The following is a 72,089-nucleotide window of genomic DNA, read 5'->3' as shown; positions in this document are numbered from 1 at the left end:
ATGCAAACCTGAAACCACACAACAACCCCTGATTTTTAATGGGCTCAATTAGCACTTCTTGGATAAGAAAAGGAAAAAATGTCCACCCAAATAAAAATATGGAAAAACTAGCATTTTTTAATGTAAATGTACAATTATACCCTTAATACTGTTACACACTTTTTCGGAAAAGTGTGTAATAACGTAAAAGTGTGTAATTGCAAAAAAGTGTGTAACAGTGTAAAATATACTGTTACACACTTTTTCAAAAATTGTGTAATAGTGTATTTTACAATGTTACACACTTTTTCTCAAAAATGTGTAATTACGTAAAAGTGTGTGATTGCGAAAAAGTGTGTAACAGTGTATTTTACACTGTTACACACTTTTTCGCTTATAAAATGTGTATAATAGAGTATTTTATACTGTTACACACTAAAAGGGTATTTCAGTCAAAAATGCTATTATTTCCATATTTTTATTTGTATGGCTAGAATTTTTTATAACTAAAAGGTTTTGGCTAGAGTAGGGTGTTGCCTCTTTTTTTAATTCCAAAGCAGAAGCGATGGAATTAATTAGTTGTTAGAAATCTAACCAAAATAACATTTTTGGATGCTATATAAGCTCTAGGGATATATAGGACGAAGATGGAGTCACCATTTAAATCTCCACAGCTAGAATAATTGAGCGTTATTGGTGCATAAATACATCAATTTCGGATCAATTCTATTTTTTAACATGAACTTTAAAAATTATCAAAAAATACATCAATTCATTGATTATAGTATATTAATAGAAATTAGTATTTGCACTAAATAGAAATTAGTATATTAATACAAATTATATGTGCGGCCAAATTAAACCTGACTTGTCATGTCGAATGTTGACAAGCCGGACGTTTACAAAAAGTGTTATTGGCGCATAAATAAACCAACTTTGGACCAATTTTGGTTTTTAACAAGAATTTTAAAAAGTATCAGAAAAATACATCAATTTATTGATTGTAGTGATTTTAACAGAACTTCCAATTGTCGAATTATGTTAAATTAGAAGACGTTTATTTTGATTTGTCTCGAGTTGTATCTATGAAAGTAAAGAGTTTTGATGTTAATACGACCAGTTTTGATCCAAATAGCTCTTCGCACTCTACATCTCGTCGCCCTTTCTAGGAACATGTTAAATCAGTGGGTTGTATTGGATGACTGATGAATTAAACGTTACATGTTTACAGCATTTGTAATTGAAGGGTAGTAACCATCCCAAATCAGAGTCTATCTCCAGATTCTTACAGAAGAAACACAATTCATTCATCACGAAAACCCCCAAGAGAAACAAGATGCAGCAAATACCATACCAGAATATATTAGCCAAAGAGAAGAAAATAGAGACAACAAAAAATAATAATCTATCTATTATATTAATATTAATATAATAGGTTACATATTGAAGACACCACATTCATCCTCAATCCTAGGTGACATCTTTTCCATTCACTATTCTTTTCTATCTTAAATCTTTTATCCACATTGAAAATATATTAAACTTTAGCAATTCATTACCTAAATAAAAGATCATTTATTATTCCTACATTAGACATTCATTATTCCCACATTGATATTATATTAAACCTTATCATGAGAAAATTTGAATTTCTAAAAAATATTAATTTTTGTATCCACCAAGTGAGTTAAATTTTATTCATTCTTATTTATCTAAATTTTCTCATCTCACATTGATTTTTTTATGAGATTTCACCAAAATAAAATTTATATAAAATGATGCTCTTACTCTGCAAACCAAAAACTCACATTTAATTGGTGGAGTGATTGAGATTAATACAAATAAAAGTTGATCAAATTTATTTAGTTAGATAAAAAATTATATAATTTTATTTTTAATAATAAATACTTGTGATTAAATAAATTATTTCTTCATTTTAATTTGATCATAAAAATAAGATATTTTACATTTTTTTTTAATTACACATTGATTTTTGGGGTAATTGACTGTAAATTTATAATGTTTTTCCTGAAATTGGTTTTTGCTCCCAATTTGAAAAATCGACTTCTAAATCCATAACCTTTTATTTTTGTCTCAAATTTATCCTGTGATCGGTCAATTGCCTATGTGGACGTCGGAAATGACACAATGGCGCCGGAAATGACACTTGATTTTTTTTTTTTTTGAAATGTGGAATTAAAAAAAATACAAAAATCCCCCCTTCTTCCCTCTTCCCCCCACCTCCAAACTCCAATTCCCCTCCCCCCACCCGCCCCTGCCACCACCGACGCCTGCAGCTGGCAATAGAGACATCCATTGTTACAGAGGAGACCAGGGCTCAACTCTTGCCTTCGTCGTGTGTGCGTGAGTAAGGAGAGGAGAGAGAAGAGCAGGGGACGGCATCAGCCTCGCCATTGCAGAGACGATGACAGCCGGCCTCGCTGGAAATCCGCGAGAAAAGAGGGAAGGGTGAGCTCCGTTCGCAAGCAGACGAGCTCTGTTGTGAACAGGAATTCAGAGAGTGATGAGATTCGTGCAGGGCATCGACCTCGCCAGAATTTGCAGAACAACGGCTGCGATTTCTAAGGTGGGGTCTAGGGCTCATTCCAGTGGGCATTTTCAATAGAGTCAGTGAAGAGTTGAAAGTGGCAATAAGAATTAGATTTGAGAGGGGATGGGGGAGGGCCGACGGAGTCGGCGGTGTGTGGTGGCAGCGACGACGGGTGGGGAGGGGTAATCAGGGTTTAAAAGTGGGGGAGGTTGGGGAAGATGATGATGTGGATTTTATAATATTTTTGAAACATTACTTTTCTTTATATATCAATAATACTTTTTGTTACAATAATAATTAATCTACATGAAGAAAAGTAATGTTTTTGAAACATTACATTTCTTTATATCAATAATTACTTTTTCGTATACTAATAATTACTATTTTTATAGCTCACCCATAAAAGCGACCCACGACCCGTCCAGTCCCAATGTGATCCATTTTTTTCATATACTTGATCTCATAGGAGACCAACTCGAGTGTTGGTAATGTTTGATTCGTACTTATATAGAGTTATGATGCATAGAGATGCTAAATTTTGGTGTTCATATTAATACCAACTCCAAAATATTATACTGGTGTCGATTTTGAAAAGAGTTTGATATTATAAATAAATATAATTGTATCCAAAGTGATGTTGGAAGTTTGATTTTTGAGCTATCGTATGAGGCCAATAACCGAACAAACACGACCAGATCAGCTTGAAAATGCGCAAGTCAAACCCCATAGCTAAAGCCTCTATAAAGTAAACAATTAATGAAAGATATGCATGATTAAAAAGTGGACAAATACAGTTTCTCATAAATAATTTTAAACGTCATGTTCAGTCTATACACTTATTCTGAAAAGGACCTGAATTAAGAAAAAAAAAATTAACAAAAACTAAAACAACATAAAACCCTATAACATCGATCGTCATCATAGTACTTAATTACCCTATTCCAACGAAACTCGATCGGTACACACATATATATATATATAATAACTTTCAGTCAATTCTAGTTTTAATTTGCATATGAATTAAAAGTTCTGCGCCAAATACACAAACTTTGAATTGTTCTTATATTTTCCAAGCTAACGTCGAGGTGGACGACTGCAAGATCTATATGACTTAAACGATTGATGTACTAAATGGAGTAGTTAGTCCCCACTTCTTTAGCTTGCCACGAAAACATTAGTTATTTACCTCTTCAGCTTGCATAGATTCGTTGTAAATTGACAACTATATAAAATGTCAGAACAATTAAAAGTTCGTGCACTTTAAGACAAATTTTTTCGTTCTTGTGCAAAACTAGAATTAGATAAAAGTTCGTCTAGCTATCTAAGCGCGCGTAATTATCCCATCGAATATCGATCAACAACATCATCATCGGTATCACATCTAACAATATACTATTCCAACAAAACTCGAGACTCGATCATATACACACATCTCTAGTCTAAATATAGAATTGAAGATTAATTTACAAGTCTAGGAATGAAGGTCGATGCAGAAAGGAGAAGGCCGCGAGTTGCATGGCGAAGAAGGAGGTCGCAGCAAAGATGAACGGCAAAGAGGGCAGCTAAAGTGGCATCTGTCGACCCATTTCTCAATGCATTGGGCGTGGAACACGTGGCCGCACTTGGGCAGTTTGTTAACGGAATCTTCTCCCTCCAACTCAACCAAGCAAATCGAACACATCTCTTCTTCATCACTAATTTCTTGAAAAAGGGAGACCGGAAGGTCCAGTTCCCAGTCAACACAGTAAGTACTGCTTTGAGGTTGATGATGAGGATCAAGCACAAAACTGCACAACCTAATGGCTGCCTGCCAAATTTGGAATATGCAAGTGTAAAAGATCACAACCAAACTAGATACATGTGTATGTGTTTCTCCATATACAATCATTTTCTCTCTCTCTTCTCTCTCACTATATATGGAAAAAGTGTTTCGAAACTGGGATGATGACTGGAGATGGGGCTGCTGTTTATGTAGGGAGGAAATGGCAATGGTGGTATATATATCAAGTCAAACCCTTCTTTTTGGGCTTGTGCAATATATAGTATTGGTTTTCTAGTTTAAGTTAGGCTTTTGACTTTCCATATGAAATTCTGTTTAAAATTATTTTTTACATATTTTTTCAAATTTTTTAATTAATGCTTATTTGACATGAGTTAATAAATTGGTTGAATTAATGTGTTGTGAGTATCACTTTTAAGGGGCAAAGTACTTTGAATGATTAGCCTAGATAAAATAATAAATTAAGTTAATCCCTTGTTTTGAAACTTTGGGATATCTCAAAGTCCTTGATTATTTTAATCATTTAAGTCAGTTTTGCTTGATTCTTATCTCATCAAAAGGATGGATTGGAGTGATCCTACTCTTAAGGATTAAAATATTCAATAATACAGTTTATCAATCATGCAAAATAAACGACCCCTTGTTATAGTTTAAATTATTTAATTTGGTTGAGTGGTGGGTCGAAAGTGACAATATTAGTAAAAAAGGGAGTAATATTGAGTTATAACTAAATGGATTGTAAGGATTTCACATTTATTATAATTTTAAATTAATTAATTTGGTTGAGTGGTGGATCAATAATAATGAGGTTTACTTAATTACCAAAAAAATAAAATATGAAATGTGTAGATTTTTGTGAATGGAATAAAATAACAAAATAAATATTTTTTATGGATATAAAGAATATAATTATAATTATAATTATAATTATTTATATAAATAATTTTAAAATTTAATAATATGACAATAAACACAATAAATTATGAATAAGAATACTTGATTCATCCATTGACTTTTGGGGGTTACAAAAACTGAAAATGATCTCTTTTTGTTATTATTAAAAAATGGTTTGGTTATGATGCAGTCAAGAGGTAGAAGATTTTGTAGGGGGTGGTGAGGCCGGCGCCGACCCCACATTCACGCCGATCAATCCCTCTTTTCTTCAATATAAAACTCATACCTGCACGATTCCTTCTAGTTTATGACTCAATATATACATTAACCGCATAAACCGAAAGTCTGATTAAACTAATAGAAATTCCCTCTCACTCTTTTTTATTTAAACAATTGAAGTATTGAACTACATACATCTGGTGAAATTGACTTATTATATACTGAAAAAGTAGTTTTCAATTTACCATCAATTGCAAGTGGTTTGAGTGGAAATTTTGCTATTAAAATATACTATTATTTAAGTTATTTGTATATATGTGTTAATGTTCAACGAGGCTTGAGTTTTGAGATTTATGAAGATGTGCGATGCTTTAATTGTCATTTTTGCATGTGGTTCAAGTGATTTTAAAGTTCTAAGTCAAGATTATCATCTACCTATACATATTTTCTCTTTTGTACTCACAAAATGCTTTACTCATTTAATCAATCATGCATGAATTATATGTTTGGATATCTTTTAGATGAGAAGCCAAATATAGTTATGTAGTAAATCTCTTTCATATTGAGGTTTATATTCTAGTGCATTCACGTTTAAACGAAAATATTTAAGTTATTACATGAACCAGTTTAATTTTAATTTGATATATGAATATATTTAAATAGTTAATATATTGGTAGATACATGAATACATTTAGTTACAATGAATTAGCAAATACATGAATCTATTTAGTTTTAATATAGTATTGAACAATTACTTTGTGAATTACATTAACTTTATCTAATTAAATTATAGTATTCCCTAAAATCGGAAAAACACTCTTACATTGATGAATTATTAATTTATCAATATAATATCTCCAAATTAAAGAAAGTATTAGATTTGTTGTTTTTTTTAATGTGGAATTTTGAGATAATTACTAGAATATCATATGCGACCGTCCGCATCTAGGGGTGTAATCGAACCGAGCCGAACCGAATAGTGGTGTGCTCAAGTTTAGTTTGTTAAGTATCGAATTGAATCCCGAACTTTATTTACCAAATACTTTGAGGCTCACGAGCCTAATCGAGCCTATACGAACTTTCTAAATTTATATTTATATTCAAAATATTGATTATTTTATTTTAAAAATAAATTATTTTATTTAAAATAAAAAATATATTAATTATTTTCTTATAACAAACAAAATTAATTAGAGATTTAATATAATTATTATTAATTTTAGTGGATAAATATAAGTTATGTCTACTAGTAATAATTTATATTTTTCAAGCTGAATCACTTGACGAACATGTTCACGAGCTAACGAGCCGAATACTATTAAGCTCAAGTTTGGTTTGTTTATTTTACGAGCTTCTCTAAACGAACTTGAACGAGCTTTTTTCGAACCGAGCTCCGAATAGTTCGCGAGCGGCTTGGTTTGTTTACAGCCCTATCCGCATCCGTCCAAACACTTTCGATATTATACTATATGAGTATATATATAGTTATGAATGTACGCGTAAATTTCTCTTCGTTTCGTAATTAAGAGCAAAAGAGGTCGAACAAGATTTTCGATGAGGTCTTTTTATAATCCACCGAGGGTCGAAGAAACATGAATGAGAGAAATGCTAAAGGGGGCGGTGTTTATATTAGGATTAATCTTGATAGAGAAAAATATTAAGACAAATTACTTATTTACTTTGATGAATTAAAATTTTATAATATTTTAAGGTCAATAATTATTTATTTTATTTGTATTCGGGGAGATTCAAGAAATTCTACTCTTAAAACTAAAAATATTTTATCATTACTTACGTAAAATAAATGTCTCTCGAGTCTTTCCCAAGCCATAGTGAAGTTGACAAGAATCCATGGCTTGAAAAAATAGCTTGAAAAATTGTGCAAGTCAAACTCCAAATATAGTTCAATAAAAACGGATCTGGCTAAATCCTGCAACTACAATATTAAAATGAAAAAGAAAAAAAAGTGGACAAAACAAGTTCTCATATTTTAATCGCCATGATTAGATAGAGTTAGAGAAAGTCGACACATAAGCACACACAACCGTATTATGAAAAGGACCTGAATGGAAAAATAAATTAAATTTCACAAAAATTGAACAATGTCAAAACTCTTTGCGCTGACAATTAACATCAATCATCGTTATATATATGTGAGGTTTACCAATCACGATTAATAATATATTGATCATTATTTATCATAAGGACATTTCCAATTTTGATCCTTTCAACATAATAAGTTCAAATTGTAGAAATAATCAAAAAAATTAGAATAACCCAAAATTTAAATTTAATTAACTTATAATTTTATCTGTTTAGGTAAATCCTTAATAGTCCCCAAGGGGACGAGATGAGATCCAGTGTCCCACAATTTTATGTGTGCCACTGTGTCTCATGCTTATATCTATTATTTTAATAATATTTTTTATAAAAATAAAATTTATTATAATACTATAAATTATATTTAATTTTTATTTCAAAAAATTAAATTTTTTAAAAAGTATATACCATGACTTTGAATTTATCAACCTATGATTAGCTAATAAAAGTGAAATTAAATGATACCCTAAATTGATGGAATAAACCCTAGTCAATAATCACAAAATTAAACTAAAACATATAAAATTGGAATTGAAGAAAATATATATAAGAAATTAAACAAAATTGAAAGTGTGACACAAAATAGGACATAAAATGTGGTACACTGAATCTCATTTCCTAATGGGACACCAAGCGGTGCGACCTCCTGTGTGTGACTAGTGAGGTCCCGGGTTCAAACCCCACTACCCCCCTCCCCAACTCTCCCAAGTCAAAAAAAGGTAAATCCATGAATAGGGTCCCTTACGAAGGTGTTTAATTACATGATTAATAAGATGCATGATTGAATTTTTATCCTAAAAAGTAGGATTTCTCTAATTTCATTAAAAATCAAGTAAAATTAGATTAAATTATTGTAATAATCAAAGGCCTTGGGATGTCCCAAAGTTTGAATCCATCAAAATAAGTAAGAGATTCGTTCTATTATTTTTTATCTATCAAAGTTAATCCTCTAAAATAAACATATTCCTCTGCAGAATGCATTCTCACTCTTTTTCTCTCATTTATTAGGCTATGCAATATTAAATTAAAATACATCGTAACACAGTTTATAGAATTATTTATTGAGTTAATATATCAAACTACCCTATTTTTATAACAAATTTAAAATTTACCCACTCAAATAAAAAATTTAAATAATATCCAATTTTTATGTTAAATGACTAAATTGCACCTAAAATTAAAATTAAAAAATTACTCACATCAAATTTTGATCTCTCTCTCATTCTGTAGGCTCTCTCTCTCTCTCTCCTGTTTTGTAAACTCACTCTACTTGCTGTTTCGCTATCGACGGTAGTCGGATCTATGCGAAGCCGCACAGAGGCACTGTGTCATGGAGAAAAAGGCGAGTTTCGACGGCAAGAGCGACTCTGGCGGTGGAAGTTGAATTGTTAGAATAGGTTCAGGAAAACGATTTCTAACCAGAAGTATTCAGGGGTCCACTCTGCTTCGCCTACGAAAATATTGGATGAGATGTAGTGCTGGTACTTTCTCAAGGGAAGCTTGCTTTGAATTCGGAATTTGTTAAGAAATTAAGGAAAATATTCAAAATCAGATCATGAATTATAACTAGAGTAATCGTAATTAGAAACAAATCTTACAAGGTGAATTCGGAGGTGACAAACAATAAAGAAATGATGAGGGAGAGATAAGGAAGAAGAGAGGAAGAGCAGGAGCCCTTGGTCTTAGAAATAAATCTGGTCTCCTCTTTTCATTTTTAATACTTATTTGTCCCCTTGGGATAACCTAGTGGTTGGGGTGGTTGTCTGTTGTCCAAGAGGTCACAGGTTCGAGTACTCTCGGCCACAATAACCACTAGGTGGGGTGTGTGTGTGGTTTGTATTATTTATAATGTAATTTCATCAAAAAAAAAAAAATCTGGTCTCCTCTTCTTTTTTTATTAAGTTGATTTTAACAATAAAAAAAAAAAATTCATGGAGAAAATTGTTGTAAAACTAATCAAATATTTGCAGTTGTGTACTAGTATCAAATTATTATGGAAGTGAGTTTGTGTTCTTGATGTTCTTAAATTCACAACCAAATTTATGAATTCACAATTTAATGTACTTGAATTCACAATTAAATCTGTGAATTCACAACTTAATGTTCTTGAATTCACGATCATATCTATGAATTCACAACTTAATGTTCTTGAATTCTCATCTAGATCTATGAATTCACAACTAATATTAGAATCCACAACCAACTTGATGAATTCACAACTGAATCGTTAATGTTGGTTGTGAATTCGAGTTTTAAAGCTCGAATTTACAACTAGTTATTTTGGTTGTGAATTCGAGTTTTAAAATTAGAATTCACAATTATTTTGATGAATTCACAACTGAATTGCTAGTGTTAGTTGTGAATTTGAGTTTTAAATCTCGAATTCACAACCAACTTTATTGCTAGTTGTGAATTCAAGTAGTCGTGAATTTGAGTTTTAAAACTTGAATTCACGACTAACAATATTTCTAGTTGTGAATTCACGCTTTAAAACTTTGAATTCACGACTAACAAAATTTTATAATTGTGAATTCACACTTTAAAACTCAAATTCACGACTACTTGAATTCACAACCAAAATAAATCCTGGTTGTGAATTCGACTGGGTGTGAAATGCGCTGGTAATTTTTAAATTTTTATATGTAAGGGTAAAATGGTGAGTGTGGCTAATTTTTAATTTTTTTATGTTAGTGGCAATTTTTAAAGAAATAATATACTCGCATGGCCATTTTGAATAAGAAAACACAATATTTGGCCACTAATTGAAAAAACACAAAATCTGACCATTTTTTTACGTTTTAGGACTATTTTGCCCTTAATTATGGTGGACCAGATTCGGGTCAGATTCGGGTTAGGCACACATGGCACTATTAGTGCCATATACTCAGTGTTGCACGAATGGTACTTATGGTCATATTAGTGTCATTAGTGTCATACAAATGGTACTTATGGCCATATTAATGTCATTAGTGCCATATACATGAGTACGGTTATATGATTATTTTGAACATTTCCCCGTAGGGTTTAGATTATCCATTTAGGGTTTAGATTATGCATTTAAGGTTTAAATTCTCCATTTAGTATGCTGCACGAAAGATACTTATGGCCATATTAGTGTCATTAGTGTTGTATACTCTCTTATGTAGTGTTGCACGAATGATACTTATGGCCATATTACTGCCATTAGTGTCATATACTTAATTTTTTTTTTCGATTGACACATATGACACTCTACTAAAAACTATTGTTTGTCCTATTAAAAAATTTCGATTCCCAAAAAGTAACATGAATTGCCAAATATCCGGCATGAGTTGCATAAATGAATTTATTAATCTACATGAAATGTAAGTTATACTCCCTATGTACCATGAGAATAGATTCATTTTCCATTTTGGAATGTCCCACTAAAATAAGCTCATTTTTCATTTCGAGTGAAAAAATGTACTTAAACTGCTCAATTGATTTGGACCACACCCATTTTTTCACCACTTTTTTGCTTAAAAGTAAATTTCTTAATCTTCGTGCCCAAAAGAATTGAGGTTATTCTAGTGAGACGAAGGGAGTATTATGCAAAATCTTTTGTAACGGCATCTCGTTCACGACGGTGTTAGGCCATCCAACCTCGCAGCAGATGATCAAGATATATCGATATTGTCTTTGCAAATCACGATTTAATTAAAAAAAAATAGAACTTTTGCCACACAAGAGCTTCAATCCCTGTAGGACCACTAGTTCATTTAATAAAAATAATAAATCTTTTAACTCTTCATAATTTAAAAATTCAGAACAATTCTTATTTTATATATATATATATATATATATATATATATATAGGGAGAGGTTCAAGAAAGAACCATAAATAAAAAAAGACCGGAGAACCATTTTCAGCCATTCGATCATCAAGATCTACGGTGGATGCATCATCTTGTTGGATGAATGCAGATCCTGGGTTCGAATCCTGAAGAGAGCATTTTTTTATATTTTTTTAGTGCATTAATTTTAACAGCAAATGCATTAATTTTTACAGTGGATGCATTAGATTTGATGGTTATCCCGTTCTCACAAATAATGTAGTTTTCTCTAGAACCACACCCTATATATATATATATATATATATATATATATATATATATATATATATATATATATATATAGGGGAAGACTAAAATAAGAACGCTTCTTAAAATATAAATTAGGAACCATTTTCAGCCCTTAGATCATCAAGATCTACGGTTGATTTATCACCGTGTTGGATAAATTCATGGTCCTGAGTTCGAATCCCAAAGGTAGCAAAAAATTATTTTTCGCAATTCATGCCTTTATACAGTTTATTCATGCGTGTTATACATAAAATTCATGCATTTTTGTTGGTTCGTAATTCTTAAAATAATGGTGGTTTATTGAATAACCGCCCCCTATATATATATGGGAAGGTTAAAATAAGAACGCTTCTTAAAATATAAATTAGGAACCATTTTCAGCCCTTAGATCATCAAGATCTACGGTTGATTCATCACCTTGTTGGATAAATTCATGGTCCTGAGTTCGAATCCCAAAGGTAGCAAAAAATTATTTTTCGCAATTCATGCCTTTATACAGTTTATTCATGCGTGTTATACATAAAATTCATGCATTTTTGCTGGTTCGTAATTCTTAAAATAAGGGTGGTTTATTGAATAACCGCCCCCTATATATATATATATATATATATATATATATATATATATATATATATAGGGGGCCGCTATTCAATGAACTGTCATTAGTCTATAAAATAAGACCATTTGATGATCGTAGATCACGAGTTAATTCACGGCTGAGATTAAATTTTTAATGTAATCTGTTGTTCATGAAAAAGACTAGTAAAATTCGGTGACATATTCAGCCAAAGGGTAAAATTGGGAATGTCGATTGACCTTCCGATTCTCACGCATCTTAATTAGAGAAATAAAGATATTAGATATATGATTGACAGTGGGATTCTCTACGCAATTGTTTTGAATGCTAAAACAAAATAATTATGGAATTTAAGATTTGAAATTATTTACACCTATTTTCACGCCTATTAAATGAATTGAAACAAAAATTGAATGGAATCAATTTAAAGATATAGAGGGGATTACGATTACGATTTAATGTTTTTATTTAAAATACATCAAACCTTCTGAAACCAAAATACGCATGAATCTATATTTGTTGCATGAATTATTTTTAGTTTATGTATGAATTTTTATCTGTTGCATGAATTATTTTTTATTTGTGTATGAATTTTTTACATTTTTGGGATAATCTGATTGCATGAATTATTTTTTATTTATGTATGAATTTTTACTTTTTGGAACATTCCGATTGCATGAATTATTTTTTATTTATGTATGAATTTTTATGTGAACTTCCATAATCTGATTGCATGAATTATTTTTGATTAATGTATGAATTATTTTGTATGAATTATGGAATGTGAGATAAAGTAGAAACGTAATTCATTAATTAAGGAAAGATTAGTTATTAAAATATTGAAATTACTTTTATATCCTAATACAAAATCTGGCGTTACTTTTATGATCAAGATCAGACCATTGAATTAAGAAAATCTAATGGTCTATATTTAGTCTTATTTTATAGGCTAAGCTTGGATTTTATTTTAGCGCAACCCTATATATATATATATATATATATATATATATATATATATATATATAGGGATGGGCTATAATAAAAACACATCTTTTTGTAAAAACTAAAAACGGCTGAATTCTATGTAGAACACGTATGAATTAGCTGTGTAACTGTATGAATTCAGCTAATTCATACATGTTCTACATAGAATTCATGACCTTTCGCAGTTCATACAGTTACACAGCTAATTCATACGTGTTCTACATAGAATTCAACCGTTTTTAGTTTTTACAAAAAGATGTGTTTTTATTATAGCCCAACTATATATATATATATATATATATATATATATATATATAAATAAAAAATAAGTATAATAAATTTCTCATATATATAAGATCTTAAATTGATTCTTTAGTATTGATTTAATATATTTATAACCGATATTTAGACTTCACAAGTCCATGAGTCATGATTGTGCAATATCTGAACCACGGGCCGGTTCTAAGCCGAATTGTCGGGAAGAAACGGTCCGGTTAAGGTTCACAATTTCACGGCCCTTGAACCGCCGGTTCGGGCTTGGGAAGCGAGGCGGCAGGTGGCAGGCTGTAGGGGCGGCAGGGTGGCAGTTTGACCGCAGGCCTAGGGGCACTCCCGGCGAGACGGAACCGCCGGTTTTCACCGTCCAAAACCGTCGGTTCTCGTCCAATTTTCAATATTTGTTATTATTTTTTTTAATATTATTTTTTTTTAATTCAAATTCAAATTTCTCGCACCCAATGTTATCTATAAATACCCTCCTTCTTCCACCTTCAAACTCACTCCATTGTGTTAACAATTCTACACTCTCTTCTCTTCTACTTATAATTCTTCTCCATTCTTTATGTGCTATTGCTCTTGTTAAATTGCTCTTACTCTTGCTCTAGAATTATTTTGTTTAATTGTTTTACTTTATTGTTCTTGCTTTACATTATATTACTATTAGTACTACTACTAAGTACTAAATACTATATTATATGTATTTCAATTACACTATACGAATTTTGTTAAAGACGTTTCTACACGATGGAATTCAACATGTGACATGCTTGCATCTACCATGAAACATATTGATTATTTATGTGATTTTTTTAGAGCAACTCCCGAGGCTAACTTGCTTTTATTGCCCCCTATTGGACAAGATGTGGTAGTTTATTTCAACTTTTAAAGGTTTTTCAAAATGTTACTACGGATTTATCCGGTGTTTATTATTGCACTAGTATTAAAATTTTAGAACATTGCATGTATATTGGTATTGTTTTAAATGATTGTTATAAAAAACCGATTTGAATGACGTATCATATCAAATATTGATCCTTAAGTGGCTTAAATATTTTCTTGAAATTCCCGATGTTTTTTTAGTTGCTAAGATTTTAGATCTTACAATGAAAATTGCCGGTGTTTATCGCATGTTAGAAATTTATTATGGTATCTATAGGAATATTTATGATAAAAGATTAGCAAATAATGAAGTGCTAGAATGGTACCTTCCCGAATTAGATGATATTAAACTTAGAATAGATAACACAATTAGGACCTTGTTTAATGACTATGAACAAAAAATATATGCTTGCAAACCCCTCATACTCTCAAGTGGTACTAGTGGTACTAGTAGTTCACAAAGGAGCTATACTACTAACAAGTTAGATATATATTTGTCTAGTACATTTGCTTTAAAAAATGTAGGTGGTCAACAATTGGACGTCTTGAAATGGTGGTCCACGCACGAGAGAGAATATCCCATACTTGCCACCATGGCCAAGGAGTTATTCGCAGTTCCAGCCTCCACGGTCTCCGTCGAGCAAGGATTTAGCGTTGGTGGACTTGTCTTGGATGAAAAAAGAAGAAACATGGATCCTCGAAACATGGAGGCCACCATATTGCTTGATGATTGGTCCAAAACCGAGTTGCGAGCTCAAGAGAACCAATAGGATCAAGCCGATGAGAGCCCAAACGATGAATTCACCGAGTCCGAACAATCCGAGGCCGAGGAAGACTACGATTAGGTAAGTTAAGGTAAGAGAACTACGTGGACTTTGATTCTTCATTATTCAATGAAGATACGTAGGCCACTCAATTTTAATATTTATATTAAAAATTGAGCTCAAGCCCTTAATTATTAGTATTATTCCCCCCCCCCCCTTTTAGACAACTTTCTTTTGGATTTATTATAGTGAATTAGTTATTTAGTTAGTATTAGTTAGTTTACTTATTCAATTTTGAAGATTGTAATTTGTATCACTGACTTATTTAATTGTCATGTTTATAAATTTTCAACACAAGTCATTTAATTTAAAAAGATGACATAAAAAATATTACATGTTTATAACTTATTATAAATTTCCACAATTCCACACATAGAGAATAAGAATTATTTTGATTGTCACTTGACTTGTTTGTAAGTTACTATATTATTTACGATTTTAAAGTTGAGTAAAAATTTTAAAATTTTATCACAAATCATTTAATTTCACAAAAAATAATACAAATTTAAAAAAAACAAAAAAAAAAACAAACCCAAAAACCGTCGGCTTTTGGCCCGGCCTGAAACTGGCTGTTCAGGGCCAAAAAACCGGCCCTTCAACATAATAACCGATCAAGTTTAGGTTCATGATTTTTTCGACTCTGAACCGCCGGTTCAAGTCCGGAACCGGCGGCTCATGACTCGGTGGCAACACTAAAGAGCAATGAAATGGTGGTATATCAAGTAGTCAAACCCTATTTCTTGTGGTTGTGCGATATATTATTGGTTTTCTAGTTTTAGTTAAGCATTTGACTTTAGTTTTAGTTAAGCCTTTGACTTTAAAAGGTTTTGAGGGCATGTACGCATAATAAAATTAATTCTAAAAAAGTTAAAATGATTTATTCTTTTATTTCTTAAAAAACCGTTTTATTATGATGTATTCAGAGTGTAAAATCTTGTGGGAGCAGTGAAGGCCGGCGCCGACCCCACATTCCCACGCCAATAATCCCTCTCTTCTCCATCTATATATTATACTCCCTCAGTCCCATGAAGCGTGACCCATTTCTTTTCGGTACGGGAATTAAGAAAGTGGTATCTTGTGTATTAAATGTGGTAGGTGAAAAAGTGAAAAAGTGAATAAAGGGTAAATTTTTTGTCATTTTTAGAAACAGGTCAAGCTTCGTGGGACGGAGGGAGTATAAAAGAGCAGTATAACAGCTATTTTTTCCCATCAAAATTTATCTCTCCTCACTTTTCTTTTTTATTTTGATTCTTTTATAAAAATCATCAACTTTGATTAATAAAAAGATATTCAACATCGATATCAAATTAAAGATAACGAAAAGATCTTTAATTTTATATAAAAATTTAAAAAAATAAATTTAAAACGAATAAGTTATTATCAATTAAAGTTACAATTTTTTTCTCTCTCATCTTTTATCTCTCATTTCTCATTTCTAATTTCTTTTAATTATACGGTTCTTTCTCCTTCATTCATTTTTCATATTTTCTATTGTATATGAACTTTATTTTAAAATTTGTATATAAACAAAATAACGACATAAATATAATTAAATATGCAGTCCAAAAATATACTACTCCTATATGCAAATAAATAGTTTTGAACATCTTAGAATATTATATGATATATAATGATACTCATTATCATTTATACTTACTTTTGATGGTGAATTTATATATTTATACACATTATCAATGAAAATCAATTAATTGGTAATTGAAAATACAAAATTGAAAATTTACATATTTTTGAATTCATATTTTTTATTGAAATTATGTCGTTGATAATTTCAATTTTTTATTTAGATTTATATTTAAATTATACTTCATTCATCCACGATATCGTTTGCACTTCCATTTATAGAAGTAGGGTCCACAAACATTCACTCACAATAATAGTGGGACCCAAATTTCATTCACTATAATATTCACTACTATCTATTACTATCCACTACTTTTTTTAAAATCCGCGTCGTCCACAATGTGGAAATGATATCGCGAACGGAGGGAGTATATATTACGCATATTTATTTATTTAAAATATTATTTAGTTTTGATACTGATCGTGCATGCATGAGTGGGCGCGTGCTAGTTATAAAATTAAGAATTAGTATTACATATATCACCCGCACATTCTGCTCTTATTTTTTTAACAATTGAACCTACAGTTGACATATACTTGCATGTGATAAAAGTGTTTTAAAAAAATTTAAGTCAAAATTATCATCTATCCACTTATACATATTTTCCCTTTTATTTGTTCACTTTTCTTGTTGTTCGGGGGCATACAACGGTTTAAATTTAGGTATGGTTAAATACTCCCTCCGTTCATAAGGAGTAATTCTTTTTTTGCCATTTTGATATTTCCACAAAAATTAATTTATTTTTATTTTTAAAAACTATTTATCACATAATAGGGCCTATTCTCCATTCACAATACAATTATTATCATTATAAACACTACTCCCTCCTTCTCAACTTTTAATATCCATTTGAGAATGACACGAGTTTTAATAAAGTGATTAAGTGTGTTCTGAGTGGAATAAAAGTCTCACATTTTATGTGAGTGTTAAAATAATAAAAGTGGAGTAAGGGTCCCACCTATTTTTACTAAAAATAAAATAGATACTAAAATATGGAACATCTAAAAAAGGAAAGTTTAATATGGCACGGAGGAAGTATTATTTTTATTTTTCACTCACAAAAGTGGAAAAGGTTCCTAAAAGCACTGTGGAGCTGCACCACCTGGCTCATTTGGAAATGGCGCAATGAAAGCAGATGGGAAGACAAAACTTGAGATATTGAGAACGCCATCTTGGAGGTTAAAGCAAGGATGTGGAGTTGGAATAAAATTTTTGGAGTTCTTGATTTAGACTTGAGTTTTTCTTCTTGGATCCCATATACTTTAGCTCAGTGGCTGCTGTAAGAGATTTTGGTACCTCTGGTACCTAGAACTTTGCTATTATTTTAACTTTTTTCTTATCAAAAAAATTATTTTTATTAAAACTTGTGCAGTTCATCTTTGGAACTATTTTTGATGGACGGAGGGAGTATGAACTTTCCATGCTCTTAGGGCGAATTTGATATTTTGAGTGTGGACATGATGCTTGGAGCAATCATTTGATTTATATTGCTTATTTTGTGAAGATTTTACATAAGTTTGTGTCATGAGAAAGAAATAATAGAGTGGTTTTACGAGAAAACGAAACATCTTGAAATTGACTGTCATTTGGTTTGTGATTGATACAAAAATGATTTTATTAATCCTTGTTATGTGTCCATACTACTTTTCAGCTTGCAGATCTTATTACTAATGTCCTTCTCATATTTTGGGTTTCTACAGTTATGATCTTAAAACTTCTTTCATCATGCATATTGAGGTTTACACAGTAGTTCATTCCTCGTAATTTCGATTTAGCTGATAGTCATTTACCAATAAAATTAGAAATATTTTATTAATAAAGCCAATATATTGCAAATAATAAATTAAATTAGATAAACAGTTAAGACTAAAGTAATAGTAAGCGATGTAAATAAATCTCTAAATCGAAAGCTTCCAAAAGAAAAGAGAAGAACTATTTAAATTCACAAAAACTTGGGTGCAACCAGTTGCATCGTGCAATCGGGTTGCACTCGCACCCAAATTCTGACTTGCATTCCAATCCAATCTGACCCAAATTGTGTAAATGACACTAATGGATTGTACAAATGACATTGCCTATAATTGACACTATACGGTTATACAATTAAATGACACTGCCAATAATTGACACTATAACATTTTAAAATGTTATAGTGTCATTTATATAATCAAATAGTGTCAATTATAAACATTGTCATTTGTATAATCGAATAGTGTCATTTACACAGTTAGTGTCATTTGTATAACCGAATAGTAGCTATTATACACAGTAACATTTATAATGTTATAGTGTCATTTATACGCATTGTCATTTGTATAATCGAATAGTATCATTTACACGATTCGAGTCAGGATGCGAGTTCAGGTCAAAATGCGAATCAGGGTTTGAGTGCGGGTGCAACCGATTGCACCCAAGTCCACCTCATTTAAATTTATTTGTTTTGCGAGACTTGACGGTGGGATTGAAATGAAAAGATTTATTTCTTTTGTGTATCTAGAAACATAAATGAATGAATTAAGTTGTACGTAATTTCCTCGGATAATACTATAATTACTTGTTTTTTCTAAACTTGTCGTTATCATAAAACTTACGAAAAACCCTACGATGAAACCCCCCGCCGCCTCCAAAGCTCCTCTCCGTTGATCTCGTCGCCGGGGGTTGTGGTTTCGCCTGTTGCTGCCTTCCATGGAGCTCTCATCGCATCATGACTTTCCTGTTGTCTCGAACAACTTCTCCCGACAGTCGCCAAATAACAAACCGTTGATGTTTCCGCTTGATAGTAATGAAAACCCAAAGAATCTGAAGGATACCCCTGCCGGCCCTTCGGCAAAAGCCACTATGAATGACTCTGACCCCGGGGCTAAACCTCTCCCTACGCCGCCAAACCCTAATACGACTAGGGTTTCTTACTCCTCGAAACTCAAGGAAGCCTCAACCAAGCCACCTGATGTCTTAGCACAAGACTTTTGCTCTCTCCACCCGATCAAGAAAAACAACATTCTCACGTTTGATGTTCCAGATGACCTTTATCAAGAACAACTTCAGAATTTCAAATTTGCTCTCCATGCCAGGCTCATATTGCAAAAAGGGGATTCGCCAAGGACGGCGAAGGACATTCAAACGGAGCTCCAATCCATATGGAAAATCGTTGATTCCTGGCAGGTAATTCCTATTGGAAAAGGCTTTTTCACACTACGATTCTCTGGGGAAAGAGAACTTGCGTTGGCCAAATCAAAAGCCTTTTGGAAGTTGAGAACTGGTCTCCTCAAAATTCGAGAATGGACTCCTCTATTCAATCCCTACAAGGAATCGGCTGCTTTATCACAAGTGTGGATGCGGATTTATTATCTCCCGCATGAGATATGGCATCCGGAAATAATTTCGGGAATAGCGCGATCGGTTGGATCGCCAATCAAAATCGATGGTTCGACCTTTATGGGATCGGTAGGCCATTTTGCCAGGGTTCTTATGGAGATTGACATGACAAAGGAAATCATATACTCGCTAAAAGTAAATAGGGGGTCGGCCTCTTTTGACATCGAATTCGTGTATGAAAACCTACCATATTTCTGTGGTATATGCAGAAAAGTGGGACATTCATCTGATAAGTGCAGGAACAATAAAGATCATAAAGAGAACCAGGGCTCAGAAGAAAAACACATGGAATTTACGGAGAAGGAGAAAAAGAACAAGGAAATGCACGACCGGAACAGAGAGAATAAGCATGGGGGAAAGCTTTGGCAAAACGTTAAGGCTCCAGAAGCTTCAACAAAAAATTCTTTCCAAGCCCTAGCGGTGGTGGAGTCGGAGAATACTCCTCTGGAAAACACTCTTAAGGAAGATAAGCCTGACGACACTCTTAAGGAAGATAAGCTCATCGACATCCCCGCTGGAGCAAACAATGAAAATTTTGTGGAGGGGCTGGTTACCAGCGACGAAGAGGAAGAAGAGCAGCCTTTGCCACTTCCGGTGAATGAAAACATGACAGAATCCCAATTCGTGAATGCGGTTAATAACCTGGTTTCTGAAGAGATGGAATGGGTCAAAGAGAAGGAAAAACTCTCTGCGGTAAAACAAATGGAAGCTTCAAAGTTTCAAGAGAAAATGGATACGGTTATTGGTACTACTAAGGAACAGGCACCCCCCAAAAGAGTGCTGCGTTCTACTGCTAAACAGATCCCCCCGGGAAAAGAATTGATCAAGAACAGGAAGACTAAAGTTGGTGAATCTAGCAAGAGCCAAACCAAGCAAGAGACGGCTAAACCTGGAATAGAAGTCGTTAACGAGCAGTTGAGGTCGGCTCATGCAGCAGGGAGGAAACCTCGGGATTTTGTGGTTGATTCCTCTAACAACCCGCACATACGCACTATGTCGAATGTTGCTAATCAAAGTTGGGCTGATGAAGTTGAGAATGAGGATCTTTCCTCAGCGACGAACTACAGTAAATAATGAATATTATCTCTTGGAATGTTAGGGGGCTCAATGAGGAAACTCGTCGAGCACTTTATGAGCATTGTAAAAGATTTCATCCTATTCTTATGGGCATTTATGAACCTAAGAATGACTTTTCCAAAATTCCTGCTGCTTATTGGAATTCTATTGGTCTCTTCCCGACTTTTCAAAATGTACGCCAAGGACGGAGTTCGAATATCTGGGTTTGTGCTGCTCCGAGCGTTGATATTTCTCTGGTTTTTTCTTCCAGTCAAACGATTATTGTGGATTGCGACTGGAATAACATTTCTTTTCGGGTGGCGTTTATTCATGGTGATAACGCGTATATTGAACGTCGTTATTTGTGGATTGATCTTTTGAATCATATTGTGGAGAAAACGATTCTTCTCGGAGACTTTAATGCGGTTAAAGGGGCTCACGAACGAAAGAGCATTTGCTTGCCGAACAGTACTTCGTGCAGAGAGTTTGGGGACTTTATTGCGGCTTCGGGGCTTTTTGAAGCAAACACTACGGGTCTTTTCTTCACGTGGTGTGGCAGACGCAACCTGCCTTCTCATGTCGAATCGGTTCTGGACCGTGGTCTGTTTTCTGCGGATTTTGCTAACATATGGGATTCGATTAATGTTCATGTTCTGCCCAGGTTCTCTTCAGACCATTCACCTCTTATTCTCCAATGTATGGAGAGAGCTGTTGCGAAAAGAAAGCACTTTAAATTCCTGAATATGTGGCTTACTCATCAGGATTTTCGGGATTTTGTGAATGCTTCCTGGCATGATAATACTAGCGTTACCTGTCCTCTTCTGAAGGTGATGGTGAAATTGAAAAGACTGCGCTCGAGTCTTAAAAGCTGGAACAAAGAGGTCTTTGGGCATGTGGATGTGGATATCGCTCAAATGCAATTGGATTTGGAGAGGATTCAGACAAGAATCGCGACTGATGGCTACTCTGACGCCATATTTGACGAAGAAGTGGAGGCTCAAGCACGCTTGAGTACGAAGTTGATTCGAAAAGATTTATTGCTAAAGCAGAAAAGTAGGATTCGTTGGTTAAACGATGGAGACAGAAACACGAGTTTTCTTCCATAACTCGATCAAGGCTAGAAGGAAGCAGCTTCATATTCCGCAGCTGAGAATTGATGGGACGGACTCTTATGATCAAGATGAGATTGCAGCACACATCGTTAATTATTTCTCCAATTTATTTGCTGACCCAACTGGTAATGCGGTCACAACTGATGAGGTGAGAGGTCTGGTGAACACCACAGTTTCTCAAGTGCAAAATAACCTTCTTACTGGCATTCCTTTGGACGAGGAAATTAAAGCAGCGGTTTTCGATCTGGGAGGGGACAGTGCAGCCGGCCCTGATGGCTTCACTGGGGTCTTCTTTCAACATTGCTGGGAGATTATCAAAGAGGACATTTGTTTGGCGGTTAGAACGTTCTTCAACAAAAACTATCTTCCTCAGGGTCTTAATTCCAACACGCTGATTCTTATACCGAAAAAAGAAGTGGTTGAAACGGTGGCGGACTTGAGGCCTATTATTCTATCCAACTTCTTCTTTAAAATCCTCTCCAAGATTCTGGCGACTAGACTCAGTGATGTGGCGGCCGAGTGCGTTTCGCCGAATCAATTTGGCTTTATTCGTGGTCGCTTGATTCATGACTGTATTATGCTCGGTTCGGAAGGAATTAACTGCATGAATCGATCGTGTAAAGGTAAAAATATGGCTTGTAAAGTGGATATTAAAAAGGCCTTTGACACGATGAACTGGCGCTTCATTCGATGTGCCATGGAGGCGATGGGCTTTGATCAACGTTTTCTGGATTGGATTTCTACCATTTTTGTGTCTGCACGTCTCTCTATTCTGTACAACGGGCAATTGTTTGGATACTTCGCCTGCTCTCGTGGGGTTAGACAGGGAGATCCGCTTTCCCCTATTATCTTTGGCATTGCTGAAGACGTTCTCAGCTGTATGCTCATCAAGGCAGTCGAAGATAATTGTCTTATGCCGATGAAAATGAGCCGCGCCAGCTACTTTCCTTCGCATTTATTATACGCTGATGACATTCTTTTGTTTTGCAAGGCTACTACTAAGAATGCTCGTATGATTCGTAACGTCCTGCAGAGATATGGTGAGATTTCAGGACAAATTTGCAGCCAGGAAAAGTCGCATATCTTTTTTGCCAAAGGGGTCACGTTAAGTTATCAAAGACAGATTGGCAGGATTCTTCGCTTTCGTGTGGGGCAACTGCCGTTGATTTATTTGGGGGCCCCTTTGTTTGTTGGAAGACCTAAAGCTATTCATCTTGCTGCTATAAAAGATAGAATTATTAACAAGTTCTCTCGTTGGAAAGGTTCCCAGCTTTCTATTGCTGGGCGTATTTGCCTTGTCCGCTCTGTCATTCAGAGCTCTATCGTTCATACGATGATGATCTATAAATGGCCTAGCTCTCTTATCAAGGAGTTGGACAGCTGCTGCAGAAACTTCATTTGGATGGGCAACATTAACAAAAAGCCGACTTGCGCTGTTAGTTGGGAGCGCGTTTGTGCGATTAAGGAGGAAGGTGGTCTTGGGATCCGCTCGTTCAAAATGATGAATGAATCCTTTCTTATGAAACTCGCTTGGAAGGTGATTGTGGGAAGCTCCTTTGGGTTTGATTCGATGAAACGCAGATACTTGAATGATGTGGATAGGCCACGTTCGGAGTTTCTTACTTCTTCGATCTGGGTAGGTGTTAGACGTTTAATACCTGACCTCCTTGAAGACTCTTACTGTTTGATTGGAACAGGCTCGTCGGTGTTTTTCTGGCATGATGACTGGCTCGGATACAACATAGCTGATAGAATTAATTTACCGCCGTTTATGCGGAACAGATTAAATCAAACGGTGGCAAATTATTTCTATGATGGAATCTGGCACTTCTCGCAAGATTTTATTGATGAATTCCCTCACATTGTTTGTGATATTTTGCTTCTTCCTATCGGCGATGAGGAAGATGTCAGGCTTTGGAAACCGTCAGTGCATGGGGAAGTCACATCTGCCCTGGCTTTTGCTGCTAATTGTCATCGTTTCCCTGGTGTTTCTTGGGGTCGTTGGTTATGGGAAAGCTATATCCCTGTTCGTCGGTCCATCACGTGTTGGAGAGTTATTTTAAATCGGTTGCCTACGCGGGACAAACTTATTCGCCAAGGTCTGATTTCGCCCAATTATTGCTCTCTTTGCTTTCAAGAGGCTGAAGATATTTGTCATATTTTCTGGTCTTGCGATAAAGTGCAACCGATCTGGGCTGAATTTCTGGGTTGGTTCAATCAGCTGGAGGGGAGACACTGTGTTGATATTCATAGCTTTCTCATTTTTTCTTGGTCCATTAAGTGGAGTTCACAAATTAATGTTTTCTGGAAACTTGGAGTTGTTTCGGTGATATGGGCGATTTGGAATGCGCGTAATAAAAGCCATTTTGATGGAGTATATTTCCAGAGCCGTGCTATTCTTAGCTTTATCAAATCGGTTTTCCTGGAGGTGGAAAATTCTTTTGCCAAAATTGGCTGTACTAACAACACCTGGGCGGACTACCTCATCACTCGTAATTTAGGTGTTAAAGTGAAGCAACGGCCGCCGCCGGAGTACACCTCGGTTTATTGGTCACCGCCGGCGTTTGCTTGGATAAAAGCAAACACTGATGGTTCCGCGGTTGGGGCACCTGGTCGTATTTGTGCAGGGGGAGTTTTCAGAGATTGGCGAGGTTTTGTAAGGGGCTGCTTCCATGTGGAAGGAGGTACGGGGTATGCGTTTGAGGCGGAGCTTTTAGGCATTATTACAGCTATTGAGTTTGCTCATCATTGTGGCTGGTTGAAGATCTGGTTTGAAGCGGATTCGGCCTACGTTGTCAATGCTCTGTTGACTAAATCTGGCAAGGTTCCTTGGAGGTTCCAGGCTTTGTGGAGACGAGCTCTTTCTTTCCTTGATCATATGGATTTTAGAATTACTCATATTTTTAGAGAGGGGAATGTTCCTGCTGACATTATGGCTAGTCCACACACCCCCGAGGGACGTTGGACTCACAGTATTCCGCTAATCTACGATGCCGTCACTAGAGATCTTTCGGTGCACAGCTATGTACGGCAAAAATAGTGATCTCCTGGTTGGGGCTTTTCGTCAAACAATAGGCAGGCTCGCCTATGTGGATTGGTTGAGGAGCTGGGCTGAGATTTTTATCGGTTTTGGTTGGTGTCTCTTGCTGAACTCTCTTGATTTTATGGGTTCTGTTCGAATTCAGAGTTGTTTTCGACTTTTAAATGGGCACCGCTTTGGGTTTAATCTTCCGGGTTTTTTGTCGAATACTTGGTGGCCTTGCTGCTGCTGCTTTGGGAGTCGTCTGGGCTGGGCAGCGTTTGTTCGGAAGGTGCTCGAGAGCTTGCAGTTGTTGGGCGAAGGCGAGCTTTGGCCCGCTCGCTGGGGCTTTCCGGTTTGGTTTTGTTTCTATCTTATTTTTTGTTCTTGTTTTGGTCTGAGCCGAGATGGTTTAGGGACGATGGTTAGGCCGGAGTTCCTGAAACTTTCTCTTCCGCTCTTCTGTTTTTTCTTTGCCTGACGGGTACTCTTTTTCCCTCTTACGGTTTTTCCCTTGTGGTTTTCTGTAGGAGGGTTTTAACGAGGCCCGGCCCTTAGTTTGCGTCTCTGTGCTCTCAAGGGTTCTTTTTCTCTCGCTTTTGTTTTCCCCTTTTTTCGTTCTTTAATAAAATTGCAATTTAATTAAATTACTAGGTATTGTTTATGGAAAAAGCCGGTGCAAGTTGTGCCTTTAAATGTGGATTTGCGGCAAGAATGTTGGTATCCCATGTTTGATCATCTTCCTATACTCCAATTTAGTATTTATTTAATAGAAATTTTGAAATGAATGAATTTTAAGTTATACGCAAGTACTAGCTAGTTTTCACGCACAAAGCACCAAATTTAGTTAAATAGTACAAAATTACGCAGCAACCCAGATGCCAATTTTATGTGCAAATCTTAAAACCACGCAACTATTATTGTTTTATTTGTGCAAAAGCAGAACAATGCTGGTTTATATTGGTGTTAATTTGGAGAAGCCATCGAGTTATTTATGGACCAATTTATAAGAAAAGATTCACTCCATCAGTACTATACACGATAATAATTGGGTTAATAGCCGTAAAATACACGAACTTTCACGAAATTTGCAAATTGCACATGAGCTTCAAAAATAGTCTCAGAATACATGATCTTTTAATTTTGTTGCAATTTGCATACGCGTTGACCACACCTTGATCGGTGTTTGACGTGGCACCGGAATTTTCAGACGTGGACTCACCGGCATTCAAAACGACGTCGTTTTGAGTGAGTATAAATTAAAAAACAAAAAAAACAAAACAAAAAGGGTAAAAATCCCAAGACCTCTTCCCGTCATCTGCACCTTCTTCCTCTGATTTCGTCAAACGACGCTCTAATGGACTGGAGGCGGCGCAAAACTGCAAATTCGCAAGGCCGCTACAAATTTGTGGGTTGGAGAAGGTCGCCGGGGGTTTGGTATTGGCGGTGGAGAGACTCGCGAGGGCCGCGATTTGAGGCTCGCCGGGACGTCGACCACCTCCATCCACCGGGTTCCGCCACCACCCCTCAGGCCAGCCACCGCCTTCCACCACCACGCCACGAACTTCTCAGTTTATCATAGATCTACCAAGTTTGCAAAACCCCCAAATCCCCAAATACCCCACCGAGCCCTAGATTTTCGCCAGCAACTCCACCGCCCCGTGCAATCCCGATGTCGCCGCAAACCAACCTCTACATCTCCCCGTGCAATCCGGAGATTTTTTCGATTGAATTTAAGAATTCGCCTTCGATTTCTCTGCAGGTGTTGAAGATGATGCCGGAGTCGAGATCGATGTATTTCTGCTCGGAGACGTGGAATTCCATGAATTCTGGCGAGAGAAGCAATCTTCAAGAGAGGGAATCGCTAGCTTCTGCAACTCTTCATTGATCGGAAATGGAGTTTCTAAGCCCTCGCTGAAATACAAGAAGATGGAGAAAGCTGAGATGTTGTGGCAAGTGTAGGACTCGGCGTCAGGTATGGAGGCGGTGTCTTGGACGACGGACGACATCAGCGAGTCGTGGATGACAACCACGCGGTCCGCGGTGGACGAGAGGGAGCGAAGGAAGAGGGTGGCGCCCTTCGCTGGGAAAGAATGAAGAGGGCCGCCGGGGAAGAATGAGGAGGCGGCGGCGTTGATTAAAATCAGACTTTGTTTAAAATGAAACACAAACATCGAAACGACGTCGTTTTGAACATGTGGCTTGCCACCGTGTAAAAAATACCACGCATAATGCCACGTAATCGCCGGTCAAACATAAGAGTGGTCGGAACTTTCGCCATGTGCAAATTGCAACAAAATTAAAAGGTCATGTATTCTGAGGCTATTTTTGAAGCTCATGTGCAATTTGCAAATTTCGTGAAAGTTCGTGTATTTTCCGGTTATCAACCCATATTAATTATAGTTAATATATATATATATATATATATATATATATTAAAATATATTTGAGAGAGAGAGAGAGATAGATAGAATTATCTTGAATATATTTGAGTGAATAATATTAGGAATGTAAATCGAGCAATTTTAGGTCAATTTTATTGGTCTCGGGCTCTTTTCAGTTTAAATTAGCCAGTCTTATTTCCTTTTAATCCTACTATTAAAATTAACATTCGATTTTCGAATTAGTTCGTCGAGCTCAAAATTTACAAATTTCTTTCAAGTATGTACATTTTGTTTTTTGCAATTGTATTCTTATAATAAAATAAGTAAATGTCACTTTAATCAAGACACTTGACTTGTATATTTTGGGATATATATGCGGTTATGAATTCGGTTTGGTATTTAGCTACTAAGAACAAAGAGAGAGCGAGAGCGTTGCATCTTGCATGTTATTTACCTATCTCATAGTTTATTAGGATGCTTTTACTTTCACAGAGAACGAGAGAAAAAGATATATTTTTACCTATTTTCTATCCTTTTCATATGTTTATTATGATAAAAAAAATCTTCGAGTATAGTGGAATATTTGTTTGGACAGCCCTTTTCACTCTTATTTCTCTTCAATATTGGATAATATTATCTCTGGGTAGGAGTGAAAATATTTTTCAACATTTTCCTGTCTTTTCATCTCTAATAAACATATGATAAAAAAAGGGAGAAAATGATAATATTTTCTCACATTTTCTTATCTATTCTTTTTCAATGAAAATTTTACAACGACATTCATGCTTTACGTTCAATTGTTAAATATTATAGAAAAAAAAAAGTATGAGAGCGCAAAACAATTTAATCCATATAGCGAGTTCAAAATTTACAAGGTCCATATTTTTTCATATCTTTAGGGGGGCGTTTACTTTGGAGGATTAGCCTTGATTGATAAAAAAATAATAAGGCTAATTCTTTGTTTACTTTAATGTATTGCACTTTGGAATATTCCAAAACTCTTGATTATTTTTATCATTCAAGCTAGCTTAGCTTGATTCTTATCCCATGAGAAGGGTGAGATTAGAGATATCCTATTCTTGAGGATAAAAATACTGAATCATACATATAAGCAATCATGCAAAGTAAACATTCCCTCAATCTAATTTCGTTTTATCATTTCCAGTTATTTTCTTCATTTATTCTAAATTTTTGTATGTGTATTGGTCAAATGTTCCTTGTATCCTTTCCAGTTATTTTCTTCATTAATTCTAAAATTTTGTATGTGTATTCAAATTCACCGTAATACAATTTTTAAATTTTTTATATAATATTATTAATTTATTGGAAAAAAAAAATAGTTCAATCCAACTTTCGGTTTATGCGGTTAATGTATATATTGCACGTGGTGTCATGTAATACTTGTAAATTTTATATTGGAAAGAAGAGAGAGGACCGGCGTGAATGTGGGGTCGGCTGCCGGCCTCCACCACCCTCACAACATTTTATGCCCGAAGCAGCTAAATACTTTCCAAACCTATATAACTCTTGAGTGCATCATTAATCAAGCCCTTTTTTAATAGGAAAATATAATTTCATTTTTACTCTCTACGTAATATACTAATTTTTTCGCACGTGAAATAATTTTGTATTCAAATATATAAATTTTTAAATGTTTTAATTTTAATATAATTATTAATTGCTTAATTCAAAATTAATGTCGATGTGAACATTTGAAATATCTATATGAATTATACAGTCAATATATAAATTACAGGATGTCTACGTCATATCAGCAAGCCTTGATCGATGATATTAATTAGTTTATTATTTTATCTTGTCATGATGATATTAATTAGTTTATTTATGCATACAAACCCTCTAAACCTCGGAAAAGTCAAAAGCTTAACTAAAACTAGAAAACCAATAAGATATTGCACAACCCCAAGAAATAGCAGTTGACTTTATCGATACACAAACGTTTGTCATTTCCTTTTCCTCCCTATATAAACAGCAGCCCCATCTCCAGTCATCATCCCAGTTTCGAAACACTTTTTCCATATATAGTGAGAGGGAAGAGAGAGAGAAAATGATTGTATATGGAGAAACACATACACATGTATCTAGTTTTGGTTGTGATCTTTTACACTTGCATATTCCAAATTTGGCAGGCAGCCATTAGGTTGTGCAGCTTTCTGCTTGATCCTCATCATCAACCTCAAAGCAGTACTTACTGTGTTGACTGGGAACTGGACCTTCCGGTCTCCCTTTTTCAGAAATTAGTGATGAAGAAGAGATGTGTTCGATTTGCTTGGTTGAGTTCGAAGGAGAAGATTCCGTTAACAAAACTGCCCCAGTGCGGCCACGTGTTCCACGCCCAATGCATCGAGAAATGGGTCGACAGATGCCACTTTAGCTGCCCCCTTTGCCGCTCATCATTGCTACGACCTCCTTCTTCGCCATGCAACTCGCGGCCTTCTCCTTTTTGTATCGACCTTCATTCCTAGACTTGTAAATTAATCTTCAATTCTATATTTAGACTAGAGTTGTGTATAAATATACATAGTAACATAGTTAATATGGGTGTTTACTTTTCATGATTTGATAAGATACATGATCGAGTAAATTTTATCCTCGTTGCTAGAATAGTTTCAATCCCCACCCTTTCAACATGATATAAATCAAGCAAAACTAGCTTAAATGGTAGAAATTATCAAAAACTTTGAGATATCCCAAAATTTCAATCCATCGTAATAAACAAGATATTAGTCTTATTATATAGAGTTCAAGGGGTTTTTTAGGACAATAACTTAGATTGATTTGGAAATTAGGACAATAACTTCCGGACTTGTAAAAATAGGACACTAATTATTTTTTAGAGTAAAATAGGACACTAATTAATAAGTGTTGCATCCGCAGGACATTTTTCAGCCAATTATCTGCTGAAAAATGTCCTATTTTTACGACGCTTATTAATTAGTGTCCTATTTTACTCTAAACAATAATTAGTGTCCTATTTTTACAAGTCCGAAAGTTATTGTCCTAATTTCCAAATCAATCTAAGTTACTGTCCTAAAAATCCCCTGACTCTATTATATATATATATATATATATATATATATATATATATATATATATAGCCTAATCCTCTTAAGTAAACACCCCTTAAAGGTATATGATTGAGTCTCGATAATATTTTTGGAATAGTTTTGTGATGTAGGCGATGTTTCCTATTCAGGATTAATTAGATAGATAAAAACAACAGTTAGTATATTAATATATTCATTAATTTTGCTGTTGTGAAAATAAAAAATAGTCATTTTTGCTTAGAGCACTATTTTTGTCCTTAAGTGAATATTGGTCTTAATTCACATCTAAAAGGCTTAGTTTGGGGCTATGAATTATAAGGAAAATAGTGTTGATTCAAAATTAAGAAGCTTTGTGAAGGTAAAATTATAGGTAAAATAAGATTAATTCACAACTAAGAAGCTTTATAATTGTGAAATTGTAGTTTTATAGGCAAAATAGAGTCAACTCACAACTATTTTGCCTACAAGACTACAATTGAGTCGGATACTCTGCTCGACAAAATAGGCTATTCAACCTTAATTTTATCAAAATCAGCTACTTGATCTTGATTCATTTTTTCAGTCTGGATATCAGTACTCGAATATCCGATTTTTTTTAATAATCAAAATGAAATTATGGATTTTTGTTGCTTCCTTTCTCAATTCCCTCCTCCGAATCTACTTCCCATCTTGGACTTGTTGCGACAAACTTTGGTCCATCGGCGTCTAAATACCGGATGGGATCCTCCACACCATTTCTCTCCCTTTTATTCAGGACCTCATGGGCAAAATCTTAACAAAATACTTAGGGGGTGTATTCGTTCATAAATTCTGTAGATTTTTAAAATTCAGAGATTTTAAAAATTTCCAGATTTCACACAGATTCTTCATGTATTTTGGAATTCTAAACAGAATCTGTACAGATTTTGAACGGATTTTAACAAGAATTTGACTTGATTTTTACGGATTTGAAATCTACCATCCTAGCGCGCTAGTTGGAGTTAATTGAGCGTTGAGACAGCTCCCAGCGATCGCTGGGTTCCAACGACCGCTGGCTTTGTGCGAGTGCCAACAATTTGATCACAGAACTTGTAAACACTTCTGAGTTCTGATCTGCAGCATATGCTGGTGGAGCGTGGATGTTGCCCAGCATTCGACTCGCCTGTTTGATATACGGGTACTGGATATCTGCAGCATATGGAAACCGAGTAAGGCAACCAGAAAGAAGACTGAGGATTGCATGGGCATAGCATTCGTGCTGAATGAATTACGCAATAATTAAATGATCAAAACAAGAAGACTTCCATTACCTGATTGATATTCTGTAGACGTGCGCTTATTGGGTGACAATGCAGCATTAAAGATATTCCGCAAGCATATCAAAAGTATTGTGATCAGAAGGGCAGCGAGCGCTGGCTTCCCACCGCTCACCCCCAACGACCGCTAGCTTCTTCAAGCCACGACGGCTGGAACCCAGCCCACGCTGAAATATGAAATCTTTCGAATTCTCGTGGTCGGAGGTCGGATTTGTTCATGTGTATTTTTTTGAATGAAATCAATAAAAATTAGTCCAATTTTAAAATCCATAGATTTTTAAATACCTCTAGATTTCATAGATTTTTAAAAGTCTGAAACGAATACCTGTGGATTTTTATAGAATTTTAAAAGTCTTGAACGAATACCTCTAGATTTTCATAGACTTTTAAAAGTCTTAAACGAATACACCCAGATTTTAAAAGTATACAGAAATCTATTTAAAATCCTGAACGAATACAACCCCCCGTGTTCTTTTTTATGGATAAATTTATCGCGGAAAAATGAGGGATAATAAAAATTATATTTTTAAATATCTTTTTTCTTTTCCTTCATTTTCTATGAAAGAGAAGTTCACCAAGAATGAAAAATGATGAACTTCTCTTTTATATAAAATGAGGAAAAAGAAAAAAGGTATTTAAAAGTATAAATTTTTATTATCCCTTATTTTTCAATGATAAATTTATTCATAAAAAAAAAACACACACCCTAATTAAAATAGATTAAAAGACAGACTATTAATGTGATTCAAAGAAAACCCTTCGAGATTAGCCGTTATTATACCACTATTGATGCATCACACCACCATCATTTTAAAATCATGTATTCAAGCGCAATTACACCTAATTGCCTATTTATATCAAACTAATCAAAACAAGGATCATGGTAGATGATATGTAATATGGCTAACATCTATCAGCCTTGATATCATAGTCCCATTCTTGCAAATTAATTAGCCGTTTAAATAAAAGGGTGATTCTATTCCTAGCCTCCACTTTACTCTTTATAGTCCCTTTTTAAAATACTAATAATAATTAATTAAAAATTTACTATTTTATCCTATATTCTATATATAGCCCCCAAATTAAATTAAGTTTTAAATTCATCATTTCAATTCTTTTTAGCCACAAAATTTTGAGGTTTCTCTATAGCCTGAGGTTCATATTATGATTTGCTAATTGTTTGTTCTTTTTTCCTGCATACAGTTCATAATTATGATTTGCAGTATTAGTTTCCCAGCTTCAAAATTCTCTTTGTTTCAATATTCTCTGAGCTTCTTTTTGTTCTTTGTTTCTTAAAGTAAAGTGAAGTTGTTGTTAATGTATCAAATGTTTGTTGATACAGGGTGTTAGCAAAGGTAGAGTTGCAGAAAATATTTTGTTGTCCATGGCAGATAAAGAGGAAACAAGCTGATTTTGTGCTTTGCATTGGGTGACGATGATTTTGGGGGTTATAGAATACAGGGTAAATAATAAATTTTAATTAATTATTATTAGCATTTTAACAAGGACGCTATAATGAGTAACATGCGGGCTATGAATAGAATCACCTAAATAAAATAGCCTGATATGGCTTCTCAAAATCCCAATTCTAATATTTACCGGTTGGATTAACTACTTGGGATCGGGCTCCTTCAATTAATTAATCCAGACCAAGTATTAAAAGGCCCAAACTCATAATAAAAATTCTTAAAATTAAAGTGTGAGGCCCACCACAATACTAGTCCAATATTTTGAGCTGGCCCAAAAGTAAATAACAGAAAATGTTCTCAATCAAGTATGGAAATAAACTGGCATAATTACATAATATCATTTAATTTAATACATAGAGTATATAAATTAAATAAATTAAATTTTTCGTAAAGCCTTCCGTAAATTATTTGAGGTGGTCTCCTGTACACCCGGGTGTAACACCCGAGTTGTACCCGACAAGAATCCTGACCCAATTAGACTATACTAACTCATTTTTTCTTGGAATGACACTAACACTAACACGAAATGACATTAACACTAACACTATTTGTTTTACAAATGACAATATTCCGAAAATGACACTAACACTATGTGTAAAATCACACTAACACTATATTGAAATGACACTAAGACTACATGTAAATGACACTAACACTTAACATTCGGACAGGATAGTCCAATTGAGTCGAATCGGGTCAGTATTCGGGTCGGGTTACGACCCGAGTGTACCGTACACCCGGGTGTACGCCAATTTTTGTGAAATTATTTTGTTGGAATAAAGAAAAAAAAAACGTTTTAAATATTTTCTTTCGGCGGAGGGCTCCTCCTGCTCTGTTGGTTGTGCATGAGATAAAGTGTTTTGAGCAAAAGAGAAAAATGAAAAAGGACCCACAATTCTATTAAAGTAGTCGTTTAACTTTATTCGTGAGACAAGCAAAGCCACGTAGGGTTCTTGCCGTTTTCTAATTCTCAGATTGTGTAGAAGACTTCACCATTTTCGTTATAGGGTGTGTTTTCTTGTAGGGTGTATTATCATGATCATTGATGTAATAACATTATCATGAGAGTAAGCATTGATGTAATAATTTAATTTTTCACTTTAGTGATTATTAGATTAAAAAAAAGTAGGGACCAATAATTTTTTTTTCAATCTTTCTTATTCTTTTTTTTTTTCCGATGATAAATTTACAATTAAAATGATGGTAAAATAGAATCCTGGACTACGAATAATGACTCGATTGATGACGAAGAAAACAAAATTTTGGTTCATTTTCTCCACCTTAATTAATAAATGAATTTTTTTTACGGTAAATTAATAGAGTAACTGATTTTAAGTAAGTAGTAGTTTGATTTTCCATAGGCTAATCTACTCATCAGTCTAATGCGGTGTAGAGCATAAAGTGCTAAACTTTAGCAAGCCGTAGCTACTAAAATCAACTTAGCATTCAATGAAAAATATTGGAGGGTCGATTCCTTTGGAAACAAAAGCTCCCTCTCTCTCTCTCTCTAAACTACACTTTAGAAACGAGAATTCACGGGACATCCCTGAAATCTCCACTTGGAATTCATCTTCTTCCTGCCAAACAGCCTACTTTACATCTTTACCTTACGATATACCAAAGCCAATTCACAAACATCTCTCCCTTTTCTGCACATATCTCCAATTTTCATCTCATCAATTCCTCCTCATCATGCAGATTTCTCCATAAAATCTGAAATCTTTCCTCATCTTAATACTTTTTTTTTTTTTTGATGAACAAAAACTTGATTTGATAAATGAAACACCACAAAATCTTTCCTGCATCATCACCACCCACTCGACCTCATGTTTCTGAATCAGTTCATGCACTTCTTGAAATCAATGCACACATTCAGAAGGAAAACAACACCTCCACCTCGTGATATTCAAGAATTTTAGTTGTTTTTTTCATTTGTTTCTGAAGAAATAAAAAAGAGAGAGAGAGAAATTAATGGCTGCGGCGTGTTTCAATCCGTTTCGGCTGCGAAGAAGCAGGAGCAAGTCGCTATCAATACCTTCAACCTCAAGAAGCCAGCTGAGAATCGAATCGGACAACATGGAGAGGAAGAGATTCGACAGCTTGGAATCGTGGTCGATGATTCTGGAGTCGGAGAATGTGGAGACGTGGGAGGCGAGCAACGAGGATCGGGAGGAGTGGACGGCGGATCTGTCGCAGCTCTTCATAGGGAACAAGTTTGCCTCTGGGGCCCACAGCAGAATCTACCGAGGAATCTACAAGCAGAGGCAGTGGTCTGTTAAGAGGGTCAGGATTCCCACCCACATGAGGAAACCAGAGCTCTGTCGAGCGCAGTTTCAAGAGGCGAGGTTGCCCTTCTCCTCCCCGTCTCTATCATCCCAACATCGGTCAGGTATTTCATTCTATCATCACTCTAACTCAATTCATCTATCACTCCCAATACGGAGCCGAAATTCTCATTTGCTAACGGGCATAGTTCATGAGTCAAATTTTTTTGGGCATCCGAGGATTTATTTATTTTTTTAACATACAAAATAATTTGTCATAAAATTTCATAGATTAAATAACGTAGCAAAATTCTCATTTGCACCGGGCAGTAGCAGATCAATTTTTTTGGGCAATCCGTATGATTTATTTATTTTTTTAACGAAAAAATAATTTGTCATAAAATTTCATAGATTAATAATTTCAATACATTACAAATAACTTAAGAATAGATATTTGTTCAAGCTAATGCTCTTTGTTTTATCAAAATTTGCTTCAACTTCTACATTGTCTTCACGAATCATTTCATCGAAATTTAACTCATTTAACAGCTCGTGTTTCTCTTTCAATTGATTCAACAACAGGTGTGACTGAATCACATAAAAATCCACCTCTACATTTTTCTGGGGAAATAAAAAAATAAAAATCATTCAATTTCCTATAAAAGTAAACTAATTTCTTGACATTAAGCCATTCAAACTACAATTTTTTCAAAATTAGATACCAAATCAACACAAATTGTACCTCACAATTTTTAATTATATATGTTAAAAGATAGGAAAAAGTGAATTGATGTATGTTAGTTGAATTGATGGTAAGTTATGGGTGTGCAGTTTATTGCTGCGTGTAAGAAGCCGCCGGTATACTGCATCATCACAGAATACATGTCACAAGGGACTCTGAGGATGTATCTGAACAAGAAGGAGCCTTACTCCCTCTCTGTGGAGACCATTCTGAGATTAGCCCTCGACATCTCAAGAGGCATGGAGTATCTCCACTCACAAGGCGTCATCCACCGAGACCTCAAGTCCAACAACTTGCTCCTCAACGACGAGATGCGCGTCAAGGTTGCTGACTTCGGGACCTCGTGCTTGGAGACGCAGTGCCGGGAGGCCAAGGGCAACATGGGCACCTACCGTTGGATGGCCCCGGAGATGATCAAGGAGAAGCCTTACACGCGCAAGGTCGATGTATATAGTTTTGGTATTGTGCTCTGGGAGCTCACAACCGCTCTCCTCCCCTTCCAGGGGATGACTCCCGTGCAGGCTGCTTTCGCTGTCGCTGAGAAGGTTGCATTACCTTCCTACCTTCCTTCCTTCGTATTCGTGTTGACATCATACCTAATATCTGGTTTGCTCTGCAGAACGAGAGGCCGCCTTTGCCGGCAAGCTGCCAGCCAGCAATCGGGCACCTGATCAAGCGATGTTGGGCGGCCAACCCGTCGAAGCGCCCCGATTTCAGTGAGATCGTGTCAGCCTTGGACAAGTACGACGAATGTGTGAAGGAGGGGCTGCCCCTGACGCTTCACTCGGGTTTAGTTAGCAAAAACGCCATCATCGAGCGCTTGAAAGGATGCGTATCCATGAATTCCTCCGTACCTGTACATGCCTGAGTGCACATCTTGTATTCAAAGTTGATACAGATTTGTTATTCTCTCTCATATGTATATACCTACTATAGCGCTTACACTCATCAAAGTTCACCTCAGCTCACTGTTTAACTTATCACAATTAAGAGCTTGTGGCATGAATAATTTTCATGTTGCATTACTAATTTATTGATGTTGTAGTTTGTTACTTACTTGTGGTGGAAGAGAAACAGAGTGGCACTGGCAGTGGAGGAGATATGAATCAATTTTATTGATGCTTTTCTTGTTTCTGTAATCCATTGAGAGTGAAGAAGGACTATGATCAGAAAATTCTAGCAAGATCAGCTTACCTTTCATGCCCCAGTTTTATGATTGCTATAAGGGTTTTCAGTCGGGCCAATCCTCGCGATTTCGGGCTGGTTTATTTGGTTACAGGCTATTTTCAATTTAGATTATTTGAGTCTTTTCAATTTTGGGCTAAAGGGTTTGGGCTTCCAACCCTAAATCTTTAATTTTGGGGTTGCCCATCAAGCCAGAAAGTTTATACAAAAAAATATATATATATATTATAACTTGTAGGGTTAGTTACGCCAAAATCCATGAACTTTGGTCAGTTTTCCAAACTTTCCATGAACTTTTTTTTTTTATCATCAATTTCCTAAATTTAAACGATTGTTCAATTTTTCCACACTTTTCATAAATTCCCAAATTATGAGTTGACATGAAAAATTGAACAACCGTTTAAATTCAGGGAATTGATGATAAAAAAAAAGTTCATTGAAAGCTTGGAAAACGGGCGAAAGTTCATGAGTTTTTGCATAATTAACCCTAACTTATACTCCATCCCTCTACGAAAAGTTCGCACTTTTTTTCATTTTTGGTGTCCACCAAAAGTATGACACTTTCCTTTTTAGAACATGATCTGACATATTTTTTTTATCATTCATCCTGATAAAAACTCTTTATTTACAAAAAAAATCACTTTCAATTCAATTTCAACCACTCATTTTATACAATGATGAAACTCTTTCTCCACTACATAAATATCACCACTCATTTTATTAAAACATGTGCCCACAAAAAATGTTTTACTTTTGGTGGAAAGAGGGAGTATGATTTTGGGATAAGGTCCAAATACCCCGTTAGATTTTACCACAACAATCTGATATAACCTAAAACTATGTTCGGGTTAGACCTTCACTATGAACTCTCAAAAATAAATCAACTAAACTCTCCCGTCTAACAGCTCACTAGGGTCGTTTGAAAAAAATAAGTCTTACAACAAATGAAATAGAGGGTAATCCAACACAATACCATAGCCGCTAGGCGAAGGGAAAGGTGTAATCATTGGGGAGAAATGAGTCGTCGTTAATAAATAGTTGTAAACGGTGAACCTTAAATCAATGGTGGGGGCTAACAGAATCATGCAGGCACCCACCATTAGAGGAAAAAAATCTTATAACGATCGAAAATTTCGGTCGTTAAATTAGTGGCCCTAACGATCGTTTTTTTTCTTTTTAAAGATCAAAATATTTTTTTCTAATAACGATCGAAACTTCGGTCATTAATATTATTTTATAATTTTTTTTATTTTTAATTTTTACTTTTTTTTAATGATCGAATTTGGGTCGTTAATTTTTGTTTATATTTTATACCTCCATCTGTCCCATAAAAGTATGCATAGTTTTTTTCTTTTTCGTCTGTCTCATAAAAATATGCATGCTCCATTTATAGTAATAATTCTCTCACTAAACATCACAATCAATGTGAGACCCTTCTTCCACTCACACTACACTTTATAGGATTTCTTAAAATCAGTGTGTGCACTATCTCGTAACAACATATAGGTATAAATTTTGAAATCTGATGAACTACATCGCCATTGAGGGTTGGGTACTTGTGAGCGAAATTCCATTGTTCTCATCTGTGTGTGGGTATCACATCCACATGTCTTTTTTTTATTTGGCAGAATATGGGTATTTACCGTAATGTATTTTTGCATTCATAGGTGCATCAGATTTTCCCGTGATTCATTTTGTCATGTGATTACTATCCGTTTGAATATTATGTAAGTCCATGTGCTATAAGGTATTGCCATAAGTAGAAACGAAGTTGGCTGGGGCAGGGTCAGCAAGACGGACAAGACACGACGTAGTTGGTCGACTAGAGATGAGGAGCTATTGTTGGCTTCACTGAAGGAGCTCGTGGCTTTTGGTTGGAAAGCAGACAATGGTTTTAGGGTGGGGTACCTCAACAAGCTTGAAGAGGCTATGCGCAAGCAGTTTTCTAAAACAGATTTGAAGAGGATGCCCCATATAAATTCGAAGATCAGTGCGCAGAAAAAAAAATTATTACTCTCTCGCGGCGGTGCTGACACGGAGTGGTGTAGGCTTCAACACCAATGGGACATTTATGATATATTGCAACAACGAGATGTGGGAGCAGATAGCGAAGGTCACTACGTCTTACCCGCCTAATGACGATTTAGTTTTGGTGTGTGCTCATTAATTTTTCGCTTGCAGTGCAACAATAATGCTCGTTTGATGCGGTTCAAGAGTTGGTCCTTACTAGAAGATTGGAAGGAGATCTTCGGGAAGGATATGGCGACAGGAGTACACTATAAAAAATTCGGAAAATACTAGCGACAATTGTCGTCGGTATTCATAGCTTTCCCACCAGAATTTACGACACCGGCGGCACCTCGCCGCCGGTATATCGCTCGTCGGTGTCACGAATACCGGTGGCAAATGACGGCCGCCGGTAAATAACAGCGGCACCGCCGCCGTTGAAAGTCGTCGATTGCCGGAGTTTTGCTGAAGTTTTACCGGCGGCCTGATTAGCGGCGGCGCTTCCGCCGCCGGTAATGTTGGCCGCCCACCGGATCGGCCCGAAGTTTTACCAGCGGCATAGGCTACTGGTGATTAGCGATGGGGCTCCCGCCGCCGGTAAAGTTTATTTATTTATTTAACGTTAGACGAACTTTCCAGTTGTGCTCTAAAGTCAAGCACACTTAACCTTGAAGTTCCTTTCGAGTGGTCACTAATACAGAACACTCGTATTATTGATATATCTAGTACTTATTAATTCATTTAAACTTTATTTCAATATACATTATCATACATTCATAACCTTAGAATATATCGACATGATATCCAAGAGATGTCATTAATTACAGATCGGTCTCGTTTCCGTTCATATTTTTATGTTGAAAAAATATTTATTTATTAATTTATTATTATTATTATTATTATTATTATTATTATTATTATTATTATTATTATTATTATTATTATTATTATTATTATTATTATTATTATTATTTTATCAATCTAGTCCATAAGTATTTTAATTTGGTATTTGTAATGTATTTTGAATTCAATTGCATACGTTGAATTCAATTTAGGTTACCTTTTTTTTAAGTACATATATTTTTCGACTTAATTATACAATCACAATAAATAGGGGATGGAGAACGAGGTAAGTGCAATGTTGTTCCAAAACATGAAATAAATAGTTCAAGAAAACATAAATGTAAAAACAAAGTGCAAGTGTAATTTTGTTCCAAAATGAAATAAATACTTCAACAAAATAAAATACGTAGAAGTCAGTACGATGAACCAGGGTTCAGAGACCTAATCAGTAGGGGATCGAGACAGGTAACTGACGTGACGTGCTGCTCGTTCGGCCTCACATACTGCTCGTTCTGCAGCCCTGTCCTCGTCAGCCTTCTGCAGGCGCTCCTCCACCGTGAAGATTTGTGTCTACATACATCTGCTGAGACATCCCGGAAGTGTTGTGCTGCTAGTAGACCCCCTACTAACCTGGCTCACACCGACACTTCTAGTGCCGTACAGCCGTGACCTGCTAGGTTGTACGAGCTCCAAGTAGATCTCATTCAGCTGGTGCTCCCGTCCTTGCTCAGCAGCAATGCAATGAATCTTCGCCTAATTCATACATAACAATGCATAATTGTTAGAAAATACATTTCACTATGTATTACTAATATTTGATTAAACTTAAACACTTTCATCAAGTCTGGCATCCCTCTCATTCACATAACCATCCAGGCGTGTGTGGAGGCAGAGGAAGGTGCTGTAGTTCTGTGCAGTCGGGGTGAGTCCACTCTCCAAACTCTGTTTATGCATGTATATAAGATAAATAAGTTATTATTTGCGATATTATATATATATATATATATATATATATATATATATATATATATATAGGGTGTGGTTCTAGAGAGAACTACATTATTTGTGAGAACGGGAGAACCATCAAATATAATGCATTCACTGTAAAAATTAATGCATCCGCTGTTAAAATTAATGCACTCAAAAAAATAAAAAAAAAATGCTCCCTTCAGGATTCGAACCCAGGATCTGCATTCATCCAACAAGATGATGCATCCACCGTAGATCTTGATGATCGAATGGCTGAAAATGGTTCTCCGGTCTTCTTTTATTTATGGTTCTTTCCTGAACCTCTCCCTATATATATATATATATATATATATATATTACTTAAGAACTTAATTGATAATTTCTAACCAGACTCTGCTGCAGGATACGAGTGGACTGAGACCCTCCAACGTGCCTGCTGATCCCTATACCGGGTCCATTGGGATCAGACATCCAGTTCGCACGCGATCGCCGGGAAATCGCCAGAACATCCTCGCTCATGTTGTCACTATACCTTTTGCGGGCATTTTGCAACCACATCACCTTCACATCATGCTCATCCTCAGGATCCCAAACATATTCTTTCTCTTGAAAAAAATGGTTAATTTAATATAGGGTTAAGGTGCAGATAGGCCCCTAAAGTGTAAGCCCTTATAGCGCATTGCTCTCCTTATTCACAGTGTGTGCAACTTACCCCCTAAACTTCAAAAAATCGCACATTTAAGCCCCTTTGACCTAACGCTGTCAATCAACGTTAATAATTTTTTTAATTATTCAAATTGTGGGGCCCACTTGATGTCCCCTTCTTCTTTCTTCTCATATTGCCTCTCTCTCTCTCTCTCTCTCTCTCTCTCTCTCTCTCTCACCAAACCATCAGCGGCGGTGCCTCCCTCCCGGCGGCAAGTAAATCAAATACCCATAACAAGTAAATCTCCAAGGCAAGAAAAATAGAAAATCTCAATTCCTGAAACTCGGACAAGTAACGCTCGGCAGAAGGCAAAATCACCATAAAATAAACGACGATGGGAAACTCAGATTCAAAAAGCTTAGATCTACAGCAGCTAAAAATAGGATCTTACACACCAACATCAGTTCATGCCGACAAGAAAGCTAATGAAACCAAACTCCAACGAAAATGAAATCAAACTCCAATAAAAGAAACAATAGCAAAGGATATGATCTGCGGGCGGTGCAACGGTGGCCATGAGTGAGGGATAGATTTGTTAAATAACATTGGCCCAAAAGTGGCCCAATCTCCTTCGACCTCCGACGAACAGTGGCTCTCCCTCTCGTCTTGACTTAGCAGTCGACGACAGCAGCAAGAAGAGCCGGCCATCGCCGCCTTATCCCTCATATCCCTCTTGGCTCGCTTCTAAGACTGGATACCACAACAACCCTCCTCCTTGGCAACGGCAGCCGTCGTGGCCTTCGTCGCTTCCCTCGATCTCTCCCTTGGCGACGGCGAAGTGTCGTCGCCTCCCTCGGTCTCTCTCTCGCCTCTCACAGCACAGATCCCCCCCATTTCTCCGAACGGCGACTACATCAGCGACAAGCCGCCCCTCCGCCTTCCTCGAACTCCGATGGACAGTGACCACCAGGCCACCGTCGTTCTCTCTGGTCACGCCCTCAGCAAAGCCCAGACCAGCCCAGGCCAGTCCATTTCTCTCTCTAACCATAGCCGGGCAGTAGCAGTAGAGGGGGATACGAATTGTAATAAAAAAATTAAAGAAAACTATAAGTGGGCCCCACAATTTGAATTAAAAAAAATACTAACGTTGACTAACGGCTTTAGGTCTGATGGGCTTAAATGTGCGATTTTTTGAAGTTTAGGGGGTAAGTTGCACACACAGTGAGTAAGAGAAGCAATACGCTATAAGGGCTTACACTTCAGGGGCCCATCTGCACCTTAACCCTTTAATATATAATATTTTAATAATATATAATGACAAATTTTGTTGTACTAAAAATTCAATTACCTTGAATTCCTCAAAGCATGTGTCCTTCACCGTTTGCGAAATCAACTTCCAAGTGAATCCGCCTGGGTTCTGAATCCTCTTAAATGCTACAGAGAAGTGGTGGCTCCTTCAACTCATTGTGGATATATTCCAATATGTAAAAGTAATTTAAGAAATTATTTGCTATATGGGAAATAATGATTTAAATTAAAATACTTACCCAGTAGCCATCCTCTCAAAGAGATATCTCCCTCTGTCGCCCCTAGGCCAGTCACTCCTGGTATCGGCAACTGATCGGCCTATGGGCCGTGAACTAGAAGAGGCATGGGGAGTGGAACCCTCAGGAGTCGCAAAAATGTGCGGCTCGAACCCTGAAGATGTCTGATCAGTCTGTTGTTCATCCTCTCGCCGAGCAAACATATGGAAACCTCTACGAGTAGACATGTTACCAGTTTCAAATTGATTCAGATGAGCATAGACACAAATAAAATATCATAAATTACTTGAATCAAATAAAATTTCGGCAGCATAACCCCACTATCCTAACTACCAAGTTCTCGACTCTACCAGCAGCTATGTTAACCATAGTGGTTCTAATTTACTAGGTCTATCCGCCCCCCAATTGTTCAAGCAATAAAAAATACAATAAAAAACAATCATTTGCTGGGAGAAGATCCTTAAGAAATAATCAATTTCTATCCCAAAGGGAAAAGATCATTAAGGAATTGATTAAATCTATCCTACAATATAGCAGCATATTATTTTACCCTAAACACATACTAGCATAGTTAAACATTTATCAATATACTTAATCAACAAATTAATTTACTTAAAATTTAGTTAATCATACTTAATCTAACAAAACTATCTAAAATAAATAAACTAATCTAACAAATTCATACTTAATCATACTTTATAAACTAACAAATTCATAATTAATCATACTATAAATTAATTAAAATTAATCTAATTAATATTAATTTTAATCTAACAAAATAATAATAAATAAATAAATAAATAAAATGGCGAGAGCGAGAGCGTACGGTGGTGGTCGGCGGCGGGGCGTCGTCAAGGCAGCGGCAGAGCGGCATCGTCGATCAAACTGAGACGAGAAAGAGAGAGAACGAGTGAGATGCGAAATAAAGAGAGAGAAAGAGAGTGAGAGAGGACCTGGGGGCAGGCGGCACGACGGCGACTGGCGGTGGGGGCGCGGTTCCGGCTATGACTTGGGTAGGGGGGTGGGCTGGGGACAGGGGGGCAGGCGCGGCGGGATGCTGAAAATGGGAAAAACGACATAATTTTAATTTCAGAAATAGCGGCGGCAATTTTTCGCCGGTAATTAACGTCGGCTCCGCCACTGGTAATTGATTTAATATAATATAGTATTTAATTTAAGATATACCGGCAGCAGCCTCGCCGCAGGTAATGCCGTCGGCAATTTGAAAAATACGGGTCACCTTCTGCGCCGTCGGAGGGCCGCTGGTAATTATGGCCGGAAATTAGGCATTTTTTTGTAGTGGTACAAGCGGATGATGTAATAGAGGTTGTACATGAGATGTGTCAAACTAATAACCTTGCTCAAGGCGGTGTTGGTGGTTCTAACCATATTCCCGTAGACGAAGAAGTTGCAAATGACGAAGCAGGGGATAGTGTGTGCCAAAGTGAGAAGGGTGAAGCAATTGCGAGAGGTTCGAACAAGAAGCATAAGGTATGCGACGAGCTAGACGGCGTGTACGCGATATTGGGTGAGATCAGCCGTAACACAAACAAGAGGCTAGAGAATCTCGCCAATCGTATTGGGTACGAGTTTGACCTCGGGAAAGCTAGACAAACGGTGTTCGAGCAGCTGGGCACGATTCCTGGATTGTCGATGAATGATAAGTATGACATCTGCAAAATATTGGCTAACAAAGTGCAACGACTTGAGATATTTATAGGCCTGCCGAAAAAGGTTAAGTCCCTATACGTGGCACGTCTGCTTCAGTCCAAGAAAGACTAGCCAATATGGTTTTATGTTTTGTGGCTTGGTTTGAACCTGTTTTTTGTTTTTGGCTATAGATTTAAGAATATGTGCCAAAGTTATGTTTGTGTAAGTTCCATTTTGTGTATATAGATAGAATGGCTCAGTTACACATTCTGATTGAAGAATGCAGAATTTCTACTTCAACGAACAAATTATTATTGTGATGGTATTATGCTTTGGAATTTGATATATTAAATTCTAGGGAAAAGGTGCAGATTGGCCCCCGAAGTAGTAGCCCCTATAGCGTATAACCCCTCTTACTCACTATGTGTGCAACTAAAACCCTGAACTCCGAGAAAATGGTGCAAATTCCCCCCTCTCTGACCTAACGTCGTTAAGTGTCCGTTAACGTTTGGGTTTAATTGCACCCTCCACTTTAGGGGTGGATCTGCACCTTATTTTATTTTATTTTTTTATAATTTCAGCAACCCACCTCCGACATCAAGTTAACCGCCCCCGTACTCATCGATTCTGACTTGCACCTTGTCAGCTCGCACGCGCCCAATCTCTTGATCGTCGACTGCTTACCGCCGACATGCAACAACATCACCAACTCCAGATGTGGACCTGGATCGAATCTTGCTTGGTCCAAATCCATATTCGTATTTTTTTACTTAAGTCAGGATCCGGTCCAAATCCATTAGGTCCAAAAAAATGAGATTCATGTCTAGATCCATTAGATTCACAGGGTCTCGAGTCCTGACCCGGATACATTCTTTTTTCTCTTTTAAAATAAATTTACAAATATTAAATTAACCAAAAATAAAATCATAATTATTATCTAGAGTTTTAATAATTATTCAAAAATAAATAAATAAAATTTAAATATATATTATATAGATAAATATATACACAATTAATATCATAAGATAAACCTAAAAGGTTAAGGTGTTAGAGGAGATGCTGTTGTGCGGGGCGGTGAAGAAGTTGGTGGCGTTGCTGCATGTAAGCGGTGGGCAGTCGACAACCAAGAGATTGGGCTCGTGCGAGCTGACAAGGTGCAAGTCAGAATCGATGAGTACGGGGGCGGTTAAGTTGATGCCGGAGGTGGATTGCTGAAATTATAAAAAAAAATAAAAAAAAAATTAAGGTGCAGATCCACCCCTGAAGTAGAGGGTGCAATTAAACCCAAACGTTAACAAACACTTAACGGCGTTAGGTCAGAGGGGGGAATTTGCACCATTTTCTCGGAGTTCAGGGATTTAGTTGCACACACAGTGAGTAAGAGGGGTTATACGCTATAGGGGCTACTACTTCGGGGGCCAATCTGCACATTTTCCCTTAATTCTAAAGCATTATTGTGGGTATCAATATGTTGCAGTGTAGTTAAGGCAATTTGCGGATCAAAATGTGTAAATATATCATAAGGTATTTGTTCATGAAACTTGTGATATTTTTAACCAACAACCTATAATTATCAAGATTTGTGCCCCTGTTCAGTTATGCCATACCCTTGGATTCTCATATAATTATCAAGATTTGTTGCTCTCTCGCGCTTGGCAGTGGAACGACAAGCTCTCAGCGGCGTCGCGGTGGGAGCGAGGGTAGCGGAGGGTGAAGGATTGAGGGTGCGGATTCAACGGGGATGGGAGATGGATTCTCGTGAAGAACAACGCAGAGTCAAACAACCGAAAAGGGAGGCGGGAGGGAGAGACACTCAAATTGAAACAGTCAAATTGAATTTAACTAGAGCTAATTCTATTATTATTTTATTAAACTTAATTAAATAATTTAAAAATATATACTCCCTCCGTCCACGATTTAATGCTCTACTTTGGTGTGAGCACGGAGACTAAGAAAGCTGAAAAATGTGATGTGGATGAAATATAAGGGTAGTTGACTAAAGTGATGAAGATAGTTGACTAAAGTGATAAAGATGTTGTGAGTGGGTCCACTAGTGATTAAGTGTAGTAAATATAGAATATAAAAATGATAAATGTGTTTTAAGGTGGGTCCGTTAGTGGCAAAGGGTAGTAAATATAAGAAAAGAAGAAGAGTAAAAAAAAGTACGAAAAGCAGAATATGACTTTAATTTGTGGACAAAAATTTAAGAGCAACTAGGGCTTTAAATTGTGGACGGGGGGAGCATTAATTTTAATGGGGTATTCGGGTATATACCCGACACCCGATTTTCAGAGCACCCTAATACCCAATATCGATTCGATATCCTAACTTTTCGGGTATCAAGTACCAAATACCCAATCGAGTTCGGGTCGGTATCGGTACTACCCGATACCCGAACCCGATCTTCCCACCCCTAATAGGGTAGTTAGAGCATGTTATCATACTCCGGCTTGTGCTTTTACATGCTGACCCTTTCCACACATTGACACCATCAGACACAAAATATGGATAAGAAAAAAAAAACATGCTTTACCACCCATGCAAAAAATTGATTTATCAATCTTAGATGCGTCATAATGAAATTTTGAAAGATTTACATATGAACTTACACATATATAATTTTTTATTACTCTAAAGTAATTATGTTATATATGGTACTGAAGAATTAAATTAAAAATTAAAAGTGTTACTCCCTTCGTCCCAATAATAACGTCCCAATAAATGAAGAGATAGATAGAGATAGTTAAGGAAGTAAATTCGGGAGGGAGTTCGGGTATACCCTCACCCAACCTGATACTCGCACGGGTATTGAGTACCTGATACCTTCCAAAATCATAAAGAGGATTGAGTGCGGGTATGTAATTTTAGAAAAATGCGGGTATTGGGTACCCGCTTCGAGTAATGCAGGTACCCGCATACCCGATTCCACAAATTGATTTAATTAATTTTTTATTTATTATACTTATTTATTATCAATTTAAAATAATTCTCAATTTCTAATTGAGTAATTTCCGTCCTATTCCTAATTCTTATTCTTATGGGAGTCAATGAACAATAGAAATGATATTTTCATGGATAATTGATTAAATAAAAAGGATATTTTCACTTTTTTTATATATAAAAAAAGGGACAAAACACCCTTAATTTGCGGGTACCCACAATTTGCGGGACAAAACACCCTCAAATTTATCTGGCTTCAAAAAATCACGGATAATGCGGGTACCCGAATACCCGCAGCGGGTATCCGCTGCAGGTATTCGGGTACTCGTACATACAACGAGGGACGGGTGAGGGTGCAGTTTTTGTGTGATTTTTCGGGTCGAATACCCAGTAATTTACGGGTAAGGTACCCGACCCTCCTTGAATTTACACCCCTAGATGTGAAAAAGTAAGACATGGATAAAGTAAATGAGAAAATAAATGTAGAGAGTAGATAAAGTAAATTATTTCCTTTTTTGGGTTGAGACATTATAAATGGACCCCCAAAAAGAAAATTTGTGACGTTATTATTGGGACGTATGAAATATTATTTAATTAAATAATTTATAATTTAATTAATATTGTTAATTGTTAGAGTATTTTCTCTACTCTATATTTGTTATCATTGTGTAGACAAAGCATGTGTCTCCGTAAGTGTCGCTTCCGATAGTGTTGCCGCCGGTTTAGGAACCGCCGGTTCCGGGCCCGAACCGGCGGTTCAGGGTCGAGAATCCGGCGAACCGGAACCGGCCCGAATGAAATATAAAGGGCCGGTTTTCGGACCCTGAACCGGCGGTTCCGGGCCGGGCCGAAAACCGGCGGTTCAGGGCCGAATACCGGCGGTTCCCGGTTTTTCACAATTTTTCACTTTTTTTTTAATGAAATTAAATGATTTGTGTTAATTTCAACTAAATGTAGCTTCACTATTTATAGTGTACTACACATGGTAGAGAATCATACATTTTTCAATGTGGGATAATGTAGCTTCACTATTTATAATGTACTACACATGGTAGAAAATCCTACATTTTTCAATGTGGGATAATGTAGCTTCACTATTTATAGTGTACTACACATGGTAGAGAATCCTACATTTTTCAATGTGGGATAATTTTAACTTAATGTAGCTTCACTATCTATAGTGTACTACACATTGTAAAAAATACAACATTTTTCAATGTGGGATCACTCAACCTAACTTACAAATATATAATTTATATTCATGTAATATATAACTTATAACTTATAAAAATATAACTTGTAACTTATAACTTATATTCATGTAATAGTTTTTACTTTACAAATGTTGAAAAAAATAGTATTAAAATTACTCAACTTATACTATATAGTTTTATAAATTATGATGTTAAAAACTTAAAATGTTAAAATTACTCAACTTAAAGTCTTAAATTACTTAATAACTTATATACTATTGTCATATAAGTATATAATTTTTAAATATATGTTTTGTTTTTTAAAGCTTGAAATTACTCAAGTTACCAAGTAAAATAATTTTCAAATTTACTCAACTTAAAAATCTTAATAATATAATAATATTTTTTTATGTCATCTTTTTTTTAAATGACAATTGAATTGAAATAAAGTAAAGGAAAAATAATTAACACATTGAGAACCAAAAATTCAAATGAATTCATAAAAATAGATATCTTTATTGAATTTATTCTATGTACCAAAAAAATATTACAAGGATACAAATTACATAATCTTTAAAATTGAATAAGTAAACTAACTAATACTAACTAATTGATCCCTCGACCTTATAAGTTATAAGTTACATATGTATAAGTTATATATTTAGAAGTTATAAGTTATTACATGAATATAAGTTATATATTTATAAGTTAGGTTGAGTGATCCCACATTGAAAAATGTAGGATTCTTTATAATCCGTAGTACATTATAGATAGTGAAGCTACATTATCCCATATTGAAAAATGTAGGATTCTCTACCATGTGTAGTACACTATAAATAGTGAAGCTACATTATCCCACATTGAAAAATGTAGGATTCTCTACCATGTGTAGTACACTATAAATAGTGAAGCTACATTATCCCACATTGAAAAATGTAGGATTCTCTACCATATGTAGTACACTATAAATAGTGAAACTACATTTAGTTAAAATTATTAGGATTTGAATATAAAATTAAAAAAAATATAAAAAATTGGCCGGGCCCGGCGGTTCAGGGCCGAACCGGCGGGCCGCGGGCCGCTCTCCCCTTGAACCGTAACCGGACCGAGCTCCTTGGCGGGCCGGTCCCGAAACCGGCCCGTGGTCAACGGTCCGGGCTCGGACCGTTGACTTTCGGGCCGGTTCAGGGTTGGCCCGCCGGTCCCGGTTGAACCGTGGCATCACTACTTCCGATGTTATAACTCATGGAGTCTTTTTATGTTTTACTTGGCATATTAGAACAGTCGCTTCAAGAGTCGCTTTCGATGTTTTAACTCACGCTGAAGACTCCTAGCAGCTCTAGACTTGTGGGTTTTGAGATATATTTGGAGATATCCTTTACATGTTTTGTGGATAAACACGGATCCGGTTCTACAGATTGAGGAGAGTTATTTCGTTCCAAATTATCTGATAAACTCCAACTTATTCATAGAGTCCTATTTAAAGCATGCTTTCTGCTAGGGTTTGGCTATATATATGCGATGATAAGGACCAGAGTTTGCTGTTGTTTTTCGTGTTATTCTTCTGCATTCTTGAGAGTATTTTTGTAGCCTTTGTTCAAAGCATACAATACGTGTGAGTATGTTTTTATATTTTGCTTATTTCATCTTGTAAGCGTTGGGTGTTGGTTGGTTTATTCCTTTGTTCCCTTACACCAGCCTGTTGGTGTAAGTTTGATTATATTGTTGGGTTTAGGTGGAGAATGTGTAGCATTCACACTTAGAGGACGAGTCGTTGTCTTGCTCTCAGTTATTCACGTTGGTGGAGGTTTGGGAAGATTTAGAGGCTAGGGAGAACGAGTCTTTGCGTGTAAGTCCTTTGTATATCTTATCATCATTAGTGGATAATTTACCCTGGGTGTGGCCCCCCAAACGTAGGTGTTTTAGCACCGAACTGGATAACCAATTTTGGTGTTCTTGTGTTCTTTATTTTTAAGCATGAGTTTCTGTTTGAGTCTATGCACGAGTTCTAACTCAGTATGTGTGTGAGACATATAAATATTAGATATAGGTGAATATTTCAATTGACATCAGAGCGGATCACCCAAATTATCGGTGTTGATCCTGTGTTTTCGCTGCCTATCCTATCGCTGCATTCGATGGCTACCCACAAAGTAGGATGGTATGTTTCCAAACATATCTCTGCCGATGTTACAACTGCCGGAGATACAAATACTGAAACTGAAGTTGTTCCTTACTTTGCCAAGATAAAAAATGTTCAAAGTTGTGTTGCTGTCAATGTTATGACTGATAAGGATGAGGTCATGTATAAGAAATGTGTGGCTGTTCTTAAACTGAATATATCTTTGTCTACATAACTCAGTGAAGTCTCCAAAGAACGTGATGAGTATAAGGATCTCCCTGAAAGTCTCAAGAAGGATCTTGTTGTTCTCCAACAGAATATGAAACTGAAGATTGGCGAACTGGAACATCATCAAAAACTTGTCAGAATGATGAACACGGGTACTGACAAGCTTGAAGAAATTATGGAGAATGGACAAAACTCGGACAACAAAACTGGATTAGGATTTCAAGGGAAATGATGGATTCCCAAAGCCGATGTTACCAAGCCTGATATCATTCCTTCTAAGGGAGACACTCGAAAAGCTCCTCAGAATTATCACAAACCTGCTGCGTACAGAAATCTCCCATCCAAAAAGAACAACACACCTTCTTTTGTTCCTATTTGTCATTATTGCGATCGTCGTGGACACATCAAACCTCGGTGCATAATTTATCTTGATGATAGAAGGAAGATGGTGGATGCAAGAACTTATCAGGCGAATATAGTTCTTATTACTAAAGAACGTGACAAGGAAGACATTGGTTATTTTAGAGGAAAGATCAATCAACATCATTCGCATAGATCATCTGCAAGTACACGGCGTCCAATTTGCCACTATTGTGATAAACCATGTCATATTAAACCAAATTGCAAATCATATCTTGAGGATAACTAGAAGAAGAAAAGAAGAAAAATTCGAAAGAAATGGGTACAGAAATCAGTACGAGTACCTCCATCTATTTCTGAGAATGTTAAAACAGAAGACTCTGCAGATGTTAAAACAAAGATTGATTCTAATGATGACATGGGTTATTCAAGCAAATTAGTTGTTGATACTCCTGCTGGTACGAATGGTGGTATTTCTCATTTTGTCACGAATGAACTTACTTTAGTTACTGTTCCAAAAGTCACTTCATTTGTCATTCCCACCATGAAGTTTTGCACCCCCTCGATATTTGCATCAAGATGGAGAGAAGTTTGGAGAAACTGAGAGACATGTTGTTAAAAGAAGAAGTTGTCCTTGACGTGTGACAAAAAGAGAGGAGTATATGGATTGCTACTTTAAGGGGGAGTTCGGTGGATTTCATTGCTTGATTTGAGATTTTGGTGCTGCAGTTTATTCATGACATGTGCAACAACTTGTTTTGTCTACATCAATGACAAAGGGGGAGATTGTTAGAGTATTTTCTCTACTCTATATTTGTTGTCATTGTGTAGACAAAGTATGTGTCTCCGTAAGTGTCGCTTCTGATGTTATAACTCATGGTGTCTTTCTATGTTCTACTTGGCATATTAGAACAGTCGCTTCCGATGTTTTAACTCATGCTGAAGACTTCTAGCAGCTCTAGACTTGCGGGTTTTGAGATATATTTGGAGATATCCTTTACATGTTTTGTGGATAAACATGGATCCTATTCTGCAGATTGAGGAGAGTTATTTCGTTCCAAATTATCTGATAGACTCCAGCTTATTCAGAGAGTCTTATTCAAAGCATGCTTCCTGCTAGGGTTTGGCTATATATATGCGATGATAAGGACCAGAGTTTGCTGCTGTTTTTCGTGTTACTCTTCTGCATTCTTGAGAGTATTTTCGTAGCCTTTGTTCAGAGCATACAATATGTGTGAGCGTGTTCTTATATTTTGCTTATTTCATCTTGCAAGTGTTGGGTGTTTGTTGGTTTATTCCTTTGTTCCCTTACACCAGCCTGTTGATGTAAGTTTGATTATATTGTTGGGTTTAGGTGGTGAATGCGTAGCATTCACACTTAGAGGATGAGTCGGTTATTGTTGGGTTTAGGTGGTGAATGTGTAGCATTCACACTTAGTGGATGAGTCGGTGTCTTGCTCTTAGTTATTCATGTTGGTGGAGATTTGAGAAGATATAGAGGCTAACGAGTCTTCGCGTATAAGTCATTTGTATATCTTATCATCACTAGTGGATAATTTATCGTGGGCGTGACCCCCAGACGTAGGTGTTTTGTTACTGAACTGGGTAACCAACTTTGGTGTTCTTGTGTTATTTATTTTTCAACACGAGTTTCTGTTTGAGTCTATACACGAGTTCTAACTCTGAATGTGTGTGAGACATATAAATATTGGATAGGTGAATATTTCAGTTAATTATTCCTTCCATCAAACATCTTCCTATTTTTCTATTTTCGTTCGTTTACAAAACATTTTCCTAGTTCATAATTGAAAATAATTCTACTAATTATCATTCTTACAATTATCATATATTTACATGTATTGTCATTAGTGATCTACAATTTTTGATAATAATTTCACTAATTAGTATCACTTGTTAAATTTATAGGACCCTTTCTCCACTCATCGAATATGTAATTTAATCTTTTTTAAATTTGTGTAGACTCTCCTTAAAATATGTTTGATATATGGAAAGAATAACAATTTATGTTGATTTTTGATCGACTATAAGTAATTTATTATGTGGCGTTTACTTTGAATGATTAATTTTGATAGATAAAAATAATAAATTTAATCTCAATGAATTAATATTTTAAATTTTTAAATTACTTTTATCATTTAAATTAATATTACTTAATTTTTATTTAATAAAAAAGTAAAATTAAATACATCACAATCTTAAGGATAAAAATATGAATGCAACACCCATATAAAATGATTCTGCCAATTCAGTAGCCAACGACGCACACAGTCACAAATACTCTCGTACAGAAGAAAAAAGAAGAATTTCAATGGCGAGTTCAAAATTTCAAGCTCTATGGAATCACCCAGCTGGCCCTAAAACCAGTCAGTTCTATAATCCTATTCCTTCTTCTTTGCCTATCAACTACTTTTCACGATTCTGATTTCGAATTCCTTTTCAAATGTTTAGATGTGATGTTATCCCATCATAATATTGACGACAAAGTTCAAACCAGCCATTATAAGATTAGTGAATTTTTTTAGCATCTTATATATTTGTTTCTCGCGTTAATTGCATAAGGTGGAACGTGCAGTTGTTGCTCTAATTATGCATTTTTAAATATTTATCGTGCGTTTGTTGCTTAAATTATGCATTTTTTTGCATCTTGTAGAATGTGAAAATGATATTCTGCTTGTTTATTTTATTATTAGAATTTAATTCTGCAAATCTACTAAGATTGTTCAGAACTGTTCAATTAAGAAAGAATCATCATTTGTTGCTTTAACTATGCATTTTTTGCATCTTGTGGAATGTGAGAAATGGTATTCTGCGTGTTTCTGTTATTATTAGAATTTGATTCTGCAAAGATTAAGATTTTTCAAGAACTGTTCAATTTAGATGGAATGATGGAGGTTTGGGGTGGGATGGGTAATTCTAAGGTTGTGGATGTCTCTTTCACAAACTCAAATTACTTTCAAAATGTGATCTACGATCCACAAATAAGTAAAGCTTCTACGTAGCATAGTGAAAGGGATTGAAGCAAAGTTCTCTCTGATTGAATGTGGTTTTGATTATCCTGAAGTGTTTGATGCATGTGGAAAGACCGAAAAACAATACAGCCATTAAAAATTTGCTAATCCATTAATGTAGTAATGGTACGTTCTTTAATCTCTTTTGCATTCACATTGAATCAACGACTTCTGACAATCTCCCCTTATGTCCGCTAAACCTATGGCTGCATAGGCGGTGTCGTCTATTGTTCTTAGGCCTTGCGCTATTATAATGATAGAGGCTATGTGCTGCAGATTAAACACTTCTGAAACTTTTAAAAAGATCATCTGGCGATATCCCCCGGCACGGTAAATAATTATATTTTTGGGTACCAATCAACAGAATTTTTTTCAACCTTGGGGACACGGTGGATTTAAAGGAGGTTGGAATGGCAACTTTTGTGTCTTATCTAGTTTATACCTTCTAGTAGGATTTTAATATTCTGGTAGTACCCTGTAATAAGAATTCTAGTTGATTTGTGAAGTCCTTTAGGGATGCGTCTAGCTTTTCTATTGTTATAGATATCAAGTTTGTAACCTGGTAATATATTCAATTAATGAAATAGTAGAAATGCAAATAGGTTATTGTCGAAAAGCAGAGGGAAAAGAAGCAGACACACAGAAGAAGTTGTGCATTAATATGATCCTGACTTAGGGTTGTATCAGTCAGTACTAGGTTTTATGGTCCTAAGAGCTTCCTCGTTGTCTTGTAGTAAATTTTTCGATGTGGATATGCTTAATGAAATGAATTAATAATGTATTTAGTACACCTTGCTTATATCTTCTTAATCAAGGGCGAAGCCATAATTAACTAATAGGTTCAGCAAAACTGGCTACATGACATACTTCTACATAGTTTCCAAAATAGATAACAAAAATCTTACTATACCAAGGACTATACTGTATACCAAAATTGGTGTCATGTTTGCTTATGTTCCTTTCTCGATGAAGTTTTGCATTGTATATGAATTATGCATTTTTCTAGAATCAATTGTTTTGGTCCTTTAGATATAACATAAGAAGGTGGAAGTGAACTCTATTTACTTTCTGATGCTTCTATACGAGGTTCCACTTAATAGCTTATGAGTTATGCTTTATATTGTATCAGTTGTTTTATTCTCTATATATAACCATATATGTAAATCATAACTTTTTGTTCCTTCTCTATGAGGTTCATTTTGAACATGTAGAATTAATGCTTGAATTATAATCCTAAAAAACATACTTATCTTGAATGAAATGTTTTGCTTTTTATGTATAGTTCATTTCTGGGCACCGACCTTCAAATGGGGAATTAGCATTGCTAATCTAGCTGATTCAACTAAACCCCCTGAGAAAGTTTCATATCCCCAACAGATAGGTGAGTTTTATTAATCAATGTTCGTGCTCTCAATTTTTTTAGTTCACTTCATCCTATCTTTTGTGGCTGACAAAAACATAAGATAGAAAGTACATCTATAATAATATGGTCCCCTTTTCTACTAACTTAAGTTTGTCGTTTTCCATGCTATTCCAGCAGTGGAATAGAAGATCTCTTTTAGGCATTCACAGAACTGATTTTGTTTACTGTACTCTTGTCGTCATTTTCAGCTGTTACAGCAACTGGAGTTATTTGGTCGCGCTATAGCACTGTTATTACTCCTGTGAGTTTCAGTTGTTTATGATTCAGAGCTGCTTATTAGATGCTTTCAAATATCTTTTGCTTTACCAGAGTTAACGTTGTTGATGAGTTATTATGCATTATATTGTTCAGTGCAAAATTGGATCTGCAAATGAGCTATCTGCATCTCCAAGTTCATTGGTTTTTCCCTGGATGATTTATTAGGACTGCAATTGTTATTCCAAAGCTCCATATCTGATCCTCTCAATTATTAATCTTTCTAAGCCTAGTTTTGAATTAGCTAATCATTGGGCACACATCTCTGGAGAAGAAAAGTCATGAGGTTTAGAGGGTGTTTGGCTAAGCTTATTCTAGAGAGCTTATAAGCCCCACTTGCTTATAAAGATGTAATGTCTTAAAAGCTTATGTAAATTGTCAAAGTGTTTTGATAATGAGCTTATAAGCCGGAGGGAAAATTTTGAGTTAAGAGAGAAAATCCTAATTAGAGGGAGAAAATTGAACAAAAGATGAAATTGGAAGGGTATTTGTTGGAAATAACAAACCATAGTAAGTTTATTTTTGTAAATTGATTGTTGCTTATAATATTATGGAAAAATAAGTTGGCGTTGAGGACTTATTTTCACAACTTATAAGCTGCTTATAAGAAGTGTTGTAAGAAGATGTTGAGGCTTAATGCCTCGGGGCTTACACCTTTGTGGTTGCTGGTGAGGCCTACACCTTTTCAAACTGAGGCGTATACCTTAGGGTAAAATGCCCCAAAGCGTGAATGCCGTGAAGCCCGCCTCACCAAAAAGCAGCATTCAATGTTTTTGGGCTTACTCTTTTTTTTGGCCTAACTAATTCAAAATAAAAATAAAAATTGAATGCCCAATAAATATTAAATGTAAACTCTTAACTCATCTAAAGTGAAATACTAATTATAACCCTAACTAAACAAAAAAGAAAAGAAAGTTATGCAGTGACATCAATCCTCCTATTGTTGAGGAGATGGCAACGAACAAGATTGGATATAGATGTGTATTGATGAGGACTCTAATGGTGTTGTTGATGATGTGTTAGATGACTATGATGTTTGATTATGATTTGATCATAATCATATTACTGAGTAACAAAACAATATTATGAACACTTTGTCTTAATTTGATGTTTTTGAGACTTCTAAACAATTAAATTTATGTTTGGTTTGTTATCTGTGTTTTATAATTATTTTACTATATTTTTTATGAACTTTTTTATCTTTAGTCTGAGGCTTACGCTTCGGACCACCTTGAGGCTTTCACCTCGCCTCGCCTCGCCTCAAAAACGCCTTATGACTTGCAACATTGCTTATACGAGCTTAGTTTGTCAAACACTTCTCATTAGCTTATAAGCTCTTACCCGACACCCTCTTATCCTCCTGTTCACTTTTTCTTTCCAAGTCTTTTCATCCTTCTGTATTATGCACACAAAATTCACTTGTTTAAGTGCCTTTATGTACATTTAATTCCCTTTATTAGCTTAATAAAACAAAACAATGTAACAATTTTATATGCTGATGTCTTTGGGCTGCAGAAGAACTGGAATCTCTTTAGTGTAAACATTGTAATGGCCGGCACAGGCATTTACCAGCTTAGCCGAAAAATTCAGTAAGTCACTTATGTTTGTGTTTGCTAATGTCATTTTTGGTAGATCCAGATAATTCATTACATTCTCCATGCTTCACAGGCACGATTATTTCAGCAAGGAGCAATCTGTTGTGGCGAAGGAATGATGACGAAATCATGTGTTCTCGGTCGATAGATTCAAGCTAGATGAACCAAGTTTGAGTTTGCAATGCCATCGGCTGGGTCTATCTTTTTGCTATCTGTTATTTGTCAGTGCGTCATCTGTGATCTTGAATCCTTGAATGCTATTGGATGATCGAGGGAAAATAATACAAATAACCAGCCATTTTGTAGTTTGTTGATTTTGAAAATGGGTGTAATTGGACCGAGCTGAATATTGTTGTGCTCAAGCTTGGTACGATTTGTTATTAATATATTAAGCCGATCCTTCCTAGGTTCGCGAGCTTATTCAAAGCTAAAACAAGTTGTGTTTAAAATATTCAGTATTTTCTTGTAAAAGTGAATTCTTTTTTTTTAATAAATAAAGTTTAGTTAGAGACTCCATATTATAGTATAGAAATATGGAGGAAACGTGAGGGAATTGTGCGCCTCTTCAGCCACTGTCGATCGGTGGCAGGAACTGCGGCGCGCCTCCCAGCCCCGTCTCCTTCGATCGACAGCAGCAGTGCGCGACTTCCCCGTCGCCCCGCCTATGTCAGGCAACCTCCGCAGAAGCAGCAGCTTTCTTCCCCGTTTACTGTAGCAATTGCTGCAGCAGATCTCCGACGCAGCAGGTGTCTCAGCCGCGGGCCGCGCCGCTCTCCAGCCTTCACGGCAGTCGCCGCTGCCCAGGCGCATCACAGTTGCGGCCCAGCCCAGGCGCGAGTCGTCACAGCCGCTGCCCAGGCGCCTCTTTGGTGGATCTTTTTTTCAGATCTAGATCTACCCACCTCTCCCAGTCGCTCCCACGTCAATCGCCGCCGGCTGTCATTCAAGTCCGCCGGTGATGGACTTGAGTTCGCCGACTTTCTATCGTGAAAAGGGGGGCCTCAACCTTCCCCTGGTATCATCTAACTTTGACGGGTTTCGATCGAAATCCCCTGTTCTGTATCGGCAACTGTCCGACGCAGTGGCTGCTGGGCAGCAGTCGACGCCGCATGCTCATACAGAAAAGCCTTCTGGAGGATTAAACGACTCGGAACAGGTAATCCCGTCGTCCAGCGAACCTATCTCTTATGCCGCGAAAGTTCGGCCTACCATGATCAAGAAGCCGGATTTTCCTGCTTATGGTCTTCGTACTCTTCATTCGAAACGTGAGGGGGAGGTCGTTACTTTATCGATCCCGAAATCAGAGTATCAACAGCGTCTTGATGAATTCCAGTTTGCTTTGATCGGGAGGATGATCCTTCGCAAAGGCGACAAGCCGCGTACGTTCGTGGATATTACACTAGAGTTGCAGCGTATCTGGCAGTGTTCGGATTGCCAATTCATTCCTATGGCTAAGGGTTTCTTTACTATCAAATTCAAGACGCTGGAAGCAAAAAAGAAGGCAAAAGGAAATGCGGTCCTCCAGCTTTCAACAGGTCACATACGTCTTCGAGAATGGTGCCGATACTTTGATCCTTATAAAGAAACCTCATCTCTTGCGCAAGTGTGGGTAAGGGTGTATTATCTCCCGGTGGAATTATGGACTCCAGTTATCATTGCTAATATTGGTCGAGCCCTAGGACATCCATTGCGTATTGACAACGTCTCTGCTAATGGCCAAGTGGGGCACTTCGCTAGGGTCCTTGTGGAAATCAATATGGCGTTGCCCCTTCTCAATTCAATGTACATTGATGATGGTAATAATTCTTTCTACATTGAATTTGGTTTCGAATCTTTGCCGTTGTTCTGTTCTCGTTGTAAAATCACTGGTCATTCCACGGACAAATGTCGGAGAGCTGCGAAAGAAAAAGGCAAGCAGAATAATGAGGAAGCGGCAGATCAAGTTGAGGAGAATCATAAAGGAGATGCTAAGGTGGATCCCAAGTCTGCTTGGCAGCCTAAGGAACAGGTTTATTACCCTAATGTCAAGGATAGTGATCTTCCGCCGATTGGATTGGAAAACCGTTACGGCGTGTTTCATAAAGATGATGAGAAGGTGGCCGAAACAGATAGTGACAGGGTGGACGAAAACTTTGTTGTTGAGTCTCCCGATTTGTCTCTAAATGAAATTGGGGAGGTTAGTGCGGAGCGTCTGAATGCGGATGGGGCTGATGATTTTCAGGAGGATCATTGCATCACTAAGCGACATGATTTGTCGGCTGGTAAGGGAGCTACGACTTTCATAGGAGATAAAGACTCCGGGAGCAGCAAAGGTCAGCATGGGGAAGAGGTTGTTACTTCTCCAAATATGCAGTCGGAGGATATTGATGAGGTTCAGAAAGCAGCTGCCATGAATACACAACGGGAGAAGGACCCTACTCCTGATTTGAAGGATAGGGCGGAGTCTCAGGGGATCATTCCGGATCAAGAGGATATTGCTAATCGTATTAGCAGGCTCGAGGCGCAGGTTAGTCAAGGGATGGAATTGCTCGTTGAGCAAGTTCCACCTAAGCGTGGACCGGGTCGTCCTAAAAAGGGTATGGAACGTTCGCGCGTGCCACTGAATCCGAATCCGGTAGATTACATAAAAGGTCGTCTTAGAAATGCGGAGGAACAGGGATATAAGCCGACGGACTTTGTCGTTGATCATAGCAACAATAATGCTATGCGTGCTATGAACAATATCGCGCACGGCCGTTGGTCGGATGAAATGGAGTTGGACGACTTTCATTCCAACAAGGATTTTCCTTATTGATTTTGTTCCAAGTGTTGTCTTTTGACTTAAGATGTCCTTTGCGTTGATGTTTTTGTTTTACGAGCTCTTCTCGAGTCTCGGGCCCTAAGTTTGCTTTCTTGTGCCTTCAAGGGTTTTTTCTTTTTCCTTTTTATATAAAACTCTATTAAATAAAATTATAGTATAGAAATATAAATTGTATTTAGAAAATAATTTTATATTTGCAAGTGAAAAATCATTTAACGAGTTTCTTGATGATTAGCGAGTTAACAGATTTTTATGAAGTCGAGATTTTTATAGTAACTAGCAAAAAAAAAAACGTACATTGTACATGTAATTAATGTTATTTTATTTGATTGATTCATTACTTTTATTAGATAATTTATTGAATGTATATATTTATCTATAAGTCTTATCAATAGCTATAGATATATATCACATAGATTAAGTGTAATATCTAATGAATTAATATATTTTTATAAATATATAATATGTAAAATAACCTTAAAATAAAATATGTAATAGGGGTAAAATAGACAATCCACAAGTTGTGTCTTAGAATGCCTTAGGCTCTTTTCCTATTAGTATAGATAGATTGATCATATATAGTACTCCCTCCGTCCACGAAAAAGTGTCCCATTTGGGTGCCGGCACGTATACTAAGAAAGCTGAAAAAGTTGTTTTGAGTGGGGTAAAAATTACAATAGGGGTAGTTCTAATGACATTGATTAGTTTGTTAATATTTTCTTGTCTTTTAGTTGTTGAGAGTTTAAACAATCCTACTCTTTATTGAGTTCGATTTTAATGTTAAAGACTAGTATTTAATTTTTATGCCTATTTTAATTGTTGTGTTTTTTTAACATATTCATTCTTGTTTTTTTATGCCTATTTTAATGTTAAAGACTATTTAATTTTTATTTTATTGTACAATTGTAGAGAAATCAATTGATTAGTTGGTACTAATATATAAAAATAAAATTAAATTTACTTTAATTTGTCAAAATATAAATATAAAAATTATTATCCACACATATATTATGTGTGGTTTAAAAAAATTAATAGAGGGTGCACACCAAATATAAAAATAAACTTCATTAAATAAAATAAAACTTAAAAAATAATTACCGCCATATAATAAATGTTACAAATAAATTTTCTGCTACACATTTTAAATGTCAATAATAATTGAAAGTTTCAAATTGTTTCACCTACACATTTTTCAAAATATGTGTGGATAATTATGTGTGGGTAAAACATCAATTAAGATTTGCATAAATAATTAATTAAAGCCAAAACATAAATGTAGCTAAAAATATTTTCCCACGTTTCTTACATGTCAAGAATAAATAATGATAAAAATCCATTACCCACACATAGATAATTTTGAATTATGTGTGGTTAATAACTTTTATTAGTTTGCCACGTTGGCGTAACAAATTTAAAAATAAATTTTATTATCCATAAATAAAACTTAAAAATAACCGTAAAATAATAAATATCACGAAAATATTTTTGCCACACATTTTAAAAGTCAATAACTAATGATTTTTTTTTGTGTGAATTACCTATATATTTTGAAACTATGTGTGGCTAAACTACCACACATTATTATGTGTGGGTAATTATGTGTGGGTAAAAACTCAATTTCTTGTAGTGCGGAATTCACACGTGAAGTCGAGTTAATTTTCAGAACATATTTATTATTCCATTGAGCTAATCAACAAACACACATAGCCCAAAAGCCATTAAATCGGGCTGTAGATACAATTTGGAGGGTTTGTATGTATTTCTTCCACTTGTTTGAGTTTAGAGAAAGAGTAATTTAATTTTGGGGGAAATGGGATTGATTAGGCGTGGGGGAGTTGGTTTTGTAATTTTAATTAACGAGTTAATTGTGTGGGTTAATTGCACAGATTAAATAAAAGTGTGGATTTATTAGTGAGTTAATTGTGAGGGTTAATTGCATAGATTAAATAAAAGTGTGGATTTATTAATGACATAAGTTGTAAATAAATTGAAAAGTAAAGGGTATGAATGTACAAAAAGGTAAACAGGGCACTTTTTCGTGGACAAAAAAAAAGTGGTAAGTAGGGCACTTTTTCGTGGACAGAGGGAGTACTTTTTTCGTCCCTGAAAAGTTTATCACTTTTTTATTTTCTTATGTCCCTTAAAAATGTATTACGTCTATTTTAGAATATGACCCCACATAACACTTTGGGGTCGCCCACCTAAAAAATAGGGGATTTCTTTATTCACTCGACACAATATTTATCAAATATTTTTTTAAAATTCGTGTCGCCCACCAAGTGGTACATTTATAAGAGACAGAGACAAGGAGTATAATTGATTACTTTTATCCTCATTATATTTCTAAAGTCTATTTGTGTCTATCTAGATTCATCTTTAAAAGAAGCACCCCTTTAATCCCTTTGGGGGCATTTAGTCTGAAGGATTAGTCTTTGACTCAATTCAAAACACCTATTGAATTGACTCGCAATTGTACGAGGTCAATTGCAGTGGAATAAGCTAACCCAAGTCGTACTCTCAAAGAAGGCTAAGCAGGGCGTTCACTCATGTTGCGCACAATTAACAAGAAATTAAACCTAAACACTCTAATCAATATTTTGGGTCTGACACACTCTCTCTCTCATTAACTAGCACGTAATTGAAATAAAACATATAAAACTATCTAAGCAAAAAATCAAATGTAAATAAACAGTAATGAAATAGCATGTAATTCTACGCTAGGGTTTTTAAATAAAAACATCAATTATCTAGGCAGCAATCTAAATCATAGATAAGAATTAATCTAAAGAGCATACGGAAAGAAATAACATATACTGTATTGAAATCATAAATCTAAGAGTTTTATCTAGGCAATAAATGGAAACTTACGGTAATGACGATAACTGGAAAATAAATCTCTAACTATTGAATTACTCTAGGCGTAAGGATAAAATCTCAAAGCGAATAAACCCTATCTAGGAAAACTGGTGTCTGGAACGATGGCTAGAACTGTATCTCGGAAAAGTGTGCCCTCGAGAAATGAGAAAAAAAAACCATTTATACTCTAGGCGTGAGAAAACGCACCCAGCGGGCGCTGGGGTGTTGAGTGAGCGGCACCCCAGCGGGCGCTGGGGTGTTGAGCGAGAGGCAGGCGTGTTCATAACTTATTCATTTTAAATTATTTTAGCGAAGAAGAGAAAATAAAATATTTTAAAGTTTTCATAACTTATTCATTTTAAATTAATTTTTTATAATTTTTATACTATATTAAATATTTTGCACGAACCTATATATAAGACATATTAAATATTTATGCACAAATCAAATTGATAATGTTCAAAAAAAATTATATAAAAACAATAGAGATAAAATTAGTGGGAGAAGAAAGAAAACAAAAGAAAAAAAGAAGGAAAAGATAGAGGCAAAAAAACTCCTATTTTATACTATATTATATAGATTGTCCTATTTCTATTGAGTTATCGATCATGTGCTCAACGTACAGCATTATTCCCACAATTATAGTCATTCATTTATGTCTTATAAGTTTTATTTTAATTTCACTAATTTGTTATGATTTATTCATTAATCTATACTTTTTTTATTAAATAATCAAAGAGAGTAGTTAACATATGATATTATTCTAAACATTTTTGCTATCCCTTCCTATTTTATATATTTTTATTTCAAGTTCACTAATTTACTATAATATAGTGTCCTATAGTATAATTTCATTTAGTAATTGATCAATGTGTCAGTGTATCGCATTATTTTCACTAATATAGTAATTTCTTTTTATGTATTACTCTCTCTGTCCCACTATGAATGACTCAAAATTTTTCGGCACATGAATTAAGGAGAAGATGTAAATGTGTTAAAAATGGTAGGATCCACACTTATTAAAGGGTTAAACTTTGTCATTTGTGGAAATATGTCACTTATAGTGGGACGATCCAAAATGAAATATAGACCACTTTTAGTGGAACAGATGGAGTAATTTTTTATTTTTTATATTTCAAGCTCACTATTTTTTAGTGATATATTATCCTATAGTATATTTTTATTAAGTTATCGATTGATGTGCTCAATGTATAACATTATTCTCATAATTATAATCACTAATTTATACTATTTTTAAAAAATTTGTTTTAATTTCACTAATTTGTTATGTTTTTTTCATTAACTTGTAGTTTTATGAAATAATCAGTGAATGTAACTAATGTATTCCCTCCGTCCCAAACGAAATGTCATGTTTTCCTTTTTGGGCTGTCCCAAACGAAATGTCATGTTTCCTTTTTTGGCAATGCACTCTCTCTCTATACTTCATATTTAAATAATTTCCACCAACCCACTTTATCTACTTTATACACATTTCTTAATCTTCGTGCCGAAAAGAAATAAGACATTTCGTTTGGGACGGAGGGAGTATGATATTATTCAAACCATTTACCTATTTCTTCCTATTTTTTTATATAATTGCTCGTAATTTATTTGACTTATTAATTTATAATTATTTTAATATTTATTAATTTAAATAAATGATTAATCAATTCCACAAAAATGAATCTACATATTATTATCTTAAAAACATTAACAAATATTATCTTTTAACGTTACAACATTATAGATTTCTTCTTGACATAAACTGTAATATATAATATAGTGTTAATACTTATAAATAACCACTTATCTTAGTAAAAAGTTAATATTAGCCACATAAATAAAAGAGTTAATATATAGAAGTATCCATTTTCATATTGTAAAATTAAAATCTAGCCTATGAAATAAAAATATTAAAAAATGGCCAATTTTTAAGTAAAAAGTCAAAAATACCCTTCCCTTTAAAATACTCTCTCCGTCCACAATTTAATGTCCTGTTTGGCTTTAAAAAACTGTCCACAAATTAATGCCCTGTTTTACTTTTTGTACACTTTTACTCTCCTACTTTTTCTATATTTACTATCCTTTGCCACTAATGGACCCACCTTCAAACACCTTTTTCACTTTTATATTCTATATTTACTACACTTTATCACTTTATCACTTTAGTCAACTACCTTTATCACTTTAGTCAACTACCCTTATATTTCACCACTACACCTTTTTCAGCTTTCTTAGTCTCCGTGCCCACACCCAAATAGGGCATTAAATTGTGGACGGAGGGAGTATTAAAAAATGGCCAGTCAGAAATACTCTCTCTCTAACGTGTTCTCTCTCTCTACGCTCTCTCACTTCTCTCTCTCCCTCCCTCCTTCTTTCTCTCCACCGGCGAAGCTCCGCCGCTCCGATCACCGCCGCTCGCGCTTCGTCCGCCACCGCCAGAACATCAAGGCTCACCAGCAAGCTTCGCCTGAGCACTTCCTCGGCCGACAGTAACTAGTTCAGGAGCAAAGGCGGTGGCCTCTGCTACTGCCCCTTCACCGCCGTATCTAGCACCGCCTCGCGCAGCCGCTGTGCGCCCTTGCTCCATAGCCACGCGGTGAACGAGAAAAATCACAGATCCAAATTCTCTGCTAATTCTCAACAAAGAAGGTGGAATTCTCTGCTAATTCTCAACAGAGAAAAATCGTAGATCCAAATCAAAGAATATCAACATAGAAGGTGGAATTCTCTGCTAATTCTGCGTTCGCGGATGATGACAACGGCAACGACGAGAAAAACGAGCTGATGCGCCATTTGTGAGAATTCTAATCTCGCTTCAATTTGTCATGTCTGCGTGAATTACAGATTGAATTAGTACAATTGTAATTTGAGGTTATTGAAGAGTAAGAGAGATGCGCTGTACTTGAGTTGGAGGGTGCTTCAAAATGAGAAATTAGCTAGGTTGAGGGATAAGCTCAGACTTCAAAGAGAAAATTAAGATAATTGATCTATTTGGTTTTCCAATGCAAAGTTGTCAACTTTTTTGTTTTTACTGCAACGTTGAAATATGTGATTGCATAATGTAATTGGATAGGGATTTCAAGTTTTATTTTTGTAGATCTGCGTGCTCTATGTAATTGGATAGGGATTCCAAGTTTTACTTTCGTAGATTTGCGTGCTCCGAGTATTTTGTAGAGAAGGAGAGGAAGAAGATCCCGTGTAATTAAAGGAGTTTCTAGAGAAATCTGAGCTCAAAGTGAAGGATGAATTCACGTTCAAATGCTTCGAAGTCAATAATAATTTATTGTATTTTGATTGTAGATTGAATTGATTCGGATAATATTTTGTTGTATTTTGATTGTTGATTTAGAGGAATTGATGTATTTTGATTGTAGATTGAGTTGTTGTATTTTGGTGTTGTACAACAATTTGATTGAGCTGTATAATTATTTTTTTAATGTTCTTAAATTCACAACCAAATTTATGAATTCACAGCTTAATGTTTTTGAATTCACGACCAAATCTATGAATTCACAACCAGATCTATTAATTCACAACTAAAACTCGAATTCACAATCAAAATAAATTCTAGTTTTAGTTGTGAATTTAAACTTTAAAAACTCAAATTCACAACTACTTGAATTCACAACCAAAATAAATTCTAGTTGTGAATTAAATTCTGATTGTGAATTTTACTGGTTGTGAATTCCCAACCAAAAAATTCTTGCTATGTATTAAATTTTGGTTGTAAATACACAACCAAAAAATTCTTGTTGTGAATTCGACTGTTTAGGATTTAGGGTTTAGGGTTTAGGGTTTAGGGTTTAGGTTTTAGGGTTTAGGGTTCAGTTCAGTTTCAGTTTCAGTTCAGTTGTGAATTCACAACTAGGGTTTAGGTTTAGGGTTTAGTATTTCAGTTCAGTTCAGTTGTGAATTCACAATCTTAACAATTCACAACTAGGGTTTAGGGTTTAGGGTTTAGGGTTTAGGGTTTAGGGTTCAGTTCAGTTCAATTTCAGTTTCAGTTCAGTTGTGAATTCACAACTAGGGTTTAGGTTTAGGGTTTAGTGTTTCAGTTCAGTTCAGTTGTGAATTCACAATCGTAACAATTCACAACTATGGTTTAGGTTTAGGGTTTAGATTGGGTTTAGGGTTTAGGTTTTAGAGTTTAGGGTTTAGTTTTTAGGGTTTAGGGTTCAGTTCAGTTCAGTTCAGTTGTGAATTCACAACTAGGGTTTAGGTTTAGGGTTTAGGGTTTAGTGTTTAGGGTTTCAGTTCAGTTGTGAATTTAATGTTTCAGTTCAATTCAGTTCAGTTTCAGTTGTGAATTTAGTGTTTCAGTTCAGTTGTGAATTCACAATCGTAACAATTCACAACTAGGGTTTAGGTTTAGGGTTTCAGTTTAGTTGTGAATTTAATGTTTCAGTTCAGTTTAGTTTCAGTTAAGTTCAGTTCAGTTGTGAATTTAGTGTTTCAGTTCAGTTGTGAATTCACAATCGTAACAATTCACAACTAGGGTTTAGGTTTAGGGTTTCAGTTTAGTTGTGAATTTAATGTTTCAGTTCAGTTCAGTTGTGAATTTAGTGTTTCAGTTCAGTTGTGAATTCACAATCGTAATAATTCACAACCAGGTCGATGAATTCACAACTAGCTCGATGAATTCACAACTTAATATTCTTAAATTTACAACCAAATCTATAAATTCACAATCAAAATAAATTACAGTTTTAATTGTGAATTCAAACTTTAAAAACTCAAACTCACAACTACTTGAATTCACAACCAAAATAAATTCTAGTTGTGAATTAAATTCAAGTTGTGAATTCGACTGATTGTGAATTCACAACCAACATAAATCTGGTTGTGAATTAAATTTTGGTTGTGAATTCGTTTGTTGTGAATTCACAACCAAAAAATTCTAGTTGTGAATTAAATTTTGGTTGTGAATTCGACTGGTTGTGAATTAAATTTTGGCTGTGAATTCGACTAGTTGTGAATTCACAAACAAAAAATTCTGGTTGTGAATTCGACTGACTCAATTCACAACCAATGTGAATTCACAACCAAAAAATTTTGGTTGTGAATTCACACTGGTTGTGAATTGCGGGATTTTTTAAAGGGGTGATGTAAAGTGGACATTTTTTTAATTTTTAATGTGGAAGGGTATTTTGGTAACAGTGGCCATTTTTTAATATTTTTATCTTAGTGGACAATTTTTAATTTTACAATATGAAAGTGGCCATTTTAAAAATCCACTCTTAAAAAAAGTTATATAACCAATAATAATTCGACAAAAAAAATATCAAGAGCAAAAAAAAGTTCTCTTTTTCAACTCTCGATGTCCTGAGTGTAAACCCACATTAACCAATCAAAGCATGAAATCGTTAGAAAGTACATATATCAACAATATAATCAATAAAATAATTGAAAACCCACGTTAACCTATTAGAAAAAACTCATGAATGTAAGCTCAAAACCTATTATTTGGAACACTTCCCCCTATTCTAATCTTAGGTTTAGTTTCAATTGCCTAATTGTCACCACATCACAAGTGCAAGTATTTAAAAAAATGTCCAATAAATCATCAAAAAAATATCTAAAATTCGACGGGTTATACATTAAAGAAGTTCTATAACCAATAATAATTCGACCCAAAAAATATCAAGAGCAAAAAAAGCTTCTCTTTTTCAACTCTCGACGTCCTGAGTGTAAACCCACATTAACCAATCAAAGCATGGAATCTTTAGAAAGTACATAAATCAACAGTATAATCATTAAAATAATTGAAAACCCACTTTAACCTATTAGAAAAAACTCATTAATATAAGCTCAAAACCTATTATTTCCCTTCATGGATATAAGAATTAGAAAAAACTGAAGAAGGAGACGTGATATCTTGATCATAAACACCAAATAATGCTATTCATATCAATGCAGGTTACTATCACAAAGTCAATCCTAAGCACACATATTATTATCTATCCATGGAATATCTCCAAGGTCTAGCTTTGACCAATGCACTTAGAAGCCTAGATGTGGAAGATGCATATGCTAATGCTTTAAAGCAACTTATAATTATGCACTTGAGGAAATAACAAAGCAGGTAATTTCATGAAACTCCTTTTGCATGCAAAAGATTTTCGTCATGCCAATATGGTCATTCGGCAACATTTCTAGAAAAAAAACCTGACATGTTGTTGTCTCTATACTTAACCTTCCTCCAATCTTATGGACAAAAGAAGCCACTTTTCACAAAAAATGGGAAAGGGATCGAACCACCAGAAGACATGCTGTTGTGTATATATATATATATATATATATATATATATAGGGTTAGGTTCAATGAAAAAAGCCTAAATGTAAGAAAGAAGAGAGAAGTAATCTCATCCGTTGATCTTATCTAATCTAACGGACATGATTTATTCACGCCATGTTCAACGAATTTTTCGTTGAACATTCGTGAACATATACAATATTTTTGGGGGTTCTGGGTTTCGACCCCCATATGTTCAACGAAAAAATCCGTTGAACATGGCGTGAATAAATCATGTCCGTTAGATTAGATAAGATCAACGGATTAGATTACTTCTCTCTTCTTTCTTACATTTAGGCCTTCTTCATTGAACTTTAGCCTATATATATATATATATATATATATATATAGGGAGAGGTTCAAATAAGGACCACTAAATAAAATTAGAACAGAGAACCATTTTTAAACCATTCGATCATCAAGATCTACGGTGGATGCATCATCTTGGTGGATGAATGCAGATCCTGGGTTCGAATCCTGAAGGGAGCAAAAAATTTATTATTTTCGAATGCATTAAATTTAATAGCGAATGCATTAATTTATATAGTAGATGCATTGATTTTAATGGTTCTTATGTTCTCACGATAAGTGTGGTTCTCACTATACTGCACCCTATATATATATATATATATATATATATATATATATATATATATATATATAGGGAGAGGTTCAAGAAAGAACCATAAATAAAAGAAGATCGGAGAACCATTTTCAGCCATTCGATCATCAAGATCAACGTTGGATGCATCATCTCGCTGGATGAATGCAGATCCTGGGTTCGAATCCTGAAGGGAGCATTTTTTTTAAATTTTTTTAGTGCATTAATTTTAACAGCGAATGCATTAATTTTTACAATGGATGCATTAGATTTGATGGTTCTCCCGTTCTCACAAATAATGTAGTTCTCTCTAGAACCACACCCTATATATATATAATTGCTTTGTTTTAGTGTTAAACAAACTTTAAACACTCCCAACTATTAGAACACTATGGAGAGACTATCTCATCCTAATCACTTTGATTTTTTTGATGATAAAATTCAAGATGAAGGTTGTTTTGATAATAAAATTCAAGATGATGACATAAAACAGTGGAACAAAAAGCAATCTTTAGCACAATCAATCAATTCTATAAAATTGAGAACTCTTACATTTGAGGTGCTCTTTTGCCATGACAACTTCAAGACCAGAAACATTAGAAATAATGCAGGAAAAAGGCAATAAAACATCAACCAACCAAAAAATTCAAATCCAACACCTGAAAATTCATAATCATAAAAAATTCAAAAATACCCAGCCAATAAGCATAATAACTCTAGAAGTTCAGAAATATATGTTGTTACTATTCACAGCATAATACTATCACTTAGTGAAATAAAATGTGGAAGTTTGATTCAAATAAATAAACATCCAGATCATATCATCAATGTATACAAATTCAGAAAAGCAAATGATTATATTATATAATTTAGATTACTTCAAGGTTTCATCGAGAGCCCCTGGAAGTCTGTGCTCTCTGTTGTATGCTGGAATTATCAAAGATATGTACTTTTC

At 35.4% G+C, this 72,089-nt stretch overlaps 3 protein-coding genes across 3 annotated transcripts; all 3 read left to right on the top strand.

The window, feature by feature from the left end:
• Positions 1 to 21,257: 21,257 nt before the first annotated feature.
• On the top strand, positions 21,258 to 27,333 carry LOC131008020 (uncharacterized). Its single transcript, XM_057934924.1, has 3 exons — positions 21,258 to 22,251; positions 22,325 to 25,324; positions 27,134 to 27,333. The coding sequence occupies exons 1-3, from the start codon at positions 21,258 to 21,260 to the stop codon at positions 27,331 to 27,333; spliced, it is 4,194 nt and encodes a 1,397-aa protein (XP_057790907.1).
• Positions 27,334 to 35,046: 7,713 nt separating this feature from the next.
• On the top strand, positions 35,047 to 37,645 carry LOC131011279 (serine/threonine/tyrosine-protein kinase HT1-like). The gene is given in 5 exon segments (XM_057939068.1): positions 35,047 to 35,886; positions 35,889 to 35,944; positions 35,947 to 35,976; positions 36,683 to 37,138; positions 37,213 to 37,645. Coding segments are annotated over 5 exon segments (1,119 nt in total). The 5' UTR covers positions 35,047 to 35,558; the 3' UTR covers positions 37,462 to 37,645.
• Positions 37,646 to 54,498: 16,853 nt separating this feature from the next.
• On the top strand, positions 54,499 to 59,015 carry LOC131011278 (mitochondrial pyruvate carrier 4-like). The gene is made up of 5 exons (XM_057939067.1): positions 54,499 to 54,664; positions 56,592 to 56,690; positions 56,921 to 56,973; positions 58,503 to 58,576; positions 58,656 to 59,015. Exons 1-5 carry the CDS (start codon positions 54,610 to 54,612, stop codon positions 58,699 to 58,701), a joined length of 327 nt encoding a protein of 108 aa, XP_057795050.1. The 5' UTR covers positions 54,499 to 54,609; the 3' UTR covers positions 58,702 to 59,015.
• The last annotated feature ends 13,074 nt before the right edge of the window (positions 59,016 to 72,089 follow it).

Source organism: Salvia miltiorrhiza, chromosome 2, assembly GCF_028751815.1.
Source record: "Salvia miltiorrhiza cultivar Shanhuang (shh) chromosome 2, IMPLAD_Smil_shh, whole genome shotgun sequence".
NCBI lineage: Eukaryota > Viridiplantae > Streptophyta > Magnoliopsida > Lamiales > Lamiaceae > Salvia > Salvia miltiorrhiza.
The sequence above is the reverse complement of the archived record's forward strand: the minus strand, read 5'-3'. Positions and strand labels throughout refer to the sequence as shown.

Excerpts from the sequence above, each read along its gene's own strand:
- LOC131008020 (XM_057934924.1), top strand. The coding sequence starts at position 21,258 with ATGAATATTATCTCTTGGAATGTTAGGGGGCTCAATGAGGAAACTCGT. Across the intron at positions 22,252-22,324 it reads GGAGGCTCAAGCACGCTTGA|AAACACGAGTTTTCTTCCAT; the intron begins GTACGAAGTTGA and ends CGATGGAGACAG. Across the intron at positions 25,325-27,133 it reads CGAGGGACGTTGGACTCACA|GTGTTGAAGATGATGCCGGA; the intron begins GTATTCCGCTAA and ends ATTTCTCTGCAG.
- LOC131011278 (XM_057939067.1), top strand. The coding sequence starts at position 54,610 with ATGGCGAGTTCAAAATTTCAAGCTCTATGGAATCACCCAGCTGGCCCT. Across the intron at positions 56,691-56,920 it reads TTCATATCCCCAACAGATAG|CTGTTACAGCAACTGGAGTT; the intron begins GTGAGTTTTATT and ends CGTCATTTTCAG. Across the intron at positions 56,974-58,502 it reads ATAGCACTGTTATTACTCCT|AAGAACTGGAATCTCTTTAG; the intron begins GTGAGTTTCAGT and ends TTTGGGCTGCAG.